At 45.8% G+C, this 72089-nt stretch overlaps 1 protein-coding gene across 1 annotated transcript; it reads left to right on the forward strand.

Moving 5' to 3' along the window:
- The first annotated feature begins 25696 nt into the window (after positions 1-25696).
- On the forward strand, positions 25697-42113 carry LOC137525494 (uncharacterized). Its single transcript, XM_068246646.1, has 3 exons — positions 25697-26477; positions 38408-39664; positions 40705-42113. The coding sequence occupies exons 1-3, from the start codon at positions 25697-25699 to the stop codon at positions 42111-42113; spliced, it is 3447 nt and encodes a 1148-aa protein (XP_068102747.1).
- Positions 42114-72089: the final 29976 nt, after the last annotated feature.

Below are 72089 nucleotides of genomic sequence, written 5' to 3' on the forward strand. Positions count from 1 at the left end.
ATTTAAAAATCACGGCTGTCATCTTGGCTATGTTATAACTTCTGGTTCACCCGTCTTCTCTGTTAGAGAAGTGCATCACTCAATAAAGCAGGAAGAGGAAGTGACATGCATGGCCATTGCAAGAGGCTCCTCCAGAGGGGTCATAGCACGACTTTGTTGGAAGTCGTCTGTATTAAATGCATGCCCATCAGAGGTGCTCGGAGTCCCTTTAAGGGAATCGGCTGTGCCCACCGCGTCCGACCCGCCGATGCCCCCCTAATGTATAAATGTGCCCCACCATGTGTGCATTTATACATTACTGTGTCAGCCTTCAACACGCTGTCCTTAACCTCCGGACGGCTCTCTGTACACGCCTCTGACGCACAGCATCTAAAGTCAGACGCAATGCACCGACATTAGACGCTATGCGCAAGTGGCATGTACGGAGGCTGCCCGGAGGTTATGGAAGCACCGACATTAGACGCTATGCGCAAGTGGCATGTACGGAGGCTGCCCGGAGGTTATGGACACCACATGGAGGCTGAAACAGGACAAGTAAAGTATAAATGCACACACGGGGGCACATTTATACATTACGGCGGCAGCGGCAGGGGTTTCCTTCTTTCGTCGCTCGCAACCAACTTCGGCTTGACATCTTGCACCAGGCGCAATCGACTAAACCGACCAATTTCGAACTGAAATTGGTCATATCGTCAATCGGGCCTGCAATTGGCAGCACCAATTTTCAACCAATCCGATAATAATAATTGAATTGGTTGGTCGATCGGCCGCCAAAGTCGCCTGATGTATGGGCACCTTTAGAGCAAACAAATGCTAAGTATCAAATCAATGAGGTGGGTATGTTACAGGTCAGGCTACTTCCTCAGGGTGGGGGCTACAATAGTGCAGGGGCCCATTCACCTCTACAGAGACAGGAAGAAGAGTTGACCCAGACTGAAATGCATCCATTTCCTTACACCAGTGCTTCCAGTGAGGGACTAGTACCTCTGGTGAAACTTACACTCACTTTAGGCTATACTGGACAATTTGAAGAAGATAATATGTATTGGAATGGAAGCTAACAGTTAAAGTGTTGCTGTAGTGCAGACAGATTGCAGCCTTACCACTTCAGCAGAGCTGAGTCTTATTACTAATGGCACTTTGCTAAGCTTTATCCCGTTAGTTGGATAAGAGTATAACTTGTGAAAACGGACCTTCTAAATAGAAAAATTCACTTTGGAGGTGGGAGTCTGGGGGGGATGTGGGTAAACGGAGCAGAAGCAGCAGAATGGAAACGGAGTGAAAACAGATCCGAACGACTGTTGATCAAATCCGTTTTCACAGATCCGTTTGCCACTCTAAAGCAAGTGTGAACCGGGCCTAAAAGTATTTTAAAACTTTTTATTCATACATAAACATTTGTAAAAACTGGGGATGTGGTTTGAGGTGACAATTTATACTTGTATATTTTTTAATCCACTGTAAAAGCTATTTGTAGTTTTGGTTAAAAAAAAAAGTATACTGTGAAATTATTATACAGATTAATGTACTGTTCTGAATTATTCACCTACCTACATCTTTGCTGGTCAAACGAGGGCACTGGTGCTGCAGTATCTTTTGGCTTACAAATCATCCAAGGTCTTCACATTCTGTCCTATTTAGCAGCGCTATAGTAAAACTCTTTACAACATGCACTATTTGTTCCATAGATGACATTCAAAAATGGCTTACATTGCAAAATTCTATTCTGTTTAGAACTATACAAAACAAACCACTGCACTTTTCAACACCTGATCAGAACAGATGCAGAAATGCTATGCTTTTAACTTGTGCAAAGCATTTTAACTAAAATTGCATATTGTTGTTATTTTAAATTTTTTACCTTTTCATTTTTGGTGCACTGCGTATGTTTTAAACGAATAAAAACGTTTTTGGCAGCTTTTTGGGGATCGCTTTCAATCGTTGGCAATTTTCCAAAATACTTTTTCAATGTAAGTGGATAGAGCAGATCCCACTGGGGCAATTGCGATTAGGGAAATCGCAATCGCAGGACATGCAGCATTTTGGAGCCTTTCCAGTCCAATGTATTGTATAGAAGCAGGGAAATCGCTCCCAAAATCGCTTACAAAGTGCTACCACAAATCGCTAGTGATTGCGATAGCACTTTGCGCTTTGAAGTGGGTCTCAGGCCTTGGAGCCCATTTTTACTATATTTGTTCCTATGCAGTTTTTGCAATGCATGTGTCTTGAAATCTGCAAAGGAACCAGACATTGTATAGAAAGCTTGTTTAATTAATGTTCCCGCCGGCGAACTTGTTCGTGCGAACAACGATGGTTCACGTTCGTGGTGAACCGCGAACTTTATGCGAGTTCGACCCGCCCCCTATACTACATCATTGGGCTAAACTGTGACCCTCTACAACACAGTTAGCAGACACATGGCTGCACTCCCTCCTGCCCCCCCCCCCCCTTTATAAAAGGCAGCAGCGTCGGCCATTTTCTCACTCTGTCTGCTGCTGTAATTAGTGAGAGAAGGGAGAGACAATGGAGAGATAGAGAAAGCGATAGTTAGGAGGTCTGTTAGCATGCCCTTCCTGATATTTATTGCTGAAAAGCACCCCAAAACAGCTCTTTTAAGAGCTAATGTTCTTGTAATGTGTTTTTTCTTTGTGTGTGTGGCCCACTGACACTTGCATATACAGCCCTGTCTGTCGCAGCTGACCCTTGCTAATTGCTATACTGTGCCAGGCCCAGCACATTCAGTGCATACCTTTTCACTGCACCTGTATGTGTGACAGCTGCACATTGTATTGTAATACTACTCACTGTATACCTTTCACTGCACCTGTGTGACAGCACGCAGTTTTATATACCAGTTACTGCATACCTGTTCACTGCACCTGTGTGACCGCATGCTGTTTTATATACCAGTTTTATATACCAGTCCGTGCATACCTGTTAACTGCACCTGTGTGTGTGACAGGTGCACATTGTATTGTAATACCAGTCACTGTATACCTTTCACTGCACCTGTGTGACAGCACGCAGTTTTATATACCAGTCACTGCATACCTGTTCACTGCACCTGTGTGACCGCACTCTGTTTTATATACCAGTCCGTACATACCTGTTAACTGCACCTGTGTGACAGCTGCACATTGTATTGTAATACCAGTCACTGCATACCTTTCACTGCATCTGTGGCTGCACATTGTATTATACCAGCAGTCAGTGTATACCTTTCACTGCACCTGTGTGACTGCACATTGTTCTACCATCAGTCACTGCATACCTTTCACTGCACCTGTGTGACTGCACATTGTTATACCAGCAGTCACTGCATACCTTTCACTGCATCTGTGTGACCGCACATTGTATTATATACCAGCAGTCAGTGCATTAATTTTCACTGCAACTGAGTGACTGCACATTGTTATACCAGCAGTCACTGTATACCTTTTCACTGCATCTGTGTGACTGCACATTGTATTAGTCAAGTCAGTGCATACCTTTCACTTCATCCCCCCAAATATGGACATAACAACAGGCAGAGGCAGAGCCAGAGGCAGACCACCCGGGCAGGTCTGTTCGAGGCCGTGCTGACATGATTTTGTGCGGCCCGGGACCAAAGTACAGTGTTCAGAAGGCACGTGCCATCAACTCCCAAGATTGTCAGGACGTAGTTGACTATTTAACACAGAACAACACATCTTCCGCAGCCACCAGTGGTACTACAAGCACCACATCCGCTCCATTTGACACTTCGCAGGGGTTATTTGGTGGGGAATTAATTGATTCACAGCCATTATTGTTACGACAAGATGAAGGCGCTAAGCAAGTTACACAACCTCATATATTTGAGTTAGGCGTCACTATGGATGTAAGGTGTGAGGATGATGAAGTACCTGCTGTTGGTGCAGTTTATGAGGTGTCTGATACAAGCCAAGCTGCGGAGGATGATTATGATGTTGAGGATGATGATACTGCCATGGATGTCACGTGGGATCCTAATAGACATGATGACCAGGGGGACAGTTCAGAGGGGGAGTCAGAGAGGAGTAGGAGGAGAGGAGTTGCTGAAAGAAGCAGGGGGAGCTTGTTGTCAGAAACAGCTCGTGGCAGTGTCTGGTGGCATGTATCACCACCTATGGACAGCCAGCCAACATGCCCTTCAACGACAGCACAAACTGCAATGAGAAGACCACCTGAGAAAAAAAGCAGCACACAAAAGCAAAGCCACCTTACTTCTCCTCTTCCTCCTTCAGGTGCAGAATCTTCAGCCGCTTTATCCCTTGCACCTTCACAGCTACCCTCCTCCACTCCGCCTCTCACCTTGAGTGGTTCCTGCTCCTTTGTCCACAGCAGCCAGGTGTCTGTGAAGGAAATCTTTGAGCGGAAGAAGCCAATATATGGCAGTCACTCCCTTGGCCGGCGTCTGACAGCTGGCTTGGTGGAACTGTTAGGTCACCAACTATTACCATACCAGCTGGTGGACTCTGAAGCCTTCCAAAAATTTGTGGCCATTGGGACACCGCAGTGTAAAATACCAGGCCGCAATTATTTCTCAAAAGAGGCAATACCCAAACTGTACCATGAAGTTGAAAGGCAAGTTGTGTCATCTCTGGCACACAGAGTTGGGTCAATGGTCCATCTCACCATGGATGCCTGCTCTGTAAAGCAGGGTCAGGGCAGGTACATTTCTTATACAGCACATTGGGTCAACCTGGTGACCGCTGGGCAGGTTTTACGTGGCTGTGCAGCAGACCTAGTTGTGACACCTCCATGGCTTGCAGGCAGGCCTGCTGCCACCTTCTCTCCTTCTCCTCCTACTCCTCCTGCTACATCCTCTTCGTAGTCGTCCTCCCCCTCCTCCTTGGCTGAGTGGCAGTGCTACTTTACTGGTGCTACGATCTCCTCTCCAGCTACACACCCCCAGCTCCCCAGGGCCTATGCTGCATGCCAGGTACGATGGTGTCACGCCATCTTGGACATGCCTCAAAGCTGAGTGTCACACTGGAGCAGCTCTCCTGGCTGCTCTGAACAAACAGGTGGATCAGTGGCTGACCCCGCACCAACTGGAGATCGGCAACGTGGTGTTTGACAACGGCAGCAATCTCATTTCGGCTTTGAGTTTGGGAAAGCTGACATATGTACCATGCATGGCACATGTGCTCAATCTAATAATTCAAAGATTTGTGTGTAAGTACCCAGTTAGAGGAGGTACTTACAGGAGGTCCTGAAGCAGTCCAGGAAGGTGTGTGGGCTTTTCAGGCGGTCCTACACGGCCATGGCACGCTTGGCCGATAATCAGCAGAGAAACAACTTGCCGGTGAGGCGCTTGATTTGCGATTGCACGACTCACAGGAATTCAACGCTCCTCATGTTTGACTGCCTGCTACAACAGGAGAAAGCCATCAACCAGTATCTGTACAATTACAGTGAAAGGTCATGCTCTGGGGAGCTGGGGTTGTTCTGGCCGAAGTACTGGACACTCATGCGAAATGCCTGCAGGCTCATGCGGCAGTTTGAGGAGGTGACAAACATGGTGAGTCGCAGTGAAGGTGCCATCAGTGACTTGATCCCATATGCTGGAGCGTGCCATGCGCAGAGTGGTGGATCAAGCTGTGGAGGAGCGTGAGCAGGAAGAGGCGGAAGAGTGGGAACAATCATCAGCAGAACCAGATGATTCCTCAACACCTGCGGCAGCACAGAGGAGGGGGGAGGAGGAGGAAGAGTCATGTCAGTAAGAGGAGTCAGATGAAGAAGGTGGTTTTTTTTTTGAGGAGGAGGAGGAAAAACTACCGCAGCAGGCGTTGCAGGAGGCTTGTGCTGCTCACCTTTCCCGTGGTATTGTTCGTGGCTGGGGGGAGGGGGGGGAAGGAGGAGAACTTACCTGACATCACTGAGGAAGAGCAAGAGGAGATGGATAGTACGTCGGCATCAGTGGCGTAGCTACAAACCTCTAGGCCCCGATGCGGAATCTGGATGTGGGCCCCCCCCCCCCCACGGCAACAACAGCCACCCTCCCCCCACAACACCCGACGCACACACATATCCAAATCCCTATAGCCAGCTATAGGTCCCCCCAGTATAGGTAGCCAGGCATAGGTAAGCCAGTATAGTTGCCCCCGGTATAGGTTAGCCAGGTAGGTGCCTCCAGCATAACTAGCCAGTATAGTTGCCCCCAGTATAGGTTAGATAGGCAGGCGCCGCCGGTATAGGTTAGATAGATAGGTGCCCCCAGTACAGGTTAGCTAGGTGGGTGCCTCTAATATAGGTAGCCAGATTAGTTGTCCCCAGCATAGGTTAGATAGGTAGGTGCCCCCAGTATATGTTAGTTAGGTAGGTGCCTCCAATATAGGTAGCCAGTATAGTTGCCACCTGTATAGGCTAGCTAGGTGCCCCGAATACAGGTTAGACAAGTAAGTGCCCCCAGGTTAGATAGGTAGGTGCCCCCCAGTATAGGTTAGATTAGGTAGCTGCCCCCCAGTATAGGTTAGATGAGGTAGGTGCCCCCCAGTATAGGTTAGGTAGCTGCCCCCCAGGATAGATTAGGTAGCTTTCCCCCAGGATAGGTTAGATTAGGTAGCTGCCCCCAGGATAGGTTAGAGTAGGTAGCTGCCCCCCAGGATAGGTTAGAGTAGGTAGCTGCCCCCCAGGATAGGTTAGAGTAGGTAGCTGCCCCCCAGGATAGGTTAGAGTAGGTAGCTGCCCCCCAGGAAAGGTTAGAGTAGGTAGCTGCCCCCCAGGATAGGTTAGATTAGGTAGCTGCCCCCCCCCCAGATAGGTTAGGTGGGTATCTGCCCCCCAGGATAGGTTAGGTAGGTAGCTGCCCCCCCAGGATAGGTTAGGTAGGTAGCTGCCCCCCCAGGATAGGTTAGGTAGGTAGCTGCCCCCCCAGGACAGGTTAGGTAGGTAGCTGCCCCCACAAGATAGGTTAGGTAGGTAGCTGCCCCCCAGGATAGATTAGGTAGCTGCCCCCCAGGATAGGTTAGATTAGGTAGCTGCTCCCCCCAGGATAGGTAGGTAGCTGCCCCCCAGGATTAGGTAGGTAGGTAGGTAGGCCCCCCCCCCCCATAATGAAGGGGGGAGCCGCAGCTGCGGGGAGAGCAGCCCGACCTTTCCCTCCCTTCCTCTCCCCGGGCCCCCCCCCTTCAAATGCAGAGTGCACGGCGCACGGAGGCGCTGTAGGCAGAACTCACCTCCGTCCCTGCGCCGCTGGTCTCCTCCCGCTCTGTATAGATGTTGTTACACACTGCTTCCTGTTTAGCCGGAAGCAGTGTGTAACAACATCTATACAGCAAGAGGAGATCAGCGGCGCTTGGAACGCAGGGACGGAGGTGAGTTTCAGCCTACAGCGCTTCCGTGTGCGTCACTCTGCATCTGAAGGGGGGGCCCGGGGAGAGGAAGGGAGGGAGAGGTCGGGCTGCCCTCCCCGCGGCTGCGGCTCCCCCTCCCAATAGCGCGCACGGCGCACAAGCCGCACTCAGTCCTGGCCGCACTACAAAAAGACATGGGCCCCCCCGGGGCCCTCCCCCGCCTCTTCAGGAGCCGGGCCCAGTCGCGCATGCGACCGCTGCGACCTCTATTGCTACGCCCCTGGTCGGCATCCAACTTCGTGTAGATGGCGTCTTTCATGCTGTCCAGCCTGTTGAGGGACCCCCGTATAAAAAAACTCAAGGTGAATGACCTGTACTGGGTGGCAACACTACTAGAACCTCAGTATAAGCACAAAGTGGCAGAGATGTTACCAAATCACCAGAAGGCAGAAAGGATGCAGCACTTGCACAACAAGCTAGCAAGTATGCTTTACAGTGCGCTTAAGGGTGATGTCACAGCACAACGGAATAAAGGTGCCACTGCCAGCAATATTCATCATCCTCCCATGTCCACACAGGCAAGGACAGGACGCTCCAGCGATCTCATAGTGATGTCAGACATGCGGACATTCTTTAGTCAAACGCCTCGCCTTAGCCCTTCTGGTTCCACCCTCCAGCAACACCTCGACCGGCAGGTAGCCGACTACCTGGCCTTAACTGCGGATATAGACACTCTGAGCAGCGATGAACCCCTGGACTACTGACTTGTCAGCAGCATTTGATACTGTGGATCATGAAATTCTTATCCAGCGACTGAAGAATTACTGTGGCCTAAGGGGTACTGTTCTTAGATGGTTTCAGACCTTCCTATCTGGCAGGACACAGCAAGTATGTCTGGGCACACACTACTCTAATCCAGTGCCACTTGCCTATGGAGTTCCACAGGGTTCTGTACTATCACCATTACTCTTTGCAGCCTACATGCTCCCACTGGGCAAAATAATCCAGAACTATGGCCTAGGATACCATTGTTATGCAGATGACACACAACTGTATCTGTCCTTCAAGCCTGGCACCCAAGACCCATCAGCATCCATAAATGCGTGTCTAGTGGATTTACAAAATTGGATGAACACCAGCTGGCTGAGGCTGAACTCTGACAAAACAGAGGTGTTGGTGGTAGGTGGTCCACACATGATGGATAAAGTTCAAAACGCTCACCACCTCAAACTAGCAATTGGGGGAGATACTGTACAGTATAAAGACTCTGTGCGAAACCTTGGGGTGATCCTGGATGGAAATCTAAAACTCAGACAGCAGGTATCAGCTGTCGTCAAGTCTTCCTTCTTCCATCTAAGAAATATAGCGAAAATCAAACACCTTATCCCAGCTGAAGACCTACCAGCCCTGGTTCACGCATTTGTATCCTCCCGCCTAGACTACTGCAACGCCCTGTTCATCGGATCTACAGATAAGGCTCTGCGCCCCTTACAGCTAGCACAGAATGCTGCAGCCAGACTCCTAGCCAATGCCCCCCGCAGCTCACACATCACCCCAGTACTGCAAACTCTTCACTGGTTGCCAGTAAAATGGAGAATCAATTTTAAGATCTGCCTGCTGACGTTCAAGGCTCTACACCACATGGGACCCAAATACATAGCGGATCTATTGGAACTTTATGCCCCTTCACGCACCCTCCGCTCTGCCAACAAGATGAAGCTGGTTATTCCCAGGATACACTTAACATTTGGTGCTCGGGCCTTTTCCTACGCAGCCCCTACTCTATGGAACTCACTTCCACAATCAGTATGAGAGGCTCCTTCTCTGGACAGCTTTAAAAAAAGGCTAAAAACTCACCTCTTTTCCCGAGCCTTTGAGACTGCATAATGCAGGGTCACAGCGCTTTGAGTCCCCAGGGAGAAAAGCGCTATATAAATATTATTGTTATTGTTGTTATTGTTACTGGGTGCGCAAGCTTGACCTGTGGCCAGAGCTGTCACAATTTGCCATCCAATGTCTTGCTTGCCCTGTCTCAAGCGCCGGGATCGGTTGAAAAGGGCGCCCGAGCTGCCTGTATGAAAAGGGCGCCGCCATAGACATCAATGTTATTTCTGGAAATATGGGCTACAAGGTGTAGAAAAGGGCGCCCGAGTTTTGATATAGGCTACAAGTGGGCTCCCCTTTGTAGCCCATATTTTTTCGGCTACAAGGTTTTCGGCTACAAGCGGGCTCCCCTTTGTAGCCCATATTTTTTTCGGCTACAGTAAGGTGCCCCTCTGTAGCCCATATTATTGACTTTTTTTGTAGCCAAAGTTTTTATATGGGCTACAAGCACTGTAAGCTGAATTATTTCATTCCCCCACTATCCATGGCGGCCTGGAGGGGGAATAGTAATTAACACATCCCGGAGTTGTTTTCTAGCCGAAGTTTGTTATGGGCTACAAGCGCTGGAAGCCGAATTATTTCATTCCCCCACTATCCATGGCGGCCTGGAGGGGGAATAGTAATTAACACATCCCGGAGTTTTTTTCTAGCCGAACTTTGTTATGGACTACAAGCGCTGGAAGCCGAATTATTTCATTCCCCCACTATCCATGGCGGCCTGGAGGGGGAATAGTAATTAACACATCCCGGAGTTATTTTCTAGCCGAACTTTGTTATGGGCTACAAGCGCTGGAAGCCGAATTATTTCATTCCCCCACTATCCATGGCGGCCTGGAGGGGGAATAGTAATTAACACATCCCGGAGTTTTTTTCTAGCCGAAGTTTTTATATGGGCTACACCAGGCACCTTGGTTTTTTTGTAGCCGAAGTTTTTATATGCATATAAAACACTGCGCTGATACAAGGATGTAAAATACTCGGTGGTGCGCTATCCTGTTACAATGTACAATTAAATATATATTAAAACAGCGCACATATAGAGTCCACAAAGATTTGAGGATCAAATCTGCTAGTCCACTTTAGTCCTTGACTCGCAGTAGTGATGTATACGGTATATATCTTCTACAGTGTGCACCACCACCACACCCTCAAGATGGAACACTCACCGCAATGAATTGACCCACTGCAAGACTGGGTCAAACAGCGCCTGTAGGGACATCAAGGCTTCCCTCTGCCTATACCGATCATCACCGATCCACTCCACAAATTCAATAGTGACTCCGTATCAATAGCACCTCAAAACAAACGAATAGGCTCCATGGCATAATAGCGTTAAAACAATTTATTAAAAATTATTCCATACAACTCACATGCTTCTTTCTTTGTACTTTGCACTGAGTTTTTACGGGCTCAACCCCAATCGTGGGCCACCTAGCAGGCTTTCAGCGGCGCTGTCTCGCTGCGCTCCAGCTCTCGTGTACCACGCCACCTCGCTTCCGCCTCCTGCGTTCCACGTACGCGCGTCCCGCCCGACCGGTTTCGTCACTTCCGGTGACTCATCAGGGGCATGATGAGTCACCGGAAGTGACGAAACCGGTCGGGCGGGACGCGCGTACGTGGAACGCAGGAGGCGGAAGCGAGGTGGCGTGGTACACGAGAGCTGGAGCGCAGCGAGACAGCGCCGCTGAAAGCCTGCTAGGTGGCCCACGATTGGGGTTGAGCCCGTAAAAACTCAGTGCAAAGTACAAAGAAAGAAGCATGTGAGTTGTATGGAATAATTTTTAATAAATTGTTTTAACGTTATTATGCCATGGAGCCTATTCGTTTGTTTTGAGGTGCTATTGATACGGAGTCACTATTGAATTTGTGGAGTGGATCGGTGATGATCGGTATAGGCAGAGGGAAGCCTTGATGTCCCTACAGGCGCTGTTTGACCCAGTCTTGCAGTGGGTCAATTCATTGCGGTGAGTGTTCCATCTTGAGGGTGTGGTGGTGGTGCACACTGTAGAAGATATATACCGTATACATCACTACTGCGAGTCAAGGACTAAAGTGGACTAGCAGATTTGATCCTCAAATCTTTGTGGACTCTATATGTGCGCTGTTTTAATATATATTTGAAGTTTTTATATGGGCTACACCAAGCGTCTTTTTTGTAGCCAAACTTTATATGGGCTACACCAGGCGCCTTTTTTGTAGCCGAAGTTTGTATATATATGGGCTCCACCAGGCGCCCTTTTTTACCGGCGCCCTTTTCATGTAGACACCAAGCGCCTGTCAGAAAGGACCTTCAGTGCAGCTGGAGTGAGAAGAGAAGTCGCCTAGGTCAAAAAAGTGTTCAGTACCTCACCTTTATCAAAATGAATGAGGCATGGATCCCGGAAGGGCTACTGCCTGCCCGAAGACTAAGTCAGTCCCCACACACCATCTCTTCCTGCACGCCGTGTGACTGCCTGCCCGAAGACTAAGTCGGTCCCCACACAGCATCTCTGCCTGCAGACTGCTTGACTGCCATCTCCGCCACCACCAACAGGGTCCAGGACTCCAGGTGGATTCCTGAATTTTTAAGGCCGCTGCTAGCAGCGGGCGCTATAATAATTTATTTGGTGCATGTTCATGCCTGCCTAATTTTTCTGGCTGTACTGCGGCTGCAACAACAAAACAAAAGGCATGTGCATGTGTCAATTCTCCTTCGTGATCGTTACCTTGTCACGGTGAAGGAGTTTGCATATCACAATGAAGCAATGACCTATATGAGTGTGTTGGAGGGCACACCTGACCCAAGATAATAAGGTCATTGCTTCATTGTGGACAGACCAAATTCGATCAGCTGGACAGTCACTGTTGTTCTGTCATTAAGCTACCTCAATAACCGCCATCGACTGCACTCTCGCCATGGTGCGCACCAGTCCAGCACGGCCATCACTACACAAACAGCTGTTTGCGGTGCGTTACACAGTGAGTTTGGTGTGTCAGTGTAAAGCTGTACACTAATTACACTACCTGATTGATGTATACACACGCAAGATGTTTTCAAGCACTTTAGGACTCCAATTTAGCATTGCAATGTGATTTCTGCCCTTAAAAACCCTGATCTGCGTCAAATCCGTAATTTTCCCCGGGGACTTTTGGCATGTATCTCACTCCGCCATGCCCCCCTCCAGGTGTTAGACCCCTTGAAACATCTTTTCCATCACTTTTGTGGCCAGAATTAGTGTTTGAAATTTTAAAAGTTCCCCTGCCCATTGAAGTCTGTTGTGGTTTGCGAACCTAAAATCGGAGGTTCCAGCCATCTCTACTAGGGGAGAATCAAAAAACACAAATTGCTTATGCATTTTAGATTTTCTGAGCTATGTAATATTATGTGCATGTTTTTGTGTTGGTGTGCATTTTTGGGAAAATTAGTATTTTGGATTCAAAATCTACCAGCTTACATCATTAATGACAGCATGACAGAAAAAGGAAATACATCATTTTTTTTTCTAAACTTTGCTTATTTACCGTACATTTTCAATGTGATCCCATAGACACATATTCCAAAAAGTAATGCACAAACACAGGAAACAAATGCACACTCTAAGACAGCACTTGCCTTTTAAATGGGTCCACAGACAGCCAGTCAGCTAGAAAAAGATGCAAATACATGCACCTGTGTCTGCAGTACCAAATCCAGCAAGAGCTGAAACGGACAGCTATGACAGGGAGCGAGCTCAGTCGCACACAATCAGAGACTGTGTGACCAGCAGGGGGCAAGTATCCCTCTCCAGGGCCCCCCTCCCTACACTGACCTGTCCCTAGGAGATTCATAAGTAAGAATTTAAAAGTTTAAAAAACAAAATGCAGGTTTAAAACCAAACACAGGAAACAGTGTAGGAAGCGGAGCCCCAGAGAAGGATACCTGCACACGGTGACACCTATTGGTCACACGATCTATGATTGTGTGTGACTGAGATCTCTTTCCTGTCTATGGCTGCCTGTTTCAGCTCTTGCTGGATTTGGTACTGCAGACACAGGTGCATGTATTAGCATCTTTTTATTAGCTGACCGGCTGTCTGTGGACCCATTTAAAAGGCAAGTGCTGTCTTGCAGGTGTTGAAGTACTTAGTGCCATGTGAGATCTGGGTGCATGTACTTGATGTCATGTGGGTGCTGGGTGCAGGTACTGGGTGTGACATGGTTGGTGCCATGCCTGTGCTGGGTGCTGGCTATAGGTGGGCATTGGGAGCCATGTGGGTTTTAAATGCAGGTACTTTGGGTGTGGGTCCTGTTTAAGTGGGTGCTTGGTGCAGATAGTGTGTGCCATGTGAAGGCTGTATGCAGGTGTGAGTACTGGATGCAATGTTTAGCGTGGGTGCAGGTTTTTGTTGTCATGTAAGTATGAGTACTGGGTGCCAACTATCGGGGAAAGGGGTGTGGGTGGATGTTGGGAGAAGTAGGGGTCAGTGTGGGTGCTGCAGGAAGGGGAAGTAATTGGGGGTGCTGGGGGAGGGGGAGGCCACTGGGGGTGCTGGGAGAGGACAGCTTAGGTGCTGCGGGAGGTCACTATGGGTGCTGCTGGGGATGGTGCCATTGGGTGAGGCAGAGGTCACTGTGGGTCCTGGGGGAGGGAGAGGTCAGTGTGGATATTGGGGGAGGAAGGATCCCTGCAGTGCTAATGCTGGGGAGGTCAGTATAGGTCCTAGGTGAAGGGAGAGGTCACTGTGGGTGCAGGGTTAAGGGAGAGGTCACTGTGAATGCTGGGGGAAGGGAGAGGTCACTGCTGTCAGGGAGACACCATCTTACCTGCTCCCACACAGCTGGAGGGATAGTTACACTAATCTATTACAGTTACACTGTATGGGACCTCTTTACTCCAAAGTGTCCCAGATGGGGAGGAGCTTTCCACAGGCGATGGGTGGGGTTTCCAGTATGCAGTGGGTGGAGCTTATTGTGGCTGGGTGGGGCTTATTTTTTGCTGCCAAAAGGGGCCTTTTTATAGGTATTTTAAAAGGGTGGTTGCTTGGGCACTCAGAGCCCAGGAAATTGTATGGTGTGTAATGAGAACCAGGATTGAGTCTGATGACCCAGGAGGAACATTTTTGCTTCAACTGGGAACATGCGAGACAGGGCATTGGGTTTTAAATTGTTTGAGCGTGGACCGTAGGAAATCAAAGCGGTTGAAAACAAGTGCCCACCTAGCATGCCATGATCTTAATCGTTGAGCTGTACGGAGATACTCCAGATTTTTATGGTCTGTGAATATTAGGGGTGTTGAGCTCCTACCAAAAGGTATCTCCACGCTTCTAAAGCTGCCTTGATGGCTAATAACTCCCTGTCTCCAATGTCATGATTCTTTTCCACAGAGTTCAGTTTTCTAGAGAAAAAGGCCACTTGATGTAGTAAGGAAGTGTGTCCTCCGGTGGCATGCATACTAGCTGATACCTTATGTAATGATTGTGACAATCAGTTGACCTTCCGACTGAGGTGAGAAGTTCCCAATGAGCAGGGTCTAAGTGACCACAGGTCTTCACCAGAGCATCCTGCAAGGGTGTTGGGCTTTGCTTCCTAGTGTCCACCAGGTTGCAGTCAAGAAAAGTCCTAACAGTTAGTCAGAGAAGAGATGACACCACAGTGTGGAGGAACTGTTAGCTGGAACACAACACTTTGGTCACAATTGGAGTAATGGGCAAGCAAGGTCAGAGGCAGACAGCAATCATTCGTAATCTGTGAGACAGGCTGAGGTCAGAGGCAGGCGGCAATCAATAGCAATCCATGAGACAGGATAAGGTTGGTGCAGGCAGAGTTCTTCCAAATGGGTAACAGGCTGACATCAAACCTGGAGAGAGTCAGAGTTTATCAAGAGACAAGCCGGGTCACAACAGGAGATCAGATCAGAATCAGGGTTAAAAAAGGAACTGCTCGGTGACAGGCACAACCACTATCTGACAAAAGTATCAGCACCTCTCTGTTGGAACAGGTCTCCTAATACAGGCAAGCAGGAGTTGTCTTGTCACGTACACGAACGCCATACGCCATGGACGACTATAGTCGTCCAGATAGACAGCACTGTGGGCTATCTGGATGCTTATTCTCGTCCAGTGTTATAGCGGTGGGTGAGCGCGCATGTCCGCGCAACCCCGGCTATTACCTGGCGGCTTTTCCCATAGTGGTGATTGGGGAAGGGATCCAAGGGTTCCCTGAACCAATCGCAGTGTCTGGAGTGAATGGACATGATCCTAATCAGGGTCCATGTCCATTCATAAAGACGCAACATAACTAAAGTAAACCAGGGTAGTGTTTCTAGCTCTATCTAGTGATGAAAAGTAAAATTGCACACAACAAACATTTTTAATAATTAAAGTAATACAATGAATACCTTCCAAAGCCCCCTCACCTCCCCATCCCCCCAGTTACCAAAGAATCACGTAAAAAAAAACCAACAACAAAAAAAACATTAATAGTTACCTTAGGAACTCAAATTTTTTTAATATGTATGTCATGAGGGTATATTACTTTTATTTCAGTACATAAGGGCTTGCAATTGACCGGACAAAAAAAACCCTAAAACAGAAAAAATTGAGGCCTCATTCACACCTAAAATCGAAAATGCAAATGCAGGTGTTTTGTGTTTTTGTATGCTTAACCGCCCCTTCCCCCATTCCCCCCCCCCCCCCCCCCCCCCCAAGGCGGCTCCACTGTGCGCTGCGTTTCTGGTTTTCAAGACGTGGACTCTTTGACCCGGAAAAGAATAAATACAATGTATTTATTCTCAAAAACGTGAACGCAATTGTCGCATAAAGCGGTTTTGTGAGCGTTTATCGATCTTCCTATACCTTCCATTATAGTAAAAAAAACTCCTCAAAAATGATACAGACACCGCTTAGCTGAACGCACGGGCATGAACCACGCTGACATGAACCTTCTCATAGAGATTCATTGCACCAGCGTTTTGTGGGCAATTTTAAAAATTGCCTGGGCTTGAAAAAAGTCAGAAAACGCCCCTAGTGTGAACGAGCCCTTACGTCTAAATATTATATTGCCGCCATATATTGTACTAGGAATGTACTTTAAATGTTGTGATAGCCAGGACAAATAGGCAAATAAAATGGGTGGTTTTTTTTTATAGTAGCATTGCTTATTTTAAAACTATAGAGAATGGAATTTGAGAAATTGTGTATTTTTTCGCTTTTTTTTCTTGTTTTTGCCTATAAAATGCATAGAAAATAAAGTAATTACTGAAAACAAATATCGCCAACAAAAAGCCTGATTTGTGGCGAAAAAACAAGATCATTCACATGTGAGAAGAAGTGATAAAGTTATGGGTAAATGATTGGGGGAGTGCTGACAGGTAAAAATGGCTTTTAGCATTAAAGAGACTCTGTAACATGAAAAAGATCCCCTGGGGGGTACTCACCTCGGGTGGGGGAAGCCTCCGGATCCTAATGAGGCTTCCCACGCCGTCCTCTGTCCCACGGGGGTCTTGCTGCAGCCCTCTGAACAGCCGGCGACAGGCCCGACTGTAATTTCAATATTTACCTTTGCTGGCTCCAGCGGGGGCGCTGTGGCTGCTTTCCTCTCCGAACTACACGGAAATACCCGATCTCAGTCGGGTCCGCTCTACTGCGCAGGCGCCGGAAACTTGCGCCTGCGCAGTAGAGCAGACCCGACGGCGATCGGGTATTCCCGTGTAGTTCGGAGCCGACAGCCGTCAGAGCGCCTGCGCAGGAGCCAGGAAGGTGAATATTACGTCACGGCTGCCCGGAGGGCTGCAGCGAGACCCCCGTGGGACAGAGGACGGCGTGGGAAGCCTCATTAGGATCCTGAGGCTTCCCCCACCCGAGGTGAGTACCCCCCAGGGGATTTTTTGAGGTTACAGATCCTCTTTAAGGTAAAATGGGCTATAGACTGCAGTGGTTAACAACCAGTGACGCACGCGCATGTAATCTCACCCAGAAGCACAAGACCTCGAGGACACATGTTGCTGGAGATGCCTGGGGACATGGCTGCTAGGTAAGACTGACAGATTCCACAGGCAGGAATATACTGTATGTTTAGCTTAAAAATGCTTTAAATTAGAATAAATTTATTGATTTATAGCTTATAAATGCTGCCTTCTTTAGTTCTAAATTAGCTACAAATTGTAAATCAAATACTTAATACATCAACAATCTGAATGTTTTGATTTGATATTTTGATATATGAAAAAAAAAAAGACAGGTGTACTGACATAAAAAAAGGTTTACACTTACAGTGTACTTATAGTCCATCAGGTATAGTTTATTAGCAATGAATTACATTTTCATGAGAAGTGCAAATAGTCAGAATAACTGGAAATTTGCATCAGTAGGTCCAAAATTTTCCCTGGGCTAATTAGAATCACGAACTAACGGCTACTTGGTTGATTGGTTGAAATTCCTGATTTCGAGCAGCCCCTGCATATGTCTATATTCACCTATAAACATTTACAGGGTTTGGTGTATTATCTGAAACTTTGTCTCATATCTACTAGAGATGAGCAATAAATGTACTAACAGGCGCGTTTCCACTGATGCAGGAAGGGAACATAACAAGCATGTCAAGTTCAGGAACTGTTGAACAATTAGCTGAATAAGGTAAATTTAACAGAAGCAAGAGTTTGATAAACTCTATTGAATTTTTACTCTTGTTCAGTGGAGAGCTGCCTGTTAGAAGAATATTGTGTTTAATCAGTGGCATAGCAATAGGGGGTGCAGAGATTGCGACCGCATCGGGGCCTTTGAGCCAGAGGGGCCCCGAGGGACCCAACCTTAACTGCAGTATTAGCACTTTATTTGGTCCTTTATTGATAATGATCACTTCTATAGATTCTTTGAATAGTGGTAATCATTAACAAGCTGTTCCCCACCCCCTTCTTGCACCTCTGACACTGTGGTTGTCATTGGGAGGTTTCGGTGCGCCGTATCAATTGTTATATATAGAGTGCTTGCGGGGCCCAATGTAAAACTTGTACTGGGGTCCAGAGCTCCTTAGCTACGCCACTGTGTTTAATATGAACGTGGTTGTCGAAATTCACATTGATAATAAACTTTTCAGAGTTTTTCAGTAACCTAAAGCCCCGTACACACACTAGATGAAACTTGGTCAAGGCAGTTGATAAAGACCACCTCTGCCTGGAATACAGCATGTGTACAGTAGCCCCCTCGGCTGCTTAGCCAGTGATCGATTCAGCTGAGTGATGTGATGTCCTGAAGGTGTTGTTCTGTCCATTCACCTTCCTCCTGTGTGGTATAACACTGCGCTGCTTTGTCGGCATTCAGCTCCCTTACCCCCCACATAGCAACAGAACACGTCGCTAGCCAGATAGAGACTGTGCATCATCAACCCTTGCCAACTTTATAAAACAAAGACAAAAAAAAGGTTTTGCTTGAGTTGAACATTAAATAGACATCAGAATACATTTACACTCACACAAACATACATATAAATACTGTAGATCAGATGCTTATTTATTCATTTAAACATTTATATAACACATTTCTGGAAGGAAGTTAGAGAAGAACATCAGGAGGAAACTCACATGAAGAATACATGCTTCCCCAACTATCCAGTCCATCCTGCCAGTTTATCATTTCTGTACTACCCTTTAGTCCATCTTGCCAGTCCGTCCTTCCCATCCTGCCTTCCAGTCTTTCCCATCAGACTGACCCTATAGTCTATCCTTCTAGTCTGCCCTGCCAGCCCTACCCACAAGTCTGTGGGTATGGCCCTGCCACACTATCCTGTCCGTCCTGCCTTCCTGTCGCTACTGACTTCTAGTCTGTATTTCCCCTCCAGTCCGTGCTGCCATTGCATCCTGCCATTCCATCCTGTCAGTCCTGCCTCTCCCTCCCACACTGCGGGTTTTACCCACCTTTTCTTCCCGCCACCGATGGGGTTCTCCTGGGGGTCATGACCTGGTGGCCACTAGGCAGCAAAGTAGCCCATCATCCCTTGCGGGGTGCTCTGGCAAAGACCTGTGGCCATTTAGACCCCATGCCCTGGGAGCCCCCTCACCAACCAGTGGTACAAAGATCAACAGGGCCCTGAAAATTAGCTAGATATCCCTTAACTGGTATAACATGCAATAAATTCCCATTTCATATGTTCTTGTTGGCCATATAGTTTCTACCAAAGTGATTAAATCTGTTTAGAAAACACCCCTCCCTCCATTTCACTGTACATTTACTTCTGGTAATAGTCATTTATGGTACAGAAAAAACTGCATACGAGAGAAGGGGAGGGATGAGGCCATGCAAGAGATACCCTGTTGCAGGAACATCCTCAAAGTTCCTGTAGTACATTAGGAGTTGCTCCATTTAGGAGTAATCCTACAGGGAAGGTCAGTGATGTCGGCAAAAATCCGTTCATACTCTCACAAGTTTATGCTTAACTTTAGGACCAGTGCTGCTGTCAAGCAGAAGCCTTCTGCTTTCAATAGCAAACAGAAGTTTATCTCCATACATCAGAGGAAAATCTTCTCAACGTGAGAAGTGCAGCACAGCTACTGTCTATGTTATCAGATAGAGAGGTTCCAGGGGAAAGTGAAAGTAATCATGTTAACCATCCAAATAACACTTTTTTTTTACTTGGATGTTTTAATGGCTGACAGATATATTGGAAAAGAGTAAATATTTTGACTTTAAAGAGAACCCGAGGTGGGTTCTAAGAATACAATTAGCATAGAGAGGTTGGGTCTGCATATACTGCCCAGCCTCTGTTGCTATACTGTTCCCCCCCCCCCCCCCAGCTCCCCTCTGCGCTCTTCCTGTCCCCCATAAATCAATCGCCGTATCCGGCTGTTTACATGTGAAGTGTCAGTCTGCCGCTGCCCCGCCTCTTCCATAGCGCCGGTCCCTGCCCGCATCCCTTCCCTCCAATCAGTGGGGAGAGGAGGGACGCGGGCGGGGCCCGGCGCTATGGAGGAGGCGGGGGAGCGGCAGACTGACACTTCACATGTAAACAGCCGTTGCCAGTACGGCGATTGATTTATGGGGCATAGCAGAGCGCGGGGGGGGGGGGGGGGGGCATATGGGGGAGACGGTATAGCAACAGAGGCTGCCCAGCCTCTGTATGCTAATTGGATTCTTAGAACCCACCTCGATGTTCCCTTTAAGGGAATTGTATGGGCGTATATCACATTTTCTAGAGTGCATTTCTGGATAAACACGTTACACAGCAATTGTTCATGCTATGAAAATAGCTTGTGCGTTTCAATGTGCACTGTGTGTGTTCTGTTATGCAGGTGTTAGAATGGGTGCTTAGCACAACACACATTATTATTATTATTATTATTATTATTATTATTATTATTATTATTATTATTATTATTATTATTATTATTATGTATTTATATAACATTTTGTGTGACATTTAGACAAAGTCTGTAAGCAGCAGTAAATAAAAAAATAAGATGTTTACAACAAATACTCTAAAAATTTGCATTTATTGATTCTTGATATAAGGAAAAGTATATATTGAATACAATAGAGTGTGAGTAACTAATGAATAATACCCAGTTCAGCCAGTGGGAGCTGGTGGGAGTGCCCACATCAGCAATCAAAAGCAATTTACATCGACAAGAGAACATTATTTATCTTCGGCACCTCATTGTTCTTACAAGTGGGAGTTATCAAAATAAATGTACTTTCTGTAACTCGTGGAACATTCTCTGATCTATTCATTAGCCATTCATGGAATAATTATGCATATTATTCTTAACTGGGGGGAATCAAAACATTAATATTTCTCATAATCATTAAAAATAATGATGAATATAGTATGCTAGCCCCTAATATTAAGTCTTAAAGGATGGCAAATTATGAAATCCTATCACATACTGAAGGACTCTCTATTACATACTTCTGTGTCAATCCAGGCCAGCAACACCGCAGAATTGTGTTATATAGGCGGCATCTCCCAGCCTGTCATGGCTTCTGTAGAGAGCAGCAACAATACTGGGAACTGCCAAAGCTAATCCGTCAGGCAGGATGTCAATAAGCTGTAACTTGTTCTTACACACAAATATTTTTATCCAGAGATCCCAATTTGTAAAAGACTGTGTAAGCAGAGGTAAACATTAAGTACTGTTAGAAATGGTTTAACGATGGGGGGGAACGTGCTGACGAGATGACGTAGGGCGGAGCCTGCTCGTGTTCCGTACCTCCCCATGAGAGCTGCGATCGGCGTCTCCCGCTGCTGATGAGACGCGGCGGGGAGTGCTGAGGCCTGACCGTCCGGGACCTCCGAGAGCGGGACAACTGAAGACCTGGCCCCCCCTCTGGGTATATTGCGGAAAGCAGAGCATATGCTCTGCAAACAGAAGCCAACAGCGGTGCGCGCAAACTGGAGGAGGTGATCTGACAACAGAGCAAGCCGGGCCACGCTGCCAGACTGGGACACGCTGCTGAAGCACAGACACAGACGAGCAGCATCTAGGAGAAGTATCACTCAGAGGGATCGAGGCAGAAGAGGTGGTGAGTGAAAACTAGCCCCATAAGTCCTCGATAGTTATTATTGAACTGTATTTCTTGGCTCTAGGTAAGAGGTGGGCTGCTCTGGGAGTGAAGGCTGGGCCCAAACTAAGCTATAACACAGGTCAGAAGCTCTCCCTAAACTGGGATCTCACTGTTTCGATTGCCATATTACAAAGGTACACTATAAGCAAAATGACTGGCCGTAATAGAAAAAAGGATGAGGCAGATGAAAGTCTAAACCAGTCACAGAGATCAGCAAAGGACTTTTTCCCTAAAACTGGGGGGGCCAGTAAACAGACAGAGAAGTCGCAGACAATGTCCCACACGACTGATCCCCGCAAGGATCGCAAAAGGGCCAAAGGAATTTAGAGGACATTTGGCAATTTTTAAAAACTCTGCCTACCAAACAAGATCTAGCTGAGCAAGCAGAAAAGATAGTTGAGACTACTAAGACTGAACTGGAAATGTTCCGTGAAGCCTTGCAAACTACAAACAACAGGGTGGCCAAGTTAGAAGCAGCCGTAACCGACTTACAGACAATGACCACAAAACTATGGGAGGACAGAGATAAGCAGTCCTACTACTGCGGGTCCCTGAGATATCAAGTTGAAGACCTGCAGAATAGATCCAGGCGGAAAAATATCAGAAATAGGCTGAGGATGAGTAAAAGGACACATAAGTAGGGACACAATTAGGGTAGATATGGGGGGGAGGGGGGGGGGGAGGGTAGGGATGCACCGAAAGAAAATAGCAAAAGGATATGAGACTTAACACTAGAATCATGCTGGGGGGATGGAGGGACACTTCATTACCGATTAGTCGGTTTAAGGGGGAAATCCGGACCCAGACAGCCGCCATCGGATGAATAAAGCAAGCTGGTTAGCCACACAAGATTATAGTAACTAGAAACATGTTTGATAAATAATATGTAAATGCATCTTGGAATTGGATATGAAGTAACACGGAAACCCATGGACAATAAACAATTTTTTTTTTTTTTTTTTTTAATTTTTTTTTTTTTTTCCTTTCTCTTCCTGAATGTGGAATAAGGCCACAGATCCTGACAGGATTTAATAACCCGAATGGGGACAGGCCTGGATCTATAATTTAAAACTTACATGCTGGTTTTATATTGTATATGTTCTGTATGTTTGCTCTTAGGTCTGTTTACATCATATGACAAATGTGGCCTCAGGGTGGCCGGAGGACACAGGCAACCAATAAGGTCAAATTCTAGATTAGCGGGACTAAAAAGGAGAAAGATGAGAAATAGTCTCCACTATAAATATGATTTAAGTTTTGATATAATAGATAATAACAATGGGGAGGAAGGAGACGAGGGTTGGAAGGCCCCACTCCATACTTTATAGATATGATAGATCCGCTAAAGACCACTACTACACACAGTGGAAAGAAATTGGAACCCTGATGCCCAAGGGCCACCTTGAAAGCACTTCAATCTACACGAAGCCACATAAGAACGGAAGGAGGAAAGGGATGATACTATCGAACATAAGTAGCGCTGGGATGGCCGGAAGATACAGGCAACCAATATGGTTAAAACATAGACCTTCGGGAACATAAAATATAAACCATTTTTTAGAGTAGAAATTTAAATTGATATTGGTGCCGGAGTGGGAGGAGACGAGGGTTGGGGTGCCCCACCCTATACTATATTGTTACAATAAATTTGTTTATGCATATTACCCAGATTGGAACCCTGATATCTAAGGGCCATTCTGCAAAAACCCTGAACTATCCTGAAGCTACACAGGAAATATAGGAACAGGGAAGGAGGTCTAGAGTAATATGATTTCCCAAGGGGAGGCAGGGGAGGGAGGAAGGGGGGGAAGGAAGAAAAATCTTGTCCCCCCTTTCTTTTTTTTTTTTTTTTCTTTTTTTTTACTATTCTTGTAAGTTTCAGGATGCTAATGCAATGTGGAGACAACAGATAAGAATCCCCCCTACTGGCAGGCAGAAGGAGAGGATTATCGAGTAATAACAGGACATGGGGTGTACACATGTATGTTTGGGTGGGGAGGGTTTAGAACCACTGAGGGAGTTGGAAGATAAGGAAGGAAGGATTATATACCATAATATTAAATACACAGCTGCACGAAAATAACACACTATATGGGAGAGTAAGAGGAGAATTGATTTGAAGGGAAATGGGGGGAGGTAATACACATTCATGAATTAAGTGGGAATTAAGGGGACCCCTCTGCCCAACGTCTGCCAATAGAAGAGTATATTTATAATACCCAGGATTACCCCCCATATGTAAAATGTTTTAAGTATGTATGTTGGCTTACTAATATCAACATGGGGGGGGGGGGAAGTATGCCTCCCATATGCTGAGAAATCTATATATTTTACTAAGATATTGAACGGGAACTTATACGAGAACCCTCCTTTTTTTTTTTTTTTTTTTTTTTTTTTTTTTTTTCTTTCCCCCCCACTTCCCCTCTTTTTCTCGCTTAGTTCTGAGTTAGAAGATTAGGTAAATAATCTGGGGGAGGGAGGTAAAGATGGGCAGCGTTCTCCGGTCCCTGGGCCATTAGTAGCATATGGTCCACGGGGGCATAGAGCCCAACAGAAGTAGGGAAAAGTATGTGAGATCACCCTACGGAAAGAGAGTGCGAGGCTCAAAAGCCTTTGGTGAAAAGGCAAAGGTGGATAATCTCCACCCTAAAGATAGACAGATAGTATGCCCTAGGAGGTACACATCTGAAGTGAATGTATGTGAGTGGCAGGGGGGTGGAGGGGTGGGGGGTGGTGGGGGACAGGGGGGTGCGGTTGGAGGGCGAGGGAGGCGAGAGTCAAGGAGCAAAGATCAACCTTAACATTATGTCCCTGAATGCCCGAGGTCTTAATAAGCCAGAGAAAAGGTCTTCTCTACTCCAGGAGATGCACAAATCAAGGGTTAAAATAGCATTTATACAGGAGACCCACTTCAAAAACCCTGAGCACCCTAAGTTAACTAACAGAAGGTACCCTAAGGCCATTTATAGTAGCGTGGAAGATGCAAAGAAAAAAGGGGTCGCAATAATATTTGCTAGAGGAGTCTCCTTAGACGAAGAAGAAGTATATAGGGATCTAGAGGGGAGATTCCTGCTAGTAAAGGGAGTATATAATGCACGGAAGCTCACCTTGGGTACATTTTATGCGCCTAACAGTAAACAACTGGATTTCCTGGAACACTTTATGAGAGCCATTGATGAGTTCTCGGAGGGGGCTTTGATAATTGGGGGGGACTTAAATTTCACCCTGGAGCCAGTAATAGACTCATCCTCGGGTAAATCCTTCCTTACATATAAGGGAATTAAGAGAGGCAGGAAGTCACTCCAGGATAGGCAACTCTGTGACATATGGCGCCTTCAGCACCCTGCGTCCAAGGATTATACATACTTCTCCCCGCCCCACAATATGTATTCACGTATTGATTATATTTTCATTTCGCACAATTTGCTCTCTGAGCAGTTGGACTCCTCTATAGGATGCATTACTTTTTCAGACCACTCCCCTGTATTCCTGAAAATGAATATAGAAACAAAAAGGTATAAGCACTCTCAATGGAGACTGAACTCCTATTTGTTGCAAAAAGAAGATATTAGAAATAGGCTATTAAATAATATAGATACATACTTCAGCTTAAATAGATCGGAGGAAATCTCCCCGATGACCTTATGGGAAGCACATAAATGTGTAATAAGGGGCAATTTAATTCAGGAGGGAAGTAGATTAAAGAGAGAGGGGGAGACACTTAGAAAAGACCTGTTACTAAATATCGAAAGACTTGAAAGACAACATAAAGGGACTAGGACGGAGGAAATACTTAAAGAGTTAACAGCAGAAAGAGAAAAATATAGAACGTTAATGTTCTCGTGAGCTAGATATGCACTTCAAAGATGCCAAAAAACGTTCTATGAACACGGTAATAAAGGAGGGAGACTACTGGCCAGAGCTCTTAAGCAACAACAACAAGCTAATTATGTGCCCTTTATTATCGACAATCATTCTAATAAACATCATAGAAATGAATCAATGGCCAGAGTTTTTAAGGACTTCTATCAGAAATTATATGGTATAGGAAAAGAGGAAATAGAGGAGAATAGGAATAAAAGACGTAAAGAGATGATGGACTATATACGAGAATCAGGGATGCCAAAATTAAATGAGGAAGATATACGGAGTCTAGAGGAGCCTATCACTTTGGAGGAAGTAAAAGCGGCCATAACTCATTGTAAGACTGGTAAGGCACCTGGCCCAGATGGGTTTAGTGCAGAATATTACAAGTGTTACAAGGATATCCTGGCGCCATACTTGACGAAGGTAATGAATTCACTGGCGGAGAGAGGGGACAGACGAGCACGTTTTGGTAGGGACTCCTTGGAATCTCTGGTAACCGTAATATTGAAAAAAGGTAAGGACCCTGGCCTTTGTGCCAGCTATAGACCCATTGCCCTTCTCAATGTAGACTTGAAGCTCTTCGCCCATGTATTGGCCATGCGTCTGACAGGGCTGCTTCCTGACCTGATACATCCAGATCAAGCGGGTTTTGTAATGGGGAGAGAGACCCGAGACAATGTTATAAGGGCAGTGATGCTGATGCAATCAGCTGAGGTAGCAAGGTCCCCTGTCATGTGCCTCTCGACAGATGCCGAGAAGGCATTTGACAGGGTTGACTGGGAATTCATAGGAGCAATCCTCAAACATATGGGCATTGGAGAAAATATGATGAGCAGGATTTTGGCTCTGTACTCCTCACCAACTGCAAAGATCAGGGTCAATGGGGTCCCCTCCGAGCCTGTGCAGATATTTAATGGTACCCGGCAGGGATGCCCCCTCTCTCCGCTGATATTTGTGCTGACATTAGAACCACTTCTGAGAACAATTAGAGCAAATCCAGATATAGGAGGAGTAAAGATAGGGAACAGGATACATAAGGTCGCCGCTTACGCAGACGACCTTTTATTTTTTCTCACCGGCACTAAGGTATCCCTACCTTGCTTACTGGCTGAATTTAAACAATATGGACGATTGTCCAGATTTAAGATTAATTGGGCCAAATGTGAGGCTCTGGGGGTAGCGATGGAACAGCGGGAGATAGACCAACTAAGGGAAAATTTTCCCTTTAGATGGGTAACATCTACATTGAAGTACCTGGGAATAAATGTCTCGCCAGATATACAGAAATTATATCAAAGCAACTATAAAGTTATAGCACACGAAGTGAAAAAAGATTTGACCAGATGGAATAGGCCTGAATTCTCGTGGTTCGGCAGAATCAGTATCCTAAAAATGAATGTCATGCCGAGACTGCTACACGTATTCCAATCCCTACCAATCAAAGTCCCAAGATCCTTTTTTGATACGTTGAGAAGGGATTTCTTGAGATTTATTTGGCATGCCAGACCACCACGAATTAGATATAAGCTAATGACGCAGCCCAAAGAAGAAGGGGGATTAGCGGTCCCAAATCCGCAATTATATCACGCAGCTGCGGCCTTAAATAGGATAATAGACTGGCATAGAAAAAATGATAAAATATGGGTGGAAATGGAACAAAATCTCATAAACATACCCCTAACAGAGACCCCATGGATAAATCAGAAAATTACGATAACACATCCTGCGGGTTGTTTTCTTAAGAACTCGCTCGAAACATTACACCTGTACACACGCAGAGCTCAATTAATAAACCGCCCCTCCCCTCTTCTCCCAGTACTAAACAACCCCGGATTTACACCGGGATGCAACAAAAATGCTTATATACATTGGAGAGGCCAGCAGCAAGTTAGAGCTCACATGCTGGTTAAAGATGGGGAATGGGTTCCCCTCCCGGTGCTCAGGGAGACCATGCAGAACCACAGAATAGAACAATGGAGTCTGCTACAATTTAGATCATTTCTCAGATCGCAGGGCACGAAGGGGGAATTCTCTAGGGAATTAAAGCCCTTTGAGAAGATGTGTAGCGAGGGGGGACAGAGTAGAGGCTCCATCTCTAGAATTTATAATCTGTTAAACACTGAAGAAGATCCCACAAGGGGGTGGAGGGTGAAGTGGGAGAGAGACCTACAGAAGGTGTACACTGACAGTGAGTGGAAGAAGATTTTGTACTTCATGCATAAAAGTTCAATGTCCACAAGAATTCAGGAGTCAGGAGTGAAAATAACAAGTAGATGGTACCTCACGCCCAGTAGACTGAGTAAGATATTTGGGGGTTCTGATGCGAGATGCTGGAGATGTGGGTTGGAGAGAGGGACGTTATTTCATATATTTTGGGCCTGCCAGGAAATCCAGTTGTTCTGGGTGGAAGTTAAAAAATACATAGAGAAAATCACTGGATTGGTATTACCCAAGGACCCAGATTTTTACCTCCTACATGCAAACTCTTACAGTGCTAGGAAATATAAGAGTATGATAGTAAGACACTTAATAAATGCAGCAAGAGTGCTGATAGCTAGATGGTGGAAAACAACGCATACCCCATCAATTGGAGAATGGCTGAAGGAGGTAACCTATATTTCCTGGATGGAAAAACTAGTCCAGGAAAATAAAGATGGAGAATTACGGATGGAGGAGATTTGGGCAGGGTGGAAATCATTCACAGAAACTGAGGAATATATCCTCCTGATGAGCAAGAATAAAGAGACATAGGACTAGGGCATTCACAAGGGGACAACAATTGGACTCTTGGGACATCTCCCTTGCTCTCTCGCCTCCCCGGGACCCTTCCCCCGCCCTCCCCCTGATCCAGATTGAAAGGGAGAAGCAGTATGTTTTGGAAGTAGAAGCGTGTGAGGAAGGTACACGGATTGGATGTAGAAGTGACTAAGGAAGTATGTGTGGACTGGATGTAGACGTGAATGAGGAAGACTGGGAGGATTATGGACTGAATGGGAATCTTGAGATTATATGTAAAAATTAGGGGAGATTAGGAATAATACGAATCTGAGTTAAACATAAGCGCTCTCTGCTGATTTAGTCATCCGGAGAGCCCTAGAACCTGGAAGGACTTGGTCCTCTAGACAAAGGGCTGGAAAGATGAGAGGTATTAATAGTGAAATATAGAATATGACTGGATATGGTTTATATGTATTTATATGTAAAAAATTTTGTATAAATAAAGAATCTTTAAAAAAAAAGAAATGGTTTAACATCTTAGTGGCTGTGCAGACAAGGAGAAAGTTTAAGATGCACTGTAGTGACATATAGTATAATAAAGAACGAGTGACCGCCACTCAAGGAATTATAAAAGTACAAAACTTTATTGGTCAATAACTCTTCCAAACCCCAGCTATTCCCCACAATTCAAACCTCCCCCCCATAAAAAACTGCATAGGTTATTCTTCTAGGAGCGCTCCCAACCTCACATCCATCACCAGTTACACCACACACACACAATCCAGATCGGCCGATCTTAAGACTGACATTCTGTGGAAACTGAGATTTTGCAAAGGGTTGCCCACTTCCATTGGACTGGAACCATCAACTCATCTGGTACCTGGATCTTCAACAATTCACCAAAGAACCCCCAGGTAAACTTTCGTAAGCATAACAAAGTCCTTCTCTCTACGTCGCCTTCATGGCCGGATTCCGCCTTACTGACAGCCTGCGGCTGTAAGATCAAATACCAGCCAAGCCCAGTCAGCATGTGACAGTAACAGTCATTCAAAGCAGGGAATCCTCCTCATCGCGGCCACCAAACGTCTAAAAAAAGCTTTTACCTTGTTGCTTCAAAGTGAGGGAGTATTCATGGATGTGTTGCGGCGTCCCGCAGCACCAGGTACCTGGTTTATGCAGCCCAGCGGACGGACATTAACATGCTATGAAAATAGCTTGTGCTATTTTATAGTATAATGCAGTAAATTGTTCAGGATGCCTACTTTTATGGTAATTTTCCTGGTTTTAGCATCACTTCCTTTATCTATATATTGCTGTATATAGTCCTAGTCCGCCCATGATGCCAAGTGAGGCGTCTTCCTTAGGCGGCAGAAACCTGGGCGCAGGACCAGGCAGAAACAGGAAGTGAAGAGAGTGCCTGGCCAACCTATACTGGGGGCAACTGTACCTAGCAACCAATACTGGGGGCACCTATACCTGGCTACCTACCTATACTGAGGGTATTTTTTGGGGGGGGCTCACTGCAGCTATAATGTGCGGTAAAAATTGTTGGCTGTGCGAACATTCCAATTCAGGGGGGTGGGAGGTTGCATCCTCACAAGTTTGCCTCAGGCAGCTAAATTTCTAGAACTCGTCCTGGATATATATTAGTATGTGACCCCCATCCTCTAAGTGATGCTTAGCCTAGGCTGATTACATATATGAAATTCTCACCCCCAGAGCATTCTGAGAGATCAGGTATATTTTCTACTAGCTTTAGAATTCTCAGTAAACAAATATTCTACAACAAACTAAATCATTTATAAATTAATTTTGTAAAAAAATAAATAAAAAAAAAGTAATTTATTAAGTTATTTTCAATAAATTTTTTAATTGTTAACTACTTTAGCATTTTGTCAGTAGCTGGTAGATCAATCATTCACTGAGCTAAGTCCCCGTATGAAAGACCGATGCCGTCTACGAGACGGCTCTGTCTTTCACAAAGCCCATACTTTCACATGAACGCATTGCTTCCGTTTTGCATAGTAATACTACGCATATGGATGATATGTGTGAGGACATCTTGTGGCCAAATAGTAAAATTACATGTACAAACTTTTTCTTTTTTTTTTTACATTTTAAATGAACCCCTTACCTCCTTACCCTTACTCCTTTCCCCCCAAAATGTTTGTAATATAAAAAACAAAATACACAATTAAAAAAAAATACATAACTAGTTACCTTAGGGACTAAACTTTTTTAATATGTATGTCAAGAAGGTATATTATTGTTACTTTTTAAATTATGGGCTTGTAAATAGTGACGGACGCAAAACTGAAAAACTGCATCTTTATTTCCTAATAAAATATTGGCGCCATATTTTGTGATAGGGACAAAATTTAAATGGTGTAATAAAATAAAATACGTGGGTTTTAATCATTGTAGCATGAATTATTTTAAAACTATAGTGGCTGAAACCTGAAAGATAATGAATTTTTCCATTTTTTTTTCTTAATTTTCCCGTTAAAATGCATTTATAATAAAATAATTCTTAGTATAATGTACTACCCAATGAAAGCCTAATTAGTGACAGAAAAAACAAGATATAGATGATTTTGTTAATAAGCAGTGATAAGCAGTGATAAAATTATTGGTGAATGAATGGGAGGTGAAAGTTGCTCGGATGCATAAGGTGAAACAACACTGAAGGCTGAAGTGGTTAAGAAAGGTGAATAGGGGGACTAGCCATTTCTCACACAATATTCATACCTCATCCAAACATTTCACAGAAATTCCATTTGGAAAAGTTAGTCATGTGGCCTAGGGATCCATTCAGAAAACTGTCGATGAAAGCAGAGTGAGTATTCTCAGGGCTAGTGAACAGCTCTTACTCCTCAGCACAGAGAACATCACCCAATTCTGCCATCCACCGTCTCTATTTGCTGCATAGAGATTGACTCTTTGTGGCCAGGACTGCAGCTCAGCTGTGTACCCAGTCCTTTATTGTTCAATAAATAATAAATAAATTAACCCTTCTCATCACCCTGTCCTGCTTGTAATAGGAAACCATTTATTACTGCTCTTTTTTATAACCCTCTCATAAAGATACTGGGAAGGATGTGGGAATGGTTAAACACTTTTTTATGTCCTGAGCAGACACATGGAGATAAGATGCTGCTCTGCTGCAGTGCTGTAGTGCTGGCCACAAAGAAAGAATGAACATCAAAGGCAGGAAGTGGTAGTGATCAGATCATCATCTCTGTGCTATTGGGTAGGATTCGCTGCTGCCTTCTCCTAGCTCTGGGGTCCCCAAGCTTTTTTGGTGAAGGGCCGAGGTCAACATACTTCAGACTGCTGGGGGGCCGGAACATACATAAAATGATGTTGAAAAACATTACATTGAATCTACATATTGATTTCCCCTCCAATCATGCCCGGAGGAGAGCTCCCAGCAGCAGCCATTCAGCTATGCAGCTCCTGAAGAACGTCTTTGTGCACCAAACAGTGAAGCATACCCAGGTGACAACGAGTTGGACAGCAGTGTCACCTAATGAACCTGAATTGAAGATAGCAGATTACTGCTCGCTGGCTTCTACAGTATGTGGATGGGTGGTGCCACCGATATTTAAAGGTGCAGTGGGTCACATCTATAAGTTATACATTTGGTGTTTGGGAGCCAGTGAAAAAGCCTCAGGGGGCCGCATTCAGCCCGCGGCCGTAGTGCCCGCGGCCGTAGTTTGAGGACCACTGTCCTAGCTCCTTCCTAACAGCCTCAAGTGAGGGATGATGGGGTGAGGAGGAGTTTGGACAGTGACCAGTGTCCAACAAAATAGCAATGTCATATGAACAAGAAAATAAATAGAGATGGCCCGAACGGTTCGCCGGCGAACAGTTCCAGGCAAACTTCCGGTGGTTCGCATTCGCCATGTAAGGCGAACTTTCCCGGAAGTTCGGTTCGCCCCCATAGTGCACCATTAGGGTCAAATTTGACCTTCTACATCACAGTCAGCAGGCACATTGTAGCCAATCAGGTTACACTCCCTCGTGGAGCCACTCCCCCCCTTATAAAAAGAAGGCTCCGCCGGCCATTACACTCACTCGTGTGCCTGCACTAATTAGAGAAGGGACAGCTGCTGTAGACTCTCTCATAGGGAAAGATTAGGTAGGCTATTGTAGGTTTGTTAGCTTGCTCCTTGCTGATTCTTATTGCTAAAATAGCACCCCACAACAGCTCTTTTGAGAGCTAATCTTGTTCTTGTGATCTATTTTTTGTGTGTGTGTGTGTGTGTGTGTGTGTCCCACTGACACTTGTGTTGCATAGACAGCCTTGATAATTCATACTGTGTGTGTGCCGCTGCCAGCCAGGCCCGGCACATTCAGTGACTACCTGTGTGTGTGAAAGGTGCACATTGTAAAATGCATGCAGGCTCATGCAGCCGTTTGAGGAGGTGACCAACCTGGTGAGTCGCCGTGAAGGCACCATCAGACTTGCCCTCCATAACAGATTCTTGTTAAAGGATTTAAAGTTGATTCATTTCACATATACAGCAGGGCCTCGAAAGTCCTCCTGTATTGTTATTTTTGGTCACTACCTCAGGACATGCATGCCTGCCTGCTGCCTTCCTTGGATGTGTGGTGGTAGCCGTTTCTTAGGCTCTCACTCCGGACCGGAATCAAACCAGGATTCCCCGGTCATTACCTGTGGTCACCATGGTACAGAGAAAGTACCATAGAAAGTTTCACACAGTTGAATGAATGGCAGACTTGCCCTCCATAATAACACATTCTTAGCAAATGCTTTCGATTTGGTTCATCTTGCGCTGGGTCAAGGATCCATCTGACCACAGATGCCTGGTCTGCAAAGCACGGTCAGGGCAGGTACATTACTTATACAGCATGGGTCTCAGGCTCCCACTCTGGACCAGAATAGAACCCTGATTCCCCGGCCATTACCCGTGGTCACTCACAATGGCAGACTTGCCCTCCATAACAGATTCTCGCCTCTTTGAGGAGGTGACCAACCTGTTGAGTCACAGTGAAGGCACCATCTGACTTGCCCTCCATGACAGATTCTCGTTAAAGGATTTAAAGTTGATTCATTTCACATATACAGCAGGGCCTCGACAGTCCTACTGTATTGTTATTTTTGGTCACTACCTCGGGACGTGTATGCCATGCCTGCTGCCTTCCTTGGATGTGCGGGGGTGGTAGCCGTTTCTTAGGCTCCCACTCCGGACCGGAATCGAATCAGGATTCCCCGGCCACTACCCGTGGTTACTCATAATGGCAGACTTGCCCTCCATAACAGATTCTCGCCTCCTTGATGAGGTGACCAACCTGGTGAGTCGCAGTGAAGGCACCATCAGACTTGCTCTCCATAACAGATTCTCGTTAAAGGATTTAAAGTTGATTCGTTTCACATATACAGCAGGGCCTTGAAAGTCCTCCTGTATTGTTAATTTTGGTCACTACCTCGGGACGTGCATGCCATGCCTGCTGCCTTCCTTGGATGTGCGGGGGTGGTAGCCGTTTCTTAGGCTCTCACTCCGGACCGGAATCGAACCAGGATTCCCCGGCCATTACCCGTGGTCACTCGCAATGGCAGACTTGCCCTCCATAAGATTCTAGTTGCAGGTACTGAACAGCAAGCAGAACAAGTATGTAAAAAATAGATATAAGCTTTAACAATGGTAGAGAAAGAACCATTGAAAGTTGATAAGGCAGTTAGACATAGACATTACCTGACATCACTGAGTGAGGAAGAGCAATCTCGCCATGGTGCGCACCAGTCCAGCACGGCCGTCACTACGCAAACAGCCATTTGCGGTGCGTTACACAGTGACTTTGGTGTGTCAGTGTGAAGCAGTACTCTAATTACACTCCCTGATTGATGTATACACATGCAAGATGTTTTAAAGCACTTTAGGCCTGCAATTTAGCATTCAAAGTGATTTCTTCTCTTAAAACGCTGTTTTGCGTCAAATCCAGATTTTTCCCTGGGATTTTGACGTGTATCCCACTCATCCATGCCAACCTCCAGGTGTTAGACCCCTTGAAACATCTTTTCCATCACTTTTGTGGCCAGCACAATTTTTTCTAGCTTCCAAAGTTCCCTATTGAAGTCTATTGCGGTTAGCGAAAGTTTGCGCAAACCGAAACTTTCGCAGAAGTTCGCGAACCTGGTTCGCGAACCGAAAATCGGAGGTTTGGGCCATCTCTAAAAATAAACTACAGGATCCAGACAGTCCTTTCAATATCTTGATTGCAAGAGTTGCACAAGTGCAATTTAGCACAAATTTACTATCATATGTATTAGAATATCACGCCCAAAGTAAGGTTCACAGTAAGATGCAAGCAGCTATGCTAACAGAGAAAGGGTTACTTCCTGTGTCTATGCCTGCACCTTCTGAAGCAAACGTGAAATCAATAAGATCATCAGCGTAAAAGGAAGCGGCAGGCACTTCTGCTAGGTGACCAATTAACATTTACTACCTCATCCACTACACCCCATTTTATTCACCATATTACTAATTGTCCCCTTGCTCTCTTTACTGTCTACCCTCATGCTGCAAATGTACCACACATCTCCCCAGGCCTCTACTGCTCAGCTCCTGTCCAATAAAGATCCCCTCACCCTCCGGCTCCATGAAGCTGGCCCTCCTGCAATCATCACTAATAAAAATTCCATCATGCTTGGTTAGTGCTACGTTTGTGCCGCAAAAATTAAGATTTGTGCTGCTCTCATTTTGGAGATAATAGCACTTATTTCCAAATCAATACCATCACCCAGCCGTACAAGTCCAGGGGCGTAACTAGAAATCATTGGGCCCCCCTGCAAAAATTTGGATGCTCCCCCCCCCCCCCCATAGGTGGCAAATAATCGTAATGGGGCAGCGTTTCACTATAAAATAATTGTAATGGGGCAGCGTTTCACTATAAAATAATCGTAATGCAGCAATGTTTCATCAGAAATTAATTGTAAAGTTGGCAGCATTTCACCAGAAAATAATCGTAAAATGTGGGCAGCATTTCACCATAAAATAATTGTAAAGTGGGCAGCAGTCACCAGAAAATAAACATAAAGTGGGCAGCAGTCATCTGAAAATAATCATAAAGTGGGCAGCAGTCATTAGAAAATAATCGTAATGTGGGCAGCAGTCACCAGAAAATCCTACTGTGGGCAGCATTCACCAGAAAATCGCAATGTGGGCAGCATTCACCAGAAAATTGTAATGTGGGCAGCAGTCACCAGAAAATCGTAATGTGGGCAGCAGTCACCAGAAAAATCGCAATGTAGGCAGCAGTTACCAGAAAAATCGCAATGTGGGCATCAATCACCAGCAAATCGTACAGTGGGCAGCAGTCACCAGAAAATCATACAGTGGGCAGCAGTCACCAGAAAATAGTACAGTGGGCAGCAGTCAATGGAATAAAATGCACCTGTAAAAAAAAAACAATTCACTCACCTGGCAGAAGTCTCCTCTTCCGGCCAGCCTCTTGCGCACAGCATCCCCGGCGAATGGCGATCCTCCTGCAGCACATCTCTCGCGCTGACAAGCAGAGTACAGGGCTATGGCAAGATGACGCCCGAAGCCTTGTACTGGAGACACAAATAGTCTCCAGTGCAGGGCTTCGGCAGCCATCTTTCCGTAGCCCTGCTCTGCCTCCCAGGAGACTGCGGGCTGCGGGGAATGAACTGGCGCGCCGTCTATTAGATGCCGCACCCAGTTCCACACCTGGGTGGGCGGCAGCGCTCCTCCCGCACACGGCTGACAGGCACCAGAGGAGCCCCGGGCCCCCCTGCAGCTGATGGGGTTGCATGCCCAGTAGTTACGCCAGTGAGTACAACAACCTATAGACATGAACCTGGTATGGATGGGTGGTGCTGTGCATGCGTTCATTTGTTCTGCAAAAATCACTTTCCTATCTTTTATAGTTTTTGAGATATTCATGTTTTTATAAAGGTCAAAAGTTCACTCAGTCTCCTACATCACAAAGGCTGAGTGAGCCTCAGTGAACTTTTGACCTTTATAAAAACGTGAATATCTCAAAAACTATAAAAGATAGAACAATGATTTTTGCAGCACAAATGAGCACACGCACAGCACTACGCACCCATACTTGTTTCATGTCTGTATGTTGTTGTACGGGGGCTAGGTGATGGTATTTTGGAATAAGTGCTATTATCTTTAAAATGAAAGCAGCACAAATCTTAATTTTTGCAGCACAAATGGGCACAAACATAGCACTAACCAAGCATGATGGAATTTTTATTTGTGCTGATTGTAGGGGGGGCAGCTTCACGGAGCTTCACCCTCCTTATGCTCTATCCTAACTTTACATTCTCTTCTATGCTACATGTACTCTCCAAATTACTGCCCACCCTCATGCTGTGCTGTCTCACCCTGTGCTGTCTCCTTGTGCTCATTGGGATGATTATCAAAGTCAGGAAATTAGCAAGCTCTAAAAAAAAGCCAGCAAGGTAGATGCCATATCTCTGTCATAACATGATCACTTTCCATGAACTCAGCAGCATGCCCGCAGTTAGCCTCTTCACCTGCCTGCTGTTACAAGCCATCCATCCACACCAAATGCAATACACGTATTACCTTCAAAATTATTGGCCTATAAAACAGCATGAAGCTTACAAAAGGTGTCAGGATTAAAACATTGCTCTCTTATGGACCAATAAACACTTTCTAAGTAAGTAGTCTTGCTGATGACTTTCAATGCTTGTTTTCCGTAAATCAAGGTCAGGCTGCATAAAATAAACCTGATTTGTCTTTACCATCCTGCTGAATGCTTTGCATATGCACACACAGAACGGCAAACAGCTTTTCCTATGGGCTCTTAAAAATTTGTGTCCACAAAACTAAACTGTGAAAGGAGGAGGATGTGGGCTGTAAAAAGGAAATAGCCAACTTAATCTCATAGGCTTGAGGAGAGGGAAAAGAAGACAAAGACACAGGGAGCCCGATCTGGTATAGTATGTAGATGTAAGGTGAGGGAAATAAATAGTAGTATTATTATACTCACATAGCAGGGTTGCTAGAAAGGCTACCTCTAAAAAAAGCATAAGGGGAAGTGACATCCCCTCTCGGCCTTTATGGGGAATGGTCGGTCACTACTCCAGTAAAAAGCCAGCTATATGGCAAAATTCCAATAGCAGGTGGCCAAAGGGATAGACAATGTAAACCAGTAGGTAGGAGGTGCCCAATTGTAGATAAGGGCGCCCGAGATTAATACATGCCTCCTAATCACACTTCTACTGCCCTGAGGAAGCTGCGTGTGGTGGTGAAACGCATTGTCCAGTGCTATAAAAACGTTACCTGTGAAGTTCCAAGTGACTCCTCTCTCTTTAAGGTAGGACCCGAGTATATATATTTGTTTCACTTCACTCTATAGTAGTGCGATCACTTCCTCCAAAACCACAATGCCGTCCCTAGGCTGTGCTGCAAGAAAACACCTTCAAAGACAAAGAGAACATATATAGTGCAACCTGTTTTTTACTCCTATTATATCACCCTGAAGTGACAGCCATACATCTACATACAGGATGTGACAGTATAGAAGGGGCCCACCACCTGCGGGTCTCAGGCGCTCCCCCCCCCCTTTTATGTCCCTGCTCACCAAATTCACGCTTGGACCAGCGTTCAAATTCTGCCACCAGGGCACTTCCACATGGACTTTATCTAGAAGCAAACTTAGAAGAGCGGACCATGTGTAAAACCTCCTTTAATACTTAGATTAAAAAAGCAAGTAATGCCCGTACATAATTAAAAAACAAACACAGCATTGTATATCACCATCCATCTGGTCAGGCAGGATTTCAGCGTCTCGCGTCTCCTATAGCCTCCAGACCGCCTCATAGACTCGGCTTCCGTGTCCTGTAGCTCCGCCCTACCGGTTTCGCCACGGCACGTGACTCATCAGGGGCCCCGTGATCTTAGTGAGGGATAAGCGCAGCACTATAAACTGAACATTAAACTATATATATTTGTTGTTTTAGCTTTTGCTTATCTACAATTTCGTATGTCCTACCCACTGGTTTACAACTTCACCTCATGGTGAATGTAGGCTGCAAATCTGCAAAAGTCACTACTTACGTGAATTTGCTATTTTCACAGTGAAACACATTCTTGAAAATAGCCTCTGATGACTCCTCCCTCATTACAAGCCCAACAGGGCCTGATCACACCTCCCTTATTACCAGCCCAACAGCATCTGATCACACCTCCCTCATTACCAGCCCAATAGAATCTGATCACACCTCCCTTATTACCAGCCCAACAGCATCTGATCACACCTCCCTCATTACCAGCCCAATAGCGTCTGATCACACCTCCCTTATTACCAGCCCAACAGCATCTGATCACACCTCCCTCATTACCAGCCCAATAGCGTCTGATCACACCTCCCTTATTACCAGCCCAACAGCATCTGATCCCACCTCCCTCATTACTAGCCCAACAGCGTCTGATCACTCCTCCCTCATTACCAGCCGGACAGCATCTGATCCCGCCTCCCTCATTACCAGCCCGACAGCGTCTGATCACTCCTCCCTCATTACCAGCCCAACAGCATCTGATCACGCCTCCCTCATTACCAGCGCAACAGCATCTGATCACTCCTCCCTCATTACCAGCCCAACAGCGTCTGATCACACCTCCCTCATTACCAGCCCAATAGCGTCTGATCACACCTCCCTTATTACTGGCCCAACAGCATATGATCACACCTCCCTCATTACCAGCCCAACAGCGTCTGATCACTCCTCCTTCATTACCAGCCCAACAGTATCTGACCACTCCTCTATCATTAACAGCCCAACAGCATCTGATCACGCCTCCCTCATTACCAGCCCAACAGCATCTGATCACTCCTACCTCATTACCAGCCCAACAGCATCTGATCACACCTCCCTTATTACCAGCCCAACAGCATATGATCACACCTCCCTCATTACCAACCCAACAGCGTCTGATCGCTCCGCCCTTATTACCAGCCCAACAGCATCTGATCACTCCTCCCTCATTACCAACCCAATAGCCTATGATCACTCCTCCCTTATTACCAGCTCAACAGCGTCTGATCACTGCTCCCTCATTACCAGCCCAACAGCGTCTGATCACTCCTCCCTCATTACCAGCCGGACAGCATCTGATCACGCCTCCCTCATTACCAGCCCGACAGCGTCTGATCACTCCGCCCTCATTACCAGCCCAACAGCATCTGATCACTCCTCCCTTATTACCAACCCGACAGCATCCGATCACGCCTCTCTCATTGCCAGCCCAACAGTGTCTGATCACTCCTCCCTCATTACCAACCCAACTGCGTCTGATCACTCCTCCCTTATTACCAGCCCAATAGCCTCTAATAATTTTCCTCATTACCAGCCCTATAGTCTCTGATCACTTCTCCCTCATTACCAGCCCAATAGCCTCTAATAATTTCCCTTATTACCAGCCCCAAAAGCCTCTGATCACACCTCCATCAATACCATTGGCTTCTCTAACTTCTAATATCTGGGAGGGCTCAAAAGAGGCACGATGGCTGGCTGGCTGGTTGGGTGATCATGTCTGTATGGCGAGCTTTCGATATTTTTTGCACGGCACGTGACTCATCAGGGGCCCCGTGACGAAACCGGTAGGGCGGAGCTACAGGACACGGAAGCCGAGTCTATGAGGCGGTCTGGAGGCTATAGGAGACGCGAGACGCTGAAATCCTGCCTGACCAGATGGATGGTGATATACAATGATGTGTTTGTTTTTTAATTATGTACGGGCATTACTTGCTTTTTTATCTAAGTATTAAAGGAGGTTTTACACATGGTCCGCTCTTCTAAGTTTGCTTCTAGATAAAGTCCATGTGGAAGTGCCTTGGTGGCAGAATTTGAACGCTGGTCCAAGCGTGAATTTGGTGAGCAGAGACATAAAAGGGGGGGGAGCGCCTGAGACCCGCAGGTGGTGGGCCCCTTCTATACTGTCACATCCTGTATGTAGATGTATGGCTGTCACTTCAGGGTGATATAATAGGAGTAAAAAACAGGTTGCACTATATATGTTCTCTTTGTCTTTGAAGGTGTTTTCTTGCAGCACAGCCTAGGGACGGCATTGTGGTTTTGGAGGAAGTGATCGCACTACTATAGAGTGAAGTGGATTTTGTGCAGTTTGGTAATCTGGAAGTGGAGCGAACCACCATACTAAGACATGGTATTTTTGTATATATATGAACGTGACCTTAGTGAGGGATAAGCGCAGCACTATAAACTGAACATTGAACTATATATATTTGTTGTTTTAGCTTTTGCTTATCTACAATTTGGTATGTCCTACCCACTGGTTTACAACTTCACCTCATGGTGAATGTAGGCTGCAAATCTGCAAAAGTCACTACTTACGTGAATTTGCTATTTTCACAGTGAAACACATTCTTGAAAATAGCCTCTGATGACTCCTCCCTCATTACAAGCCCAACAGCGCCTGATCACACCTCCCTTATTACCAGCCCAACAGCATCTGATCACACCTCCCTCATTACCAGCCCAATAGCATCTGATCACACCTCCCTTATTACCAGCCCAACAGCATCTGATCACACCTCCCTCATTACCAGCCCAATAGCGTCTGATCACACCTCCCTTATTACCAGCCCAACAGCATCTGATCACACCTCCCTCATTACAAGCCCAATAGCGTCTGATCACACCTCCCTTATTACCAGCCCAACAGCATCTGATCCCACCTCCCTCATTACTAGCCCAACAGCGTCTGATCACTCCTCCCTCATTACCAGCCGGACAGCATCTGATCCCGCCTCCCTCATTACCAGCCCGACAGCGTCTGATCACTCCTCCCTCATTACCAGCCCAACAGCATCTGATCACGCCTCCCTCATTACCAGCGCAACAGCATCTGATCACTCCTCCCTCATTACCAGCCCAACAGCGTCTGATCACACCTCCCTCATTACCAGCCCAATAGCGTCTGATCACACCTCCCTTATTACCGTCCCAACAGCATATGATCACACCTCTCTCATTACCAGCCCAACAGCGTCTGATCACTCCTCCTTCATTACCAGCCCAACAGTATCTGACCACTCCTCTATCATTAACAGCCCAACAGCATCTGATCACGCCTCCCTCATTACCAGCCCGACAGCGTCTGATCACTCCTCCCTCATTACCAGCTCAACAGCATCTGATCACGCCTCCCTCATTACCAGCGCAACAGCGTCTGATCACTCCTCCCTCATTACTAGCCCAACAGCATCTGATCACACCTCCCTCATTACCAGCCCAATAGCGTCTGATCACACCTCCCTTATTACCAGCCCAACAGCATATGATCACACCTCCCTCATTACCAGCCCAACAGCGTCTGATCACTCCTCCCTCATTACCAGCCCAATAGAGTCTGATCACTCCTCCCTCATTACCAAGCCAACAGCGTCTGATCACTCCTCCCTTATTACCAGCCCAACAGCATCTGATCACTCCTCCCTCATTACCAACCCAATAGCCTATGATCACTCCTACCTTATTACCAGCTCAACAGCGTCTGATCACTGCTCCCTCATTACCAGCCCAACAGCGTCTGATCACTCCTCCCTCATTACCAGCCGGACAGCATCTGATCACGCCTCCCTCATTACCAGCCCGACAGCGTCTGATCACTCCACCCTCATTACCAGCCCAACAGCATCTGGTCACTCCTCCCTTATTACCAACCCGACAGCATCCGATCACGCCTCTCTCATTACCAGCCCAACTGCGTCTGATCACTCCTTCCTTATTACCAGCCCAATAGCCTCTAATAATTTTCCTCATTACCAGCCCTATAGTCTCTAATCACTTCTCCCTCATTACCAGCCCAATAGCCTCTAATAATTTCCCTTATTGCCAGCCCCAAAAGCCTCTGATCACACCTCCATCAATACCATTGGCGTCTCTAACTTCTAATATCTGGGAGGGCTCAAAAGAGGCACGATGGCTGGCTGGTTGGGTGATCATGTCTGTATGGCGAGCTTTCGATATTTTTTGCTCAACTCATGTGTAAAATTAAGGCTAACTAGTTCAGCAATGATAGAAACCAATTGTAAACATCACAAATTAGAATCAGAGGCTTTTGAGCAGATTGTCCAAATGATGGTTACCTACAGATGTACTTGGCTAGTTGTCTGGCACGCTTTAATCCTTACTTGCTAGCAAGCTGCTCCTGTTTGGACAGGTCACAGATAAATCATTCCAGCCCCCAGCCTGTGTCTGTCAACTCTACAAGCAAGGGGAGGGGGGAGGGGGAGGAGGAAGAAGTAGGAGCGAGAGAAACACTGTGTGTGTACCGTAATTCCTTATCTTAGTAGCTAAGCATTGCTGCAGACTAGGGCTTGTATTTTACAGATATGAAGTTTTAAATCAGGATAATACCATTTACTGTCTTATTTAAAAGAAAAAAACAGTAAGCTTTCAGCTAGTAAGCATTCTTCAGACTCTATACCGGTTGACTGAAAATGTTAGCATGCAATCACTAGACAGTATAGAGATGTTAATGTAAATATATAATCCAGATACATAAATTACCTTGCAAGGATTGTGTGGTATTTATGGAAAACAGATATGACCCTTGGCTTACTTAAAACCTAAATAGACTAAGGCTGACATAGAGAGTTTTGGAACAGTTAACTGTATGTTACTGAGCAGGTGGGGTGGGGGTGCGGGCACACAGGGGGCACAATTATTTCTGTCCCAGTTTTGAACAGTTAACTGTATGTTACTGAGCAGGTGGGGGGGGGGGCAAACAGGGGGCACAATGATTTCTGTCCCAGCGTAGCACTGCCACTAGTCATTACCAGCCCAATAGCCTCTAATCACTCCTCCATAATTGCCAGCCCAACACCCTTTGATCAGTCCTCAGTTGTTACCACCCCCAACAGTCTGCTATCATTTTATCATTTTACCCTCATAATCAGCCAAACAGCTCCCAAGCATTCTGCCTTTATTACCAGTTCAACAGCCTCCAATCATTTCCCCTTATTACCAGCTCAACAGCCTCCAATCATTGTTTACTTATTACCAGCTCAACAGGTTCTGATCATTCCTTCATCCTTATCACCCCATCAGCTTCTTCACAGACCTCCTTCACAACCATTTGAATTGAGGTTTGTATGGATACTATACAAAAAAACAACAGTAACAAGATACATGGAGATAGAGTGAAGGAGAGAGAGAAAGAGTAGGAAATGTGATTGTGAATGTTACTCACAAATGTTATAGCCAGTAGTGTTTTGGCAACCACTATGAGAGCTTGGGTGGAAATTAGGATTTTCACTCTCGGTCTCATCTTCTTCATACATATTAGTTATACCTCTCCTCCATCAAATGAGGGATAGATATCACTCTATTTAGGCTGCCCCCCACTCTGGGGCCCTTGGAACCGTAGCTATGCCACTGACTGTCCCTAGCAGTGGTTCTATGAAGGTGCTTACTCTTCCTCTGGGGTAGCTGCTTTACAAAACGAATTACTAATAATAATTGCTAATACTAGATTCTTGTAACGATCGGTGAAGCACAGAGAGGATCTGATTACCGGTGATCTGCAGTATCACGGGGAATACAGATGTATACCAGATTATAAGTGATCTGCAGTATCACCGATAATCCGATATACCAGCTAACCTCTGTTCACCTGAGTAGAGTGTAGTGTTTGGTGTAACAGTAACACTTAGAGGACTAGGCCTCAGTGCAGTAAGAAGTACTGCACGGATACCTTCCGCAGACCCGGACTCTACAAGACAGGAGGAGTCGGGCTGACAGCAGGAAGGATTGTCTGAAAGTAACCCTCAGGAGGAAGGGTCGCTAACAGAGCGAGGAACCGCCTCTAACGGTAAGGTCGGTTCTCGAGGTCGGACAAGCCAGGTTGTACACACACGGACAGATACAGTAGAAGATCAGGAGACAAAGGCGGAGTCTAAGTACAGGCAGGGTTCGGCAACGGGGTATCAGAAATATCGAGGTACAAAATCAGGATGCAGAAGCAGAGTCTAGAGAAGAGCTGGGGTTCGGCAACAGAGTATCAGAGATATTGAGGTGCAAGATCAGAGTTCAGGAGGATAGTCAGGCAAGCAGGAAGTCATAACAGATAATCACAATCAAATTAGTACTTTAAGCTATCAACAGAATCTAGCTAAGTGTAGGATTACAGCTCCAGCTGGTCCCGGCACACTTGCGGATCTGACTACGGATCTGGGTGCTCCCACGTATGTGATCGCAACGCTAGACACCAGGGGAATGACCAGCTAGCAGTATATATACACATGTACCTCTCCAGCACCTCCCACGGTGCTGGACCAATGAGTAGTGGAGCCAGAGTCAGCTGACCAGCCTGGTCAGCTGACTACTTCTGGCTGTCATATAAACCCTGCCTGAGTGCGCGCGCGCGCGTCACTCTAAATCTAGAGGGACTACGTGTCCCAGCCACACCAGCCCCGCTCTGCGGTACCTCCGCAGCGGGGGCATGCGCGCTAACCGCCGCGTCCGACGCGGCGGTTTCTCCGCGCTCCGTTGAGCCCTGCACAGAGACAGCCGCCTCATACTGAGAGGAGGCGGCTGCTTCTCCGTGTGTGGCGCCACTATGCGCGGAAAGAGCCGCCTGCCGCTGGCTCATGGCGGCGGCTCTTCCGCGTTTTCTCACAATTCTGGTTCTCTAAAATATAAAATGAACAGCTTGCTAAATTTATTGTACCACAAAATAACAGACTCCTTTTGCAAATATAATATAATTGACAGTAGCACTATGTTGATCATTACATTTGCTAAAAAGTTAATTGCTGTGACAAGCTGGGCTGCATAGTGTAGACCAGAGGTCCCCAACCTGGGGGTCGCGGCCCCCTGGGGGTCCGTGGGCAGATTTCTAGGGGGCCGCGGCGGATCTGGCCTTTCTCCCTCTCCCCCCAGCGGCCGCCGTTCCTGATACCTTCTGAGCGAGCGGCCGCTTTCTTCCTTATATTCCCCATAGCCCCTCTCCTCTTTGAAGCACCTTGTATTACAGCAGCGCTTGCTGTGCGACTGCTGTAAGGAGGGAAGGAGGCGGGGCAGCGTTCCCATGGTAACGGCGATCGCCGCTACAGGAAGCCGCTGCCCTATTTCCTACCCTTCCTTACAGCAGCCGCGCGGGAAGCGCTGCTGTAATACGAGGTGCTGCAAGAGGAGAGGAGCTATGGGGAATACAAGGAAGCGACCGCCCGCTCGTAAGGTAACAGGAGCGGCGGCCCCGGGGGAGGGGGGGGGGTTGGCCTGTGCGGGGGAGAGGAGAGGCTACACCACTGGGCTAACTGTACTGGCGACACTGGGGCAGCGATACTGGGCTAACTATACTTGCTATTCTGGGCTAACTATACTTGCTATTCTGGGCTAACTATACTTGCTATTCTGGGCTAACTATACTTGCTATACTGGGCTAACTATACTTGCTATACTGGGCTAACTATACTTGCTATTCTGGGCTAACTATACTTGCTATTCTGGGCTAACTATACTTGCTATTCTGGGCTAACTATACTTGCTATACTGGGCTAACTATACTTGCTATACTGGGCTAACTATACTTGCTATTCTGGGCTAACTATACTTGCTATTCTGGGCTAACTATACTTGCTATTCTGGGCTAACTATACTTGCTATTCTGGGCTAACTATACTTGCTATTCTGGGCTAACTATACTTGCTATTCTGGGCTAACTATACTTGCTATACTGGGCTAACTATACTTGCTATACTGGGCTAACTATACTTGCTATACTGGGCTAACTGTACTTGCTACACTGGGGTAACTACTGGCTATACTGGGGTAGCTATACTTGCTATACTAGGCTAACTGTACTTGCTACACTGGGGTAACTACTGGCTATACTGGGGTAGCTATACTTGCTATACTAGGCTAACTGTACTTGCTATACTGGGGTAACTATACTTGCTATACTAGGCTAACTGTACTTGCTATACTGGGGTAACTACTGGCTATACTGGGGTAGCTATTCTTGCTATACTAGGTTAACTGTACTTGCTATAGTGTGGTAACTGTACTTGCTATACTGGGCTAACTGTACTTGCTACACTGGGGTAACTACTGGCTATACTGGGGTAGCTATACTTGCTATACTAGGCTAACTGTACTTGCTATACTGGGGTAACTATACTTGCTATACTAGGCTAACTGTACTTGCTATACTGGGGTAACTACTGGCTATACTGGGGTAGCTATACTTGCTATACTAGGCTAACTGTACTTGCTATACTGGGGTAACTATACTTGCTATACTAGGCTAACTGTACTTGCTATACTGGGGTAACTACTGGCTATACTGGGGTAGCTATACTTGCTATACTAGGCTAACTGTACTTGCTATAGTGTGGTAACTGTACTTGCTATACTGGGCTAACTGTACTTGCTATACTGTGGTAACTGTACTTGCTATACTGGGCTAACTGTACTTGCTATACTGTGGTAACTGTACTTGCTATACTAGGCTAACTGTACTGGCTATACTGTGGTAACTGTACTTGCTATACTGGGGTAACTATACTTGCTATACTAGGCTAACTGTACTGGCTATACTGTGGTAACTGTACTTGCTATACTGGGGTAACTATGCTTGCTATACTAGGCTAACTGTACTGGCTATACTGTGGTAACTGTACTTGCTATACTGGGGTAACTATACTTGCTATACTAGGCTAACTGTACTTGCTATAGTGTGGTAACTGTACTTGCTATACTGGGCTAACTGTACTTGCTATACTGTGGTAACTGTACTTGCTATACTAGGCTAACTGTACTGGCTATACTGTGGTAACTGTACTTGCTATACTAGGCTAACTGTACTGGCTATACTGTGGTAACTGTACTTGCTATACTGGGGTAACTGTACTTGCTATACTGTGGAATCTGGGAAAAAAGGGGGGCTGCTGCCGCCGACACTAGCCACGCCCACTCACTCCCCCCCCCCCTGCCCCCAGGGGGGCCCTGGAGAAAAAAAAGCTCAAAAAGGTTGGGGACCCCTGGTGTAGACAACAGTTTTGCTACCAGTAACAGAACAGACACCATATGAATAATACATTCTTATGAAGTCACTGCTAACTAGTACAAATTCTGAAGTGGCTCCTTATCTTCATCTTATAGTTAATACAGATTGTGTGCGGTATTATTCAGCAAAAGTATGAAACCACCCTAGAATGTATCAACACACATCAGCAACCCTGCAGCAGCTTATTATACATTATCAAGTAGAAGTTAAAACAAAGCTAAAATATAGATACAATTAGGGAAAGAAGTATTTGACTGCTGATTTTGCTTGTTTGGCCTCTGAGCAAGAAATGACCAGTCTATACAAGTAATAGTAGGTTTAATGTAGCTGTAAAGAGACAACAGGTGTACAGCAGTCCCCGGCCCCATCGGCTGCCATTTATACGCCTGGTGGATCGATTCGGCCGAGCGATGGCTGAGGGCATGGTTCTCTCCACACTCTGCTTCCGTGTGACGCCAATTCTGCACCGCTCCATCGGCGCTCCACCCCCCGCATAGCAACGGAGGCCCAGTAATATATCAGATACCATAGGAGGAGTTGAAAAAGTTGCGGCCAAAAATGGGCGCAAATGTTATTTACCGATATATATGTGGGCGCAATTGTTATTTATCGTAATATAGAAAGTTGTTACGCTATTTAGCAGGTGGCTGCAATTGAATTGAAATGTATCGTATTATTGTTAGTGGGGATCAGGGGGTGTTAAGGTTAGGCGCACCACCAAGGGGGTCTTAGGGTTAGGCACCACCAGAGGGGTCTTAGGATTAGCCACTACCAGGGGGGACTTAGGGTTAGGCACTACCTGGAGAGTCTTAGGGTTAGGCACCATCAGGGGGGTCTTAGGGTTAGGCACTACCAGGGGAGTCTTAGAGTTAGGCACCACCAGGTGAGTCTTAGGGTTAGGCACCACCAGGAGGGTCTTAGGGTTAGCCACTACCAGGGGGGACTTAGGGTTAGGCACTACCTGGGAATTCTTAGGGTTAGGTACCACCAGGGGGGTCTTAGGGTTAGGCACTACCAGGGAGTCTTAGGGTTAGGCACCACCAGGGGAGTCTTAGGGTTAGGCGCCACCAGGGGGGTCTTAGGATTAGGCACCACCAGGGGAGGGTTCTGTGTGAGAGTAGGGAGAGGTTAGGATATAGTTAGTTAGGTTCAACACTATCAGTAAATTTACCAATAATGTAATACCGCAATTAAATTGTTATTTACCGTTTTTGTTATTTAACGTTGTGCTTAAATTGTTATTTACCTATATTGCTAGTAATATGGTTATTTAACGTCACGCCTAAATTAGCTTGCGACTTTTTCAAATGTATGCTCCACCGTACTTTGTAAGGGTATAGGAAGTGTGGTGTGTTAAAACAGTGGCTGCAACAACAGTGGCTGGAACATTTAACTATCAGTTGTGTGCTGTTGAATTATGCCCATTATTTGGCCCCAGTCACAATCTACTGTGACCATACCTGCTTTTAGTTTTTTTGCCCAAAGGTGCCATGACTTTTCTCAGAGATGGATTAAGATGTAATGGGGCCCTAGGCAAGGTAGTACATTTGGGCCCCCCTTGTGGTCTTTTAGGTAAGCTGAAGTGGAGAGAGGTCAAAAAAGGTGGCAAGGGGGCACCTAGACACCCACTAGGCCCCAAGCACCTGCCTAGGTTGCCTGGTGGATAATCCTGCTCTGACTTTTCTGCAATCCTGGCAATGCCTTGTCTCTTAGAGTAGAACCCCTTTAAAATGACAACTGTGTGGGTTTTCTCTTTAATTTAAATGCAGCTTCCAACATTTATACCTTAGCCTTACATATTCCCTGTGTATCAACAATGACAGAAGCTGTGTAAACTACATTTAATTGTGCCTGACAAGCAGCTTATACACATATCGGTATGGATTGCATTTATTTAAAGTGTGTATCAAGAGACAACACAAATTGTCATGCTAATTACTTCATTGCATTTGCAATGAAGGGAGAGAAAGATCTTGCCAGCTGGGATACATGCACCTGGTCTTCTACCAAGCCCTCCAGTTCTTATTGGTAATTATTGTTATTATGACTATTGTCCTCATGTGTGATGTATTGGTCCTACCAGAAAACATCCTCTACTGACCTCCCCAAGGAGTACAGGGATTAACTCTGTCAGGGAAGCAAAGTCCACACCTGAAAAACAACAAACTAACTGGTGTAAAACCGCTGGCAAAAAACTCAGAGGGATTTAAGGGACATTACATTCTTCAACCTCCTCCCTTCAGGCCAGCGCTGCAGGCAGGGCCGGATTTACCATAAGGCACTATAGGCACATGCCTACAGGCGTTTGATAATGGAAAGGAGGCTCCCCCCCCCTCCCCGAGCGCCTCCCTCCTTCCCTATCCCACCTTCCTTATACAGAGTTCCAATGAGAATGTAAATGAGAGGATACTCACCCTGCTCTTGGCATTCCACTCACTGACAGGTATCTCTAATACTCAGTACTGAGGGTACCTCTAGCTACCTAATACTTGGGGGACCTCTAGCTACTTAATACTGAGGATAGCTTTGGCAGTCTACTACTAAAGGGCACCTGTAGCTTTCTATGACAAGCAGGGAACTGAGGGGGAAGTGACAGCGGGGCAGCCAGCACACTTGCGGTATGGTTCAGGTGGGGGAGGGTTGTAGGTTCATGGAGGGTGAAGTATAAGGTGCCAGGACATCTGTGCCAATAGGCTACCATGAGGCCTGGCTACAGGAAAATCCCCACCGCAACCTCCAGACACAAAAACTTCTTCTTCCCTCAAGCAGTCCTCCTCCTGAACTCATGCTCCCTCCCCAGCAAACCCTCTCCAGCCTCCCTGGAATCCTTGCATTAACAGACTTATGCCTTCATTTCTATATGTGTGCCTTCAGTGTTTTGCTACTTACTGCTGTTATTTTCACCTTGATTTATGTAGTTACTGCACTATGTCCAATGCCATGTGTGTACCAAACAATCCCGGATGCAATACTTGTTGTACTGGGCTAATACGTTGATCCAGATTACATATTTTAAAGCGGATCCGAGATGAAAAACTAACTATAACAAGTAACTTGTCTATATATGTTATCTAAAGTTTAGATAGTTTACACAGCAAATATAGCTGCAAACAGCTTTAATAGAAAATGATTATTTCTTCCTGTGATACAATGTCAGCAGCCATGTTGTTTGTAAACATTACACAGAGGCAGGCTTATCTGTATCTTGATCACTAAGCCTGTGAAAAAAACCTAATCCCCCCTCCTCCCTCCTCCCCTCTGCCTCTGAAATCAATGGCTAGTAACACCTCCTCCTCCTCCTGCCCAGACTGAGCTCCCATGAGCCCTTGCTACTGCCAAGGCTCTCTGAAAACCTGTGGGCGTGGTTTATTTCGTTTATAGGGAATTAGAATATTAAAACAAAAAAGTATTTGGCTTGAGGAATGCCCTATAAACAATTGGAAAGGAACACAATTATGCAATGAGTAAAAGTTCACCTCGGATTCACTTTAACACTGACATGACATTTAGAATTCTGCAGAATGATATAGTAACTGTAGTGACATGTGACATGATGAGATAAACATGGGTAAATATAGCACTAAGCCTACTTAGCACTTCGCTGTATTTTTTTTATTTTTTATTTTTATATTGCAAAAGTTATTAGACTAGGCTTTTAAGTATGCGAATAGGGCAGTCAAACTGCAGTCAGGTGCAGCCTCACTTATTCAGAAAAATAAATAGAAACCAACTCCTTTATGTGGCTAAGCAAACAATCCTTATAATAACACAGAGGAGGAAGTCAGAGGAAGATGGCTGATCATGGCAGTGGCATAGCTAAGGAGCTGTGGGCCCCAGTGAAAGTTTTACATTGGGGCCTCCCAAGCACACTATTAAAAACAATTGACCAACACAAAAACCTGCCAAGGACCATCACAATTAATGATCACTACTATTCAAAGCATCTATAGAAGTGATTATTATCAACACAGGACCAATAAAGAGTTAATGCTGTGGTTTAAGGTGGGCCCCTCGGGGCCTTTCAGGCCCAAGGGCCCTAGTGCAGTCGCAACCACTGCACCCCCAATTGCTACACCACTGTGATCATGTGACACAGTTGCTCTACTACGACACGGCACTCAGAGAGGAAAGGAAGTAGCGCCGCACACCTTTTAGGGGAAAAAAGTGAATGTTCAGGACAGGTAATTATGAAGCAGCTGCTGATAGCTCTGTATAGATGACAGGGGAAATACAGCAGGGGAACAAAGTCGAGCTGCAGCAAAGGAATCATGAGGCTGTTTTGCCTGAACATCCCTCCCTCATTGCAGAGCATATTAGAGTACTGGGAGGCTGAAGAAGTGCCAGTAAACAAATCCAGAACAATGAGTATAACTTGTGTGTACTCTCACTCCCACCAGGTGAACAAATATTATTTGACACTTATCCTGGGAGCAGCTAAACCTAGAAACTGCAGAAACCAAAAAAACAAAACCTAAAAAAATGAAATATGAATATGGCAGAATAGGACGTTTTATATACCAACGGCGCTACTACACATACAATCAATAATATCTTGAGTATATTTTCAGTTCAGGTTTCCTTTAAATATATTGGGACCACTAACAGTGCTTGTGTGGTAATTTAAGGGGTCATACTTCAACCTCCTTAGTGGTAATCCCGAGTCAGGCTCTGGATGGAAATCCGGCACTCAGAGCGGTAATCCAGTGCCTGAGTGAGTTATATGCAGGAGCTGCTGCAGATCTCTCTGATGTATGTTTTTTTTTTTCTTGTTTTTAGGGTCTAAGAGCTTGTGAAAAAAATGTGCACGGCTTTTAGACCCTAAATCTGGAAATAATCATAATGCCAGGGATGTTAAAAAATATTGCAGTATGGTCTCACCATATGTCAGACATTGTACTTTTGCTATAGGATTGTGTTTTGTTTAACTTATACAGCCATTTTTATGGTACCCTTACAGCTTGTTGAAAAAGCGTATGCTACTGAAAAGAAATGAAATAAAAAACAACTGAACTGAACCATGTATGTGCATATATGACATATGTATACAATATGTCATCAAGCAAAGCAGGCTTGAAAAGTGATAATGCATTGCTTTTTCTGTAAAGGTATAAAATGGCTCAAACTCATTAAAGAGGAACTTCAGCCTAAACAAACATACTGTCATTACATTACATTAATTATGTTAATAAAAATAGATCCTACCTAATAATAGGCAAGTGTCCCTGCATCTGTCCGTGTGTCAGTGCTTTTTAGCACTGCTCATGTGCAGGGACTAGACGCAGAGACACTGCCGAGAGCCGGAGGAGGACAGGGCCAGAAGGATCGGTCGTGTGTGTGCATGGTGGGCGTCGTGCGCTTGGCGGGCGGCATGCGTGCGCACACGGTGGAATACTGACAGACCTAGCCCGTTTTTAAACTAGGTCACTAGTAGGTAATATCTCTTATGCACCCTGTTTTAACCACTTGAGGACTGCAGTGTTAACCCCCCCCCCCCCAAATACCAGGCCCTTTTTCTTGAAATTGGCTACTGCAGCTTTAAGGCCAAGCTGCAGGGCCGTACAACTCAGCACACAAGTTTATCCCCCCCCCCCCCCCCCCCCCCTTTTCTCTCCACCGACAGAGCTCTCTGTTGGTGGGGTCTGATTGTTCCCCCAGTGTTTATTTTTTTTTTGCCAAATATTTGTATTGTTATTTTTGTAATAAAATGCAGCATTTGCCTTTAATTTCTCCCTCCCTCCCCTGGCCAGCCTATCAGCGCGATCACCTGTGATAGGCTTCAGCTTATCACAGCGGATCACTTCCCTGTGTCCCAGAGGGACAGCCGTGTCACATGGCTGTCCCCAGTACAGTGCGGCTGCAGATCGCAGTGCTGTACAATGTTTATGGCGGCGATCGCCGCTGAGAGACTGAGCAGGAAAGCCTGTGCGCGATCTCCTGCTAGCCTCATAGACGGTCGTTCATGCCAATGGGCGTGGAGCGGTCCTAGGGCTGCTGCACTGCTCACGCCAATTGGCATGGAGCAGTCGGCAAGTAGTTAAAAGAACAGGCAAAGGTTTGTGATTTCATGAGGGCAGCCATCTTTTTGGTTGAAAGGAGGTGACAGTGTTATGATCATGTCTGCAGCGTTTACTGCTGGCTGCAGTGGTATTGTAACCCAAGCAGTTCTGATGTCATTACATGCATTTTCTTGCATAGTTTGGTTTGCACTTAAACTAGTTGCTGATTCCATCTGCAGTCACTCTGAAATTAATGACAGTTTAACATGCTCTTGTGTAAACAAACATTGTCTGCTGCAGTGGAGGGGCAGTCCCTTTCCTGCAGGCTGCATATCATTGTCTGCCTTTTCCTGCTATCAGCCTGTGATTAATTACCATTCACTTGTGTGGGAATCTGCAGGTCTGCTCCCATTGGATGACCTCAGCATAAAGAACTGCTTCCTGCAATGTCTCATGGGCTACCATAGTCTCAGATTCTATCTGTTACTCTGCTCGTGCCCCACCTCGTTCCTGGTCCGTGTGGACTGCGCTGACTCCTGCGAAGGGGTCAGCGAGTCCTCCTAGTTCTGCTCTTGTTCTAGAAGTTGTTACTTGCTTGTCTTGTGTCATATATTGGTTCATCGCCAATATATACGCATACTTGCGCATTTTGTTATTTTCCTTGAATTCGTGTTACGTTGATACATCAGTGTCGCTGATATATACGTACACGAACTGTTTATATCCTGTGTTCCGTTAGTCAGCGTTCCAGCACGCTGAGCTAGTTATCCTGTTCCTGGTCCTGTTTGTGGATTGCGTTCATCTCTGCGAAGAGATAGCGAATCCTTCTGAGTCCTGTTCCCTGTATTACTCCAGTCTTAGTCAGAGTTCCTGCTTATGTCATATATCGGTTCATTGCCGATATATACATATGTTAGTCAGACGTTACGAATAGTTTCATTGATAGCTGTAATTGTAATACGCTAGGAAATCATACTTATTGTATATTTATCTGTGTTACGTTCATCTATCTTGATCCTGCTATTTTCTGACTATCCTGTCCTGTCTTTGTGAGGCACGCCATCGCCGCAACGCATTGGCTGCCTCATTCCAGTCTGTCTGGTTTTGGACGCTTGCTGTCGCTAAGTAGCCGCTAGCTAGCAAGCGTTCATTCTGTCTACTTGTTCTGATCTCCTCAGTCCTGGTTTATGCGCTCAGCGCTACTTTGCGCTGAGACGTTATTACGAAAGTGTTGTTTGTGGCTGTTCGGATCTGCACCGGCTCTGTGCACCACAATCTCCTATTGGAGTCAGTCCTCTCCTCCACTAAACTGGGGATATCCTGATCCCTTGTGCTGGTGTGTGTACCTCCTTCACGTCAGCTTATGTGTTGTATGCTGACGGTGGAGATTACACCTCCAAGCTTAACATTATGGTAGCCCCATTACCAATCCCCATTGTGGGGGGGGTTCCCAGCAAAAATGACACTGTTTGTTATGGTTCCTGTTCCTTTAAGAAATTTGAGAAGCTCAATTCTGAAACAGAAAATGAGTTTTTTTCTGAATGTACCAGGTTCCTGGCCAATCCCGAGCTCCAGGCTACTCCTGTTTCAACGTGGGCCCCCCAGCTAGTTTATGTTTTATTTAAGGGAAGATTGTTTCAGTGGGCCTACGATGTCTTGGATCATACCAATTTAAAAGAGAGACCACTGGAATTTCTAGCGTTTGTGATCCATAACTGGCTGCGCAAAACCGATTTGCCTAGCCCTTTTGATAAGCTCCTGGCAGCTTGTCAATCAGCTGCTCCTTCTACTGCCTACAAAAATAATCAGCAAGCAGATAATTGTTCTGATAACTTTTCTTCTGCTAAGGCAGCAGGGTCTAAAGCCAAACGTAAACGCTCCAAAAGAAAAGCGTTACAATCAGCTGAGTCGTTGCCCTTGGTGACTGCGCATCAGATCTGTAATGAGACTCCGCCAGTAGCAGATAATGAAATTCAGTCACCATTCAGGGGAGTCAAATGGACCTATGAAACTACTAATGAACTTTCATTGCTAGCCAGGGAAAATAAAAGTTCTTGTTTAAATGAATTATCTGAATATGATTATGAAGATATATTACAGAGTATTGAACAGATCAATTTATTCGTGCAGCAAGGGAAATTTGCATACACTACAGTTCAACACTTGCTACAGGTATTGGAGATCCTTAGGAATAAGAAATCGGCCAATCACCTGCTAAATAACCCAATGTATGTTTCTGCCACTAACACATTTGCAAACTATGATCAGCCGGAATGCTCAGCTGTTAAATATGCATGGGATCCTCCATTTGAGAAAGGAGAGATGGAAGCCCTGGTCTATGAATGGAAGAAAGATGCAAGTTCATTTTGTCAGTTTTACAGTGCAAAAAGTGAATTAGTATTGAATGCATGCATTAAGTCTGCCTATAACCTAATAAAAACTGGTGTGTGTGGGTATGACTTTGTGGCTCCATTGATCGATGTGTGGAGAATGATTCTGGACGATTTTTATGCGATTCAATCAGTTGATACCAGGGAAGACACACTGTCAAGTGGAGATTGTTCCACTTCCTCAGTTCCTGAGGACTCGCCTGCTTCAGCACCTTTGGCTGATTCAGCGAGTGATTCAGAGTAGTGTTGGGCGAACAGTGTTCGCCACTGTTCGGGTTCTGCAGAACATCACCCTGTTCGGGTGATGTTCGGGTTCGGCCGAACACCTGATGGTGTTCGGCCAAACTGTTCGGCCATATGGCCGAACTAAGAGCGCATGGCCGAACGTTACCCGAACGTTCGGCTAGCGCTGTGATTGGCCGAACGGGTCACGTGTAGTGTTGGGCGAACATCTAGATGTTCGGGTTCGGGCCGAACATGGCCGAACTCCGAACATAATGGAAGTCAATGGGGACCCGAACTTTCGTGCTTTGTAAATCCTCCTTACATGCTACATACCCCAAATTTACAGGGTATGTGCACCTTGGGAGTGGGTACAAGAGGAAAAGAAATTTAGCAAAAAGAGCTTATAGTTTTTGAGAAAATCGATTTTAAAGTTTCAAAGGGAAAACTGTCTTTTAAATGCGGGAAATGTCTGTTTTCTTTGCACAGGTAACATGCTTTTTGTCGGCATGCAGTCATAAATGTAATACATATAAGAGGTTCCAGGAAAAGGGACCGGTAACGCTAACCCAGCAGCAGCACACGTGATGGAACAAGAGGAGGGTGGCGCAGGAGGAGAAGGCCACGCTTTGAGACACAACAACCCAGGCCTTGCATGAGGACAAGAAGCGTGCGGATAGCAATTTGCATTTTGTCGCCATGCAGTCATAAATGTAATACAGATGAGAGGTTCAATAAACAGGGACCGGAAACGCTAACCCATCACAGATGTTCATTGTTCATGTTACTTGGTTGGGGTCCGGGAGTGTTGCGTAGTCGTTTCCAATCCAGGATTGATTCATTTTAATTTGAGTCAGACGGTCTGCATTTTCTGTGGAGAGGCGGATACGCCCCCGATCTGTGACGATGCCTCCGGCAGCACTGAAACAGCGTTCCGACATAACGCTGGCTGCCGGGCAAGCCAGCACCTCTATTGCGTACATTGCCAGTTTGTGCCAGGTGTCTAGCTTCGATACCCAATAGTTGAAGGGTGCAGATGGATTGTTCAACACAGCTACGCCATCTGACATGTAGTCCTTGACCATCTTCTCCAGGTCATCGGTGTTGGAGGTGGATCTGCACGCTTGCTGTTCTGTGTGCTGCTGCATGGGTGTCAGAAAATTTTCCCACTCCAAGGACACTGCCGATACCATTCCCTTTTGGGCACTAGCTGCGGCTTGTGTTGTTTTCTGCCCTCCTGGTCGTCCTGGGTTTGCGGAAGTCAGTCTGTCGGCGTACAACTGGCTAGAGGAGGGGGAGGATGTCAATCTCCTCTCTAAAGTCTCCACAAGGGCCTGCTGGTATTCTTCCATTTTGACCTGTCTGGCTCTTTCTTCAAGCAGTTTTGGAACATTGTGTTTGTACCGTGGATCCAGAAGGGTATAAACCCAGTAATTGGTGTTGTCCAGAATGCGCACAATGCGTGGGTCGCGTTCAATGCAGTCCTAGGCCGAAGAGGTCATAGCCTAGGGTCACAAAACCTGTTTATTGGGCAATTTCAATGGTGGCGAGTCTGACGTACATAAATCGCAGCAATGGCCGTTAGCAACGTCTGAATCTCACGAAATGTCTCATGCAGGTAGAAGACATATTGTTAGACTTGGGCTCCAAAGATGGGTTCCCTACATCTCTGCAAACCAGAGTTACAGGGCTCCAAATTTGGTAAAATCCCCCATAGGATTTCATTGGGCCTCCTATTTACAGTTCCAAAATCTCACATCTTTTCAAAGGGCAATTACTGAGCAGTGGCAAATTTTCTAGCATTGTAGGGACCCTTAGGGGGAACATGACTGGTGAGTTTCGGGCCCCTAGGCCGAAGAGGTCATAGCCTAGGGTCACAAAAACCTGTTTATTGGGGCTATTTCAATGGTAGTGATGGTGACGTACATAAATCGCAGCAATGGCCGTTAGCAAAGTCTGAATCTCACGAAATGTCTCATGCAGGTAGAAGACATATTGTTAGACTTGGATTCCAAAGATGGGGTCCCTACATCTCTGCAAACTAGAGTTACAGGGGTCCAAAATTGGTAAAATCCCCCATAGGATTTCATTGGCTCCCTATTTCACTTTCCAAAATCTCACATCTTTTCAAAGGGCAATGGCTCAGCAGTACCAAATTTTCTAGCATTGTAGGGACCCTTAGGGGGATCATGACTGGTGAGTTTTGCCACTGCTGAGCCATTGCCCTTTGAAATGGTGTGAGATTTTGGAACGGTAAATAGGAGGCCCAATGAAAGCCTATGGGGGATTTTACCAATTTTGGACCCCTGTAACTCTGGTTTGCAGAGATGTAGGGACCCCATCTTTGGAATCCAAGTCTAACAATATGTCTTCTACCAGCATGAGACATTTCGTGAGATTCAGACGTTGCTAACGGCCATGGCTGAGATTTATGTACGCCACCATCACTACCATTGAAATAGCCCAAATAAACAGGTTTTTGTGACCCTAGGCTATGACCTCTTCGGCCTAGGGGCCCGAAACTCACCAGTCATGTTCCCCCTAAGGGTCCCTACAATGCTAGAAAATTTGGTACTGCTGAGCCATTGCCCTTTGAAAAGATGTGAGATTTTGGAAAGTGAAATAGTGAGGCAATGAAATCCTATGGGGGATTTTACCAATTTTGGACCCCTGTAACTCTGGTTTGCAGAGATGTAGGGACCCCATCTTTGGAATCCAAGTCTAACAATATGTCTTCTACCTGCATGAGACATTTCGTGAGATTCAGACTTTGCTAACGGCCATTGCTGCGATTTATGTACGTCACCATCACTACCATTGAAATAGCCCCAATAAACAGGTTTTTGTGACCCTAGGCTATGACCTCTTCGGCCTAGGGGCCCGAAACTCACCAGTCATGTTCCCCCTAAGGGTCCCTACAATGCTAGAAAATTTGGTACTGCTGAGCCATTGCCCTTTGAAAAGATGTGAGATTTTGGAAAGTGAAATAGGGAGCCAATGAAATCCTATGGGGGATTTTACCAATTTTGGACCCCTGTAACTCTGGTTTGCAGAGATGTAGGGACCCCATCTTTGGAATCCAAGTCTAACAATATGTCTTCTACCTGCATGAGACATTTCGTGAGATTCAGACTTTGCTAACGGCCATTGCTGCGATTTATGTACGTCACCATCACTACCATTGAAATAGCCCCAATAAACAGGTTTTTGTGACCCTAGGCTATGACCTCTTCGGCCTAGGGGCCCGAAACTCACCAGTCATGTTCCCCCTAAGGGTCCCTACAATGCTAGAAAATTTGGTACTGCTGAGCCATTGCCCTTTGAAAAGATGTGAGATTTTGGAAAGTGAAATAGGGAGCCAATGAAATCCTATGGGGGATTTTACCAATTTTGGACCCCTGTAACTCTGGTTTGCAGAGATGTAGGGACCCCATCTTTGGAATCCAAGTCTAACAATATGTCTTCTACCTGCATGAGACATTTCGTGAGATTCAGACTTTGCTAACGGCCATTGCTGCGATTTATGTACGTCACCATCACTACCATTGAAATAGCCCCAATAAACAGGTTTTTGTGACCCTAGGCTATGACCTCTTCGGCCTAGGGGCCCGAAACTCACCAGTCATGTTCCCCCTAAGGGTCCCTACAATGCTAGAAAATTTGGTACTGCTGAGCCATTGCCCTTTGAAAAGATGTGAGATTTTGGAAAGTGAAATAGGGAGCCAATGAAATCCTATGGGGGATTTTACCAATTTTGGACCCCTGTAACTCTGGTTTGCAGAGATGTAGGGACCCCATCTTTGGAATCCAAGTCTAACAATATGTCTTCTACCTGCATGAGACATTTCGTGAGATTCAGACTTTGCTAACGGCCATTGCTGCGATTTATGTACGTCACCATCACTACCATTGAATTAGCCCCAATAAACAGGTTTTTGTGACCCTAGGCTATGACCTCTTCGGCCTAGGGGCCCGAAACTCACCAGTCATGTTCCCCCTAAGGGTCCCTACAATGCTAGAAAATTTGGTACTGCTGAGCCATTGCCCTTTGAAAAGATGTGAGATTTTGGAAAGTGAAATAGGGAGCCAATGAAATCCTATGGGGGATTTTACCAATTTTGGACCCCTGTAACTCTGGTTTGCAGAGATGTAGGGACCCCATCTTTGGAATCCAAGTCTAACAATATGTCTTCTACCTGCATGAGACATTTCGTGAGATTCAGACTTTGCTAACGGCCATTGCTGCGATTTATGTACGTCACCATCACTACCATTGAAATAGCCCCAATAAACAGGTTTTTGTGACCCTAGGCTATGACCTCTTTGGCCTAGGGGCCCGAAACTCACCAGTCATGTTCCCCCTAAGGGTCCCTACAATGCTAGAAAATTTGCCACTGCTGAGTAATTGCCCTTTGAAAAGATGTGAGATTTTGGAACTGTAAATAGGAGGCCCAATGAAAGCCTATGGGGGATTTTACCAAATTTGGAGCCCTGTAACTCTGGTTTGCAGAGATGTAAGGAACCCATCTTTGGAGCCCAAGTCTAACAATATGTCTTCTACCTGCATGAGACATTTCGTGAGATTCAGACGTTGCTAACGGCCATTGCTGCGATTTATGTACGTCAGACTCGCCACCATTGAAATTGCCCAATAAACAGGTTTTGTGACCCTAGGCTATGACCTCTTCGGCCTAGGACTGCATTGAACGCGACCCACGCATTGTGCGCATTCTGGACAACACCAATTACTGGGTTTATACCCTTCTGGATCCACGGTACAAACACAATGTTCCAAAACTGCTTGAAGAAAGAGCCAGACAGGTCAAAATGGAAGAATACCAGCAGGCCCTTGTGGAGACTTTAGAGAGGAGATTGACATCCTCCCCCTCCTCTAGCCAGTTGTACGCCGACAGACTGACTTCCGCAAACCCAGGACGACCAGGAGGGCAGCAAACAACACAAGCCGCAGCTAGTGCCCAAAAGGGAATGGTATCGGCAGTGTCCTTGGAGTGGGAAAATTTTCTGACACCCATGCAGCAGCACACAGAACAGCAAGCGTGCAGATCCACCTCCAACACCGATCGCCTGGAGAAGATGGTCAAGGACTACATGTCAGATGGCGTAGCTGTGTTGAACAATCCATCTGCACCCTTCAACTATTGGGTATCGAAGCTAGACACCTGGCACAAACTGGCAATGTACGCAATAGAGGTGCTGGCTTGCCCGGCAGCCAGCGTTATGTCGGAACGCTGTTTCAGTGCTGCCGGAGGCATCGTCACAGATCGGCGGCGTATCCGCCTCTCCACAGAAAATGCAGACCGTCTGACTCAAATTAAAATGAATCAATCCTGGATTGGAAACGACTACGCAACACTCCCGGACCCCAACCAAGTAACATGAACAATGAACATCTGTGATGGGTTAGCGTTTCCGGTCCCTGTTTATTGAACCTCTCATCTGTATTACATTTATGACTGCATGGCGACAAAATGCAAATTGCTATCCGCACGCTTCTTGTCCTCATGCAAGGCCTGGGTTGTTGTGTCTCAAAGCGTGGCCTTCTCCTCCTGCGCCACCCTCCTCCTGTTCCATCACGTGTGCTGCTGCTGGGTTAGCGTTACCGGTCCCTTTTCCTGGAACCTCTTATCTGTATTACATTTATGACTGCATGCCGACAAAAAGCATGTTACCTGTGCAAAGAAAACAGACATTTCCCGCATTTAAAAGACAGTTTTCCCTTTGAAACTTTAAAATCGATTTTCTCAAAAACTATAAGCTCTTTTTGCTAAATTTTTTTTCCTCTTGTACCCACTCCCAAGGTGCACATACCCTGTAAATTTGGGGTATGTAGCATGTAAGGAGGCTTTACAAAGCACAAAAGTTCGGGTTCCCCTTGACTTCCATTATGTTCGGAGTTCGGGTCGAACACCCGAACATCGCGGCCATGTTCGGCCTGTTCGGCCCGAACATCTAGATGTTCGCCCAACACTAATTCAGAGCTCCTTTTGTGTGAAATTGAAGTTCCTGTAATTCCACCCTGTACCATAGATAACTCAGTGTTACTTCCCAGTAAGACAGAAATTACTAATACTTCCTTAATCTTGCCCTGCACAAATTTCTCAGCAGAGGACCCAGAGGTCCTGCTGACTTCTGAGTCCAGCCTAGCCAGTACTCATGAGTCTTTGTTCAGTGAAACAGACACCAGAAAAATCTTGCCTGTCTCTGCAAACACTTCTGCAGAAATTACCTGTGTTAATAAAGTTCAACTCCCGTCTGATCCAGCAGATGCCAATAGATGCACTACATCAGTTTCTGAGTCCCAGCAATCCTGTCCAGAAATCTCAGAACCCCAGCATCTGAATTTTCCAATTTCACAATTGAATGGTGATTTAGATGCGCAAACATTGTGTTTTGATCTTCCTGTTTCTACACCTCACTCTAGTTTCATGAATAACTCAGAGCGTCTGCTATGTGAGTCCGAAATCGCAGAATTATTACCGTGTTCAGAAAATGTTCCAGTGAACTTGCCCTGTACCATAAATTGTGCAGTAGATCTCTCCAATGAAACTCAGGTCACAGAATCATTATGCTGTCCAGCAGGTGCTTCCATGGTTTTGCCCTGCAGTGTGGACTGTTCGGTGATCCTGTCCAGTGAAGCTGTGGTCACAGAGTCTTATGCTTCACCCAGTACTTTGGATACTTCAAACCCTCTAGCAGAACAGTCTGAGGCACTGCTTACCTCAGTTGGTGTTGCAGTAATATTCACTTGTCTAGCAGCTGTTTTGGAATTACAGTCTGCTCTAATAAAACTTGATGAATTTCTGCCCAGCGAAGCAGAAGCCATTGAAATATTGTCCTCGTCAGCAAGTGTGTTAGATACCTTGCCCTGTACACAGTCTGATTTAACCAATGTTGTTGAGTCCCTCTCCAGTGTTGTAACAGCCGAGGAACTCCAGCCCTGTCCTCTGAATGTTTCAAAAGTCTTGCCCTGTAACATGGATAATTCTGACTCGCTGGAAAAAATAATAGAAATCTCAGAATTTCAGTCCGGGTTAATGAGTGTTTCTGAAACCCAGCCCTGTATCCTGGAAAATTCTGGTTTTCTGGCCGGTGTGGCAGAAGTTCCTGAGTCCCCTTCCTGTCCAGTGAGTTACTCAGTTTTGCCTAGTTCAGTGGGGATTGCTGCACTACTGACTTGTTTTGCAGCCCTTCATGAGCTCCAATCCAGTGTATTTGATGAGTCTCTGTCTAGTCCAGAAGAAGTTATGGGAACCCTGTCTAGTTCGGTGCATACATCAGAAGATTTGTCCTGTCTTGTAAATGCCCCTGAACATGATTTGTTAATAACTTTGCTGGAATCAGAGACATCTAAGTCTGATCCTGCATTTTTTAGTGAGAATCCAGTAACTGTGAAGTCTAGTCATGATGATTTTTTTTTGCCCAGTCCTGGTTTCGGTCCTACCTTGACTGACTTTGAGGTTTGCAGTTCCTTGACATGCCCAGAAGTCTCTCTTGTGCCGGTGTGCCCAGATGTGCTTCGTATGCCAGAGTGCCCAAGTGTGTCTGTGTTGGCGTGCTCACACGCTTCCCTAGTGGAGACATGTTCTGATGTTGCCGGTTGGCCTGCATGCCCGGAGATGGTTCTGGTCCCTAAAAACCCTGATCTTGATGTTTGTCCTAGTGACCCTGACTCTAGAGTTGCCCTGGGTTCCATAGGGGTTCTTGATGGTTCTCCATGTGAGCCTAAGGGGCGTTCTGACCTGTGGGGATCTCTTTGGAGCTTCCAAGTGTTCTGGGAGATCTCTGAGGAAACTTGTCCTGGTACCTTGGACTGGTTCAACGGTGGGTTTTGTGTTGGTGGGGACAGTTCCGGTGGGCAATGCAAAGGCTTTGGCGTTTTTGGACAGTCCCGGGAAGGCGGTGGGTATCGCTCAGAGAGTTTCTGGGGGCTTTTCTCTGGAAGTCGTGGTTCTGATGGGTATCACACTGAGGCTTGTGGTGCTGACGGGCATGGTTCTGTAGGTTCTGGTTCTGATGGGTCCAGTCTTGTGGGGACTGATTCTGGAATTTGGTCTTGCCGGGCTGTCCCGGTCATCATGAATTATCAGTCAGATTGTTTTGTTGGGAATTTCAGTTTCGAAAAGCGTCTGGTATCCGCTTTTAAGGGGGGGGGGGGTAATGTTATGATCATGTCTGCAGCGTTTACTGCTGGCTGCAGTGGTATTGTAACCCAAGCAGTTCTGATGTCATTACATGCATTTTCTTGCATAGTTTGGTTTGCACTTAAACTAGTTGCTGATTCCATCTGCAGTCACTCTGAAATTAATGACAGTTTAACATGCTCTTGTGTAAACAAACATTGTCTGCTGCAGTGGAGGGGCAGTCCCTTTCCTGCAGGCTGCATATCATTGCCTGTGATTAATTACCATTCACTTGTGTGGGAATCTGCAGGTCTGCTCCCATTGGATGACCTCAGTATAAAGAACTGCTTCCTGCAATGTCTCATGGGCTACCATAGTCTCAGATTCTATCTGTTACTCTGCTCGTGCCCCACCTCGTTCCTGTTCCGTGTGGACTGCGCTGACTCCTGCGAAGGGGTCAGCGAGTCCTCCTAGTTCTGCTCTTGTTCTAGAAGTTGTTACTTGCTTGTCTTGTGTCATATATTGGTTCATCGCCAATATATACGCATACTTGCGCATTTTGTTATTTTCCTTGAATTCGTGTTACGTTGATACATCAGTGTCGCTGATATATACGTACACGAACTGTTTATATCCTGTGTTCCGTTAGTCAGCGTTCCAGCACGCTGAGCTAGTTATCCTGTTCCTGGTCCTGTTTGTGGATTGCGTTCATCTCTGCGAAGAGATAGCGAATCCTTCTGAGTCCTGTTCCCTGTATTACTCCAGTCTTAGTCAGAGTTCCTGCTTATGTCATATATCGGATCATTGCCGATATATACATATGTTAGTCAGACGTTACGAATAGTTTCATTGATAGCTGTAATTGTAATACGCTAGGAAATCATACTTATTGTATATGTATCTGTGTTACGTTCATCTATCTTGATCCTGCTATTTTCTGACTATCCTGTCCTGTCTTTGTGAGGCACGCCATCGCCGCAACGCATTGGCTGCCTCATTCCAGTCTGTCTGGTTTTGGACGCTTGCTGTCGCTAAGCAGCCGCTAGCTAGCAAGCGTTCATTCTGTCTACTTGTTCTGATCTCCTCAGTCCTGGTTTATGCGCTCAGCGCTACTTTGCGCTGAGACGTTATTACGAAAGTGTTGTTTGTGGCTGTTCGGATCTGCACCGGCTCTGTGCACCACAATCTCCTATTGGAGTCAGTCCTCTCCTCCACTAAACTGGGGATATCCTGATCCCTTGTGCTGGTGTGTGTACCTCCTTCACGTCAGCTTATGTGTTGTATGCTGACGGTGGAGATTACACCTCCAAGCTTAACAGACAGGGGGCATGAGACACAGTTCCAACTGTCCTGTGTCCTGATCACTCCTCCCAACTGCTCAGAAATCCCGTCATGCTTTGCACAGCATCAGGGGAAAAATGCCTTGGCCGTTTTCCTTTGATGGGGCGGAGCTTGGCTTCTAAGCAGCTAAAAATTAGGCTTAGGTATGAAAAACAAAGTTCTGATCCTGTGAACCTGTTAAAGAAACACCAAGCCTTTTCAGTGCTGCTGAGTATATTTTTAATCTTGAGGTTCACTTTAAACTCATAACCACATTAGAGAGATTTTTCAAAGTAGCTGTTTTCTTTAATTAGCATCACACATCTCCGAACATGCAGTCAATCGTTCAGCCTATTTAAATGTGGGAAAGTAGTCATTCTGCTGTTTGGTGTCATTATTTGCTGCACAAAGAACACAGACGTGAGCAAGGAAAGGAGTGAGCTGTACGAGAAGATCATAGGGAAAACAATAGACAAGCATATTGAGGGCTATATAAGAGTATCCCTCAGAAGCTTGGTGTTCTGTGATCACAGCTACAAATATTAAGAAGTGTAAGGTCCACTGGACTCCAACCACCCTGTATGTGGCTGCAAGTGGAAAATTTACCCTGGAATGGACAATATGATATGTGAAAATGAATACAAAAAGCCAAGGATAATAGAATCAGAGAGCAAAGGGTTACATATGTGAAATAACGTTTTTCTAATTCAGTAGATACAGACTTGAGAAACACTGAAAAAAAAAAAAAAGATAGATCTGAACTGCAGAGGGCACTTTATACCACATAATAACTGGTGTGTAACTTCAGCTTAGGTGCCCCTAGAGGGAAAGTATGCTTGGTTCAGAGTGATAAATTATAGCTTAACGGCAGAGAAAAATGCATGTCTGTTTATATACTGCTTCAGAGCAGCAGCAATCAATGTAAGCGCAACGTCTATTCTCCACTGACACTTTTAATGTATATTACCGGTACATTTCAGCTTTGATGGTGACTGTGAGCCAGTGCATGCTGTTCTTAGTTTAGTCACTTTGACTCACTATTATTAGTCTTTTACAGTTTTGTGCAGCAGACACAGAGCCTATGGGCTTGATTCACAAAACGGTGCTGTTAGCACAGGTCTTTGTGCGCTTTAGCACATTTTTGCGTGAAGAACCGGGTTTTGTGAAAAGCGGTTATCGCATCCAAAAATTTTGCACGTTAATGCAAATTTTCTTGCCCGTTAACATTAACGCGATAACGTGAATTTGTCACGTGAACGTTAACACGTCAAAATTTCGCATTAACGTGCGACCGCGAATTTGTGCGAGTAATAACCGTTATCACGTGAAATTTCGCGCAAACCACTTTTCACAGCTTGCTAACAGTTAGCACCATTTTGTGAATCAAGCCCTATGAGTGCACCTGGGCCCCTTAACTCAAAACTTCCAACTAGGGCCCCCAATTAGCTACTGCATTAGCTCTTTATTGTTGATATAGGGATAATGATCACATGTCTATCTACTTTAGGCCTCTTTTCCATAGGCCGTTGAACTGTGTACTCAGCAAGCAGTTGCCAGGCAGCAGTGAGCAGCAACTGCTTGCTGAGCACACAGTTCAACTGTCCATGGAAAAAAAAAAGGCCTTAAAGGGAACCTGAAGCGAAGAAAATTATTTAAAATAAACACATGATGTAGCTGCAAATGAATATTACATACTAACCTTATCGTCGGTTCCTCTCAGAAGCTCGCCATTTTCTTCTTACAGTGATCCCTTCCTGTTCTGACAATATTTTGTCAGAACTGAAATAGACCAGTTGCTGTCAGTTACAGTGAGATGCGAAACTTTGGGCAACCTTGTTAATCATCATAATCGTCATAATTTTCCTGTATAAATCGTTGGTTGTTATGATAAAAAATGTCATTTAAATATATCATATAGGAGACACACACAGTGATATTTGAGAAGTGAAATTAAAGGAGTACTATCGATTGAAACGACTTTTTTTTTTAATACTGTATATTAGTGTACACATTACCACTAGTGCTAGGGGCACTTTATTTATTCACCCAGGTCTCTCTCTTGCTATCCCTGCTTAAAAATTCATTTCTCACACAGCTCATAGTAGTTTGGGTCACCCTGAGCTGCTTGGTTACTCTGTCACACAGCTCACAAATATATTTCACTGTGTCACTCACAGCATGCAGGAGACATGAGGAGAAATAGGCTGATCTGAGGTGGTAACAGGTAACTAAATGAGCTGGAATATTGCTGGAATATAACTAGCTATAAACAATAGTCTGTGTTTACACTCAGTCTGGCTGCCTGCTTGTGGTGATTCACTCCAGGCTGCATCCACTTTACAAGCTGCTGAGAGGGGCAGACCACTGTCTACAATTAGCATTATTAGTATCTTTATCAGTCAAGAGAAGCAAAGATAATAAACACACATTGCTAGAATCTTTAACCCCTTACCACCATATCAATAAGATTCTTTCAGCAAGGTGATAATTAAACTATAAACTGAGGAGTTGATAGCAACTCCCCTGTGCAGACATGGGCTTAGCCCTCTGGGAGCCCTCAGCATATAGATACATTTGTATCAAACACTGACGGCCAAAACTGACGGAGGATTTTACAGCTGAGAGGAACAGCTGTGTGAGGAATCAAATTGCTCCTAGTACTTGTCCTAATGTGTGCTACAACATACAGCATTTAAAAATAAATGCATACATCGATAGTATTCCTTTAAGTTTTTATTGGATTTACAGAAAGTGTGCAATAATTGTTTAAATAAAATTAGGCAGGTGCATAAATTTGTCATTTTATTGATTCCAAAACCTTTTGAACTAATTATTGGAACTCAAATTGGCTTGGTAAGCTCAGTGACCCCTGACCTACATACACAGGTGAATCTAATTATGAGAAAGAGTATTTAAGGGGGTCAATTGTAAGTTCCCCTCCTCTTTTAATTTTCTCTAAAGAGTAGCAACATGGGGGTCCCAAAACAACTCTCAAATGACTTGAAGACAATCATTGTTCACCATCATGGTTTAAGGGAAGGATGCTGAAAGCTGACTCAGAGATTTCAGCTGTCTGTTTCCACAGTTAGGAACATATTGAGGAAATGGAAGACCACAAGCTCAGTTCAAGTTAAGGCTCGAAGTGGCAGACCAAGAAAAATCTCGGCTAGACAGAAGCGACATATGGCGAGAACAGTCAGAGTCAACCCACAGAGCAGCACCAAAGACCTACAACATCATCTTGCCGCATATAGAGTCACTGTCCATCGCTCAACCATTCGGCGCACTTTACATAAGGAGATGCTATATGCAGAGGAAGCCTTTTCTCTGCCCACAGCACAAACAGAGTTGTTTGCGGTATGCTAAAGCACATTTGGGCAAGCCAACTTCATTTTGGAATAAGGTGCTGTGCACTGATGAAACTAACATTGAGTTATTTGGGCATAACAGGGGGTGTTATGCATGGAGGAAAAACAACACAGCATTCCAAGAAAAACACCTGCTACCTAAAGTAAAATATGATGGTGGTTCCATCATGCTGTGGGGCTGTATGGCCAGTGCAGGTATTGGGAATCTTGTCAAAGGTGAGGGACGCATGGATTCCACTCAGTATCAGCAGATTCTGGAGACCAATGTCCAGGAATCAGTAACAAAGCTGAAGCTGCGCTGGGGCTGGATCTTTCAACAAGACAACGACCCTAAACACTGCTCAAAATCCACTAAGGCATTCATGCAGAGGAACAAGTACAACATTCTGGAATGGCATTGAAAATCTGTGGTATGAGTTAAAGAGAGCTGTCCATGCTCAGAAGCCATCAAACCTGAATGAACTGGAGATGTTTTGTAAAGAGGAATGGTCCAAAATACCTTCAACCAGAATCCAGACTCTCATTGGAACCTACAGGAAGCAATTAGGCTGTAATTCCTACAAAAGGAGGATCTAATAAATATTGATTTCATTTATTTTTTGTGGTGCCCAAATGTATGCACTTGCCTAATTTTGTTTAAACAATTATTGCACACAGGGCCGGCCCTAGACTTTTTGCCGCCTGAGGCAAAATTAGAAAAAAATGCCGCCCCCTCCCAGCTGTGAGTGGTGGTGGGGGGGGCGCCGAGCTGGAGGGGTAGTGGGCAGAAAGGGGGTATTGGGCCTAGCAGTGGGGAGGGGGGTCGGACCCCCCCTCGCCTGGGTCCCCCGATCTACGATCCTCCTCCAGCGTTAAGTACCAGCGTGCGTATGATTAAGAGGCAACGGGCGGGGGAATCACTCACCTCTTCCGCGTTCCATCGTGTGCTCCACTGACGTCACGCGGAAGAGGTGAGTGATTCCCCCGCCCGTTATCTCTTAATCATATGCACGCTGGTACTTAACGCTGGAAGAAGAGCGCAGATCGGGGGACCCAGGCAAGGGAGGGGGGGTCCGACCCCCCTCCCCACCGCTAGGCCCAATACCCCCTTTCTGCCAGCTACCCCTCCAGCTCGGCGGGAGGCCCTCCAGCATCCATGGACAGGCGGGTGCCGCCCCCCCAGATCTGCCGCCTGAGGCAAATGATTCACCCCGCCTCATGAGCGGGCCGGCCCTGATTGCACACTTTCTGTAGATCCAATAAACTTCATTTCACTTCTCAAATATCACTGTGTGTGTGTTCTATATGATATATTTAAGTGACATTTTTATTGTAACAACCAACAATTTATACAGGAAAATCATGACGATAAACAAGGTTGACCAAACTTTCACATGCCACTGTATATATCAGCAGCTGTCAGTTACAACTGAATATGCAAGGTAATGTCCATTTTTCCCTATGGCTCAAGTAGGTGATATTACAGTTTAACCATGTGCTGAGCAGGAAGCTGTTATGGAGTAATGGCCATTTTTAAAATGGAGGACAGAGAATTCCATTGATCACAGTGGACAAATGGGATGCAGGAGAGGAGAAAGAGATTGAGAAATAGACTACCGGTACACAGGAGGTAAGTATGACTGTGTATGGTTATTTTGACTTTTTATTTTCAGTTCAGGTTCTCTTTAAATCGTTGTAATTATCTCTACCCAGTCTTACCACATTTGTATCATACAGGCCTTCCCAACTGTATTCAGTATATAAATTACATAAATTTGTTTTGTCTTATGCTACATGGGGGTTGATATGATTGTACAAGCAGGTTGTGTTGTGTATGGACAGCTACAGAATGGAAATTAGTATGCCAGCAGGTTTGTAACCTGTTTGTGTTATGGAGAGGAGACAGAGAAACTACAAGTGGCTCAGCAAACTTGCAGGTATGAAATCTAAACCAGCAGAAAAGAGCCAGATTCAGGGGCTGCCACCTCTGGCCTTTAAGCACCTTTTGCCCTTCACCTGACAATACTAGTGGATGTGCACAGATTAGCAGTGTGGTGAGGATGAATGGACTAGGAATGATCAATGAGATGCAAATAATTTCTCCTTGCATTCAAATTTCATATAAATTCCATGCAGATTGAAATTGGACCAATCAGAATAACTTCCTGTCAATTTTAATTGATTTAAAGAGACTCTGAAGTCTCAAAAAAAAGTCATTTTATTTAACTAATATGTTTAACATCTTTGTCCTAACTAAACCGCCGCATTCCCGCCGCTTTAATCTAACTAAATACCCCCAAACTCCCCGGGGGCAATCCGGGCAGCGCTTCCGTGTGAGGCAGGGCTATCAGCTGCAGCTCTGCCTCACTCGCTTCTGTCAGTGGCGGATCTCCGCCTCTCCCCCGCCCTTCTCAGTCTTCCTTCACTGAGAGGGGCGGGGGGAGAGGCGGAGATCCGCCGCTGACAGATGCGTGTGAGGCAGGGCTGCAGCTCATAGCTCTGCCTCACACAGAAGCGCTTAGGGCAGCAAAATCTATGACCAAGAAAGTCGTGGATTTTGCAGGGGAGAGGGAGGGAGAGTTTGGGGGGATTTAGATTTATAGCAGCGGGAATGCGGCGGTTTAGTTAGGGCTATTAGGTTAAACACATTTATTAAATAAAGATTGTTTTTTGGAGGCTTCAGTGTCTCTTTAAAGGGAAGGTTCAGGGACTGTATAAAAAAAAAATAAAAATCCAAATCCACTTACCTGGGGCTTCCTCCAGCCCGTGGCAGGCAGATGACATCAGCGCGCACGAGTGACACGCACTTTGGAGCGCAGAAGAAGCACGACCTGGCAGCCGGCCTGGCCAGGTCGGGCTCGCCACCAGAGACCACCGGGAGCCTGCGGAGTGGAGCCGAGGGTACCTCCTGCCTGCCACGGGCTGGAGGAAGCCCCAGGTAAGTGGATTTGGATTTTTACTTTTTTTTATACAGTCCCTGAACTTCCCTTTAAGTTCAAGCTGCATAACATTTACATGGAATTTGAGTGCAAGGAGAAATTATTGGCATCTCATCGATTATACCAAGTAGTGACTTAAAACCCCAAGTAATATATAGAAAAGTTACTATATTTTTCCCATTTTCTGTGTACATTATTGGATATTTTAAGTAAACATACTGTATATAGCTGGATTTCCATGAACATTCTATTCCAAGCTCACCTTGTAATAGACTGTGGCTCAAAGAAGTTACCAGTACAGCCATAGGGGGGATCGGAGCGGCCCCAGGAGGTGGCGAGGGAGCCCTCTGCCTAAAGGGAGCTGGGGGAAGCCTTGGGTAAATATATTAAA

Source organism: Hyperolius riggenbachi, chromosome 1, assembly GCF_040937935.1.
Source record: "Hyperolius riggenbachi isolate aHypRig1 chromosome 1, aHypRig1.pri, whole genome shotgun sequence".
Classification (NCBI taxonomy): domain Eukaryota; kingdom Metazoa; phylum Chordata; class Amphibia; order Anura; family Hyperoliidae; genus Hyperolius; species Hyperolius riggenbachi.

Coding starts and splice junctions, on each gene's coding strand:
- LOC137525494 (XM_068246646.1), top strand. CDS start 25,697: ATGGCCAGAGTTTTTAAGGACTTCTATCAGAAATTATATGGTATAGGA. Junction 26,478..38,407: donor GCCTGTGCAGATATTTAATG/GTACCCGGCAGG, acceptor TCTTGAAAATAG/CCTCTGATGACTCCTCCCTC. Junction 39,665..40,704: donor TCCTCATTACCAGCCCTATA/GTCTCTGATCAC, acceptor TCTTGAAAATAG/CCTCTGATGACTCCTCCCTC.